The 69100-nt window shown below is 53.9% G+C and overlaps 3 protein-coding genes across 9 annotated transcripts; 1 reads left to right on the top strand and 2 right to left on the bottom strand.

Annotated features, from left to right (window-relative positions):
* Positions 1-30937: 30937 nt before the first annotated feature.
* LOC134807636 (serine/arginine repetitive matrix protein 1-like) lies at positions 30938-34608 on the bottom strand. Its single transcript, XM_063787599.1, has 3 exons — positions 33379-34608; positions 32713-32910; positions 30938-32340 (listed from the first exon to the last, which is right to left on the bottom strand). Exons 1-3 carry the CDS (start codon positions 33482-33484, stop codon positions 31919-31921), a joined length of 726 nt encoding a protein of 241 aa, XP_063643669.1. The 5' UTR covers positions 33485-34608; the 3' UTR covers positions 30938-31918.
* A 2573-nt stretch (positions 34609-37181) lies between these two features.
* On the bottom strand, positions 37182-56354 carry LOC129135396 (uncharacterized). 4 transcript variants are annotated; one of them, XR_008537310.2, is made up of 5 exons: positions 55989-56351; positions 55489-55595; positions 54528-54725; positions 54106-54418; positions 38166-39954 (listed from the first exon to the last, which is right to left on the bottom strand). XR_008537310.2 is itself a non-coding variant. In XM_054658960.2 (4 exons), the coding sequence occupies exons 1-4, from the start codon at positions 56266-56268 to the stop codon at positions 39885-39887; spliced, it is 582 nt and encodes a 193-aa protein (XP_054514935.1). In that variant the 5' UTR covers positions 56269-56354; the 3' UTR covers positions 37182-39884. The 4 variants fall into 4 exon arrangements, 2 of the variants coding, with proteins under 2 accessions (XP_054514935.1, XP_054514932.1); XM_054658960.2 differs by lacking the exon at positions 54528-54725 and having other exon boundaries at positions 37182-39954; positions 54106-54230; positions 55989-56354; XR_010148594.1 differs by lacking the exon at positions 38166-39954 and having other exon boundaries at positions 49310-54418.
* Positions 56355-57408: 1054 nt separating this feature from the next.
* LOC107976754 (uncharacterized) lies at positions 57409-64414 on the top strand. Of its 4 annotated transcripts, none has more exons than XM_054658961.2 (4): positions 57409-57735; positions 58129-58235; positions 58999-59196; positions 59306-64414. In XM_054658961.2, the coding sequence occupies exon 4, from the start codon at positions 59579-59581 to the stop codon at positions 60188-60190; it is 612 nt and encodes a 203-aa protein (XP_054514936.1). In that variant the 5' UTR covers positions 57409-57735; positions 58129-58235; positions 58999-59196; positions 59306-59578; the 3' UTR covers positions 60191-64414. The 4 variants fall into 4 exon arrangements, 3 of the variants coding, with proteins under 3 accessions (XP_054514936.1, XP_063643668.1, XP_054514937.1); XR_010148593.1 differs by having other exon boundaries at positions 57462-57735; XM_063787598.1 differs by having other exon boundaries at positions 57462-57735; positions 58999-64414.
* The last annotated feature ends 4686 nt before the right edge of the window (positions 64415-69100 follow it).

Raw genomic sequence — 69100 nt, 5'->3', positions numbered from 1 at the left:
CCCCACTCCCCGCTCCCCTTCCCGGGGCCCTGCGCCCTCCTCCCCACCCCTCCAAGCTCCCAGCCCCTAAACCTGCCTCCTCTGCGCTCGTGGGGGCGTCGTGCTCTGCTGGACTCGGGCTTGTCGTGGCCTCTCTCTCCGGCTGGGGCTGGTGGTGGCTTGACCTTCCGCCCTCGGTTTCCGGTTTCTCTGCCGGGACTGCGAGGGGAGCCGTCGGGGCTTCTCCACCGTTTGTGCCTGGACGCAGAGGCCTCCCGGCTGTGCCCGCTGAAAGCTGCGGGGGAAGAGGAGGTCGACAGTGAGTGGGCCATGACCCGTCCGCAGACGGCTGCGGGAGGGTTGCAAGGGCCAAGCTCCCAGAGTGACCTCAAGGCAGGAATGGCTCTGCTCCCAGGTGCCCCCCCACCCCCTCCTCTTTCTCCAGCTGCCCAAGACCTCCAGGCCCCACTCCCCGGGTCCCTTCCTGTCTCCTGACTCTGGCTGTTCCCCAGCTGCCTGGCACCCTCCAGCAAACCCTCCTCCGCGGGCGCACCCAGAGGATGGCCCAGCTGGCGGAGCCACCCAGCACACAAAAAGTCTGCCTTTCTTTGACCTCAGCTTTCCCCACCACCTGCGGGATCGGGGCCCGTGGGGCGGGGGCCGCTGCCTTTGTCACCCCAGCTCTAACTCTCCTGCCTCCCTGGCCCCTGCCACCCCCTGCACACACCAATCCGCACAGACGAGACACTCGACCCTCACTCACCTCGTCCTCTCTCAGAGCCCTCCCGGTTCTTGCGGGTCTCCATCTTCCCCTGCTTTGCACAGGGAGGTCTGTCTTCTCCCGTCTCCTCAAAGGACAGCTTCCCCATCCAGGAAAGAGGTCTGTGTTCCCGGCGAGGAGGCTCTACCCTCTGGCAGCCTGGGCAGCGCAAGCGGGGAAGTGGCCGGTTGGGCGCAGCCGGCGGGCTTTTATAGGGAGCCAGGACCCCCCGCTGGGTGTTCCCAGGAGGATTGGCTGCGGACACGCCCACAGTGGCAGGCTACCTTGATTAGGTTAGGCGGGTTGGAGGGGTTCTGCTTTCTCCCTGGGTCCCTGCCGCTCTCTCCCCGGCAAGTGATGAGCAGTTTTGCGGAGTGGCACAACAGAGACAAAGGTAGCTGTGGGCTTCACGGTAATTTCAAAGAAAGTGCCCTACTTCGTTGCCCATTTCGAAGTCCTCTCTACCTCTGCGTTGGACGATTTCTCCACTTCCTGGTGCGCACCTGCGTGTGTGCGTGCCTGTGTGTGTGTGTGTGTGTGTGCGCGCGCGCGCGCCTGGGTGTGTGCACACTATGCCGAGAGTCGGGCAAATTTCGAGTGAAGGGAGACCGAGTCCCGCAGGTTCTGTTGCTCCTGCAGTCTGCGGAGGAAAAACTCCTTTCTGCCACGGCGGCAGGAATCCATCTACCGACGTTAGGAAAGGACAGGGTGTGCTTTCGTCCCAACTTAGTTTTCTATGGAGAAACAGGCAGCAGAGGAGAGTGGGCCAGAGGGCCACACTTTGCCCACGACCAGCCAGGTTTGAGTTCGTTCCTCCTAGGCCTCACGGTCTGATTTTCTCCTCCCCTTTCTGTACCCGACGGGTGTTGCTCTGAGATCAGGACCATCCCGGCGGGCTGCGGATGGGATCATCGTGTGTGTGTGGCCACAGCCCTCCGCCTCGCTCGCTCGGTGAGCACGTGAATCAAGGAAGGGGCACGACTCTAGGCAGGACCCGGCGGGGTGTGGGGAGGAGAAACTCGGTAAGAGAAGAGAGGGAGAGTGAGACGTGCGAGGCGCAGGCTGTCCCAGGCGAGTCTTAGCAACGGCGTGCGCGGAGACGTCCGCCAGAAAGGAAGCGGGCGAAAGGAAATGGAATGTCCGCAGGGCCGGTGCCGTGGGATCCGGTCACGCCCTGACGGCTTTCAGGGACATCTCAGGCTCGCTGTCTCCACCTTGGACCTGGCGCAGAGAGGAGTGAGGCCTGAGGACAGGGCTGCGTGGCCAGCTGGGTGTGGGAGGTGCCAACACAGTAAGGGCTGGTCAAGGGGTGGTCGAGAGCGATACGGGGGGTTGCTCAAGAAATCACCGCTGGAACTGGGATTCCAGTCCAGCGGGATACGTCCAGTCATCCCACTTCTGGACGTATCGCCTAAGGACACGAAATCGGGATGTGGTGCAAATATGTGTCCTGCTGCGTTGGTTGTTGGCACGCTGCCTGTAACCAAGACGTGCAATCGACCTAAGTGCCCATCAGCAGATGACTAGAGAAGGACAAAGGAACGGGGTTCCCAGAAGAAACACATCAGGGAAAGGAAAGGAAAGCCTGTCATCTGGGACGTCATGCATGGACCCAAAAGTCATGGTGCCCAGTGAAATCAGCCAGGCCCATCCGACCCGTATTGCGTGATCTCCTTGGGATGTGGGATGGAAAGCGGCGAGGATCGCGAAAGTAGAGAGGAGAAAGGTGGTTGGCCGGGCCTGGGGCCGGGGTAGGGGCAGGGAAAAGATGCCAGTGCGAGATGTGGGTCAAAGGGCACAAAGTTTCCCAGAGACAGGTGGAGTGCTTCCTGGATATCCATGGCAGGGCAACGTGAGTACGGTGGAGCAGAATGTAAGGTTCTCCTGAATATACCCACGGGAGCAGAGCTGAAAATTCTCCCGAAAGGGACAGGGGACGCATGTGGGGCGATAGGTGTGTGAGTTCGGCCGATTCTAGTGAATTCCCTAATGAAGACGTCACGCACGGTACGTGTGTATCATGTTTACTGTCATTCATACTTGGAGGCACCGGCGGGCGAAGGAAATAATTAAATCGCAAGACAAAACTTCAAAGAGAGATCACCTCTAAGAGAGTCTAACGTGCGTAGGAACGCTCTCGGGTTCACGAGGATTGACCGAACACCAGGATACGTCGCTCTCCATCTGGGGCTTGCTCCAAATGGCCCTCCACTATTCCAGGCACGTGGGTGTCTCCCCTAACTCTCCCTGCTCTCCTGAGCCCATGCTGCCTATCACCCATCGGTGCAGGTCCTTTCTGAAGAGCTCGGGTGCATTCTCTCCGTCCCACTTCTTTTCCCAAGAAAGAAGCCACCGTTCCAAGACACCCAGTGGGACATTCCCCTTCCACCTCCTTCTCCAAAGTTGCCCAGGTGTTCATCACAGGTTAGGGAGAGAAGCCCCCAGGTTTCAGTTACAAGGCATAGGACGCTGTCGTGAACACACACACACACGCACACACACACACACACACACGACTCGAAGAGGTAGCCACAAGGGTCATTAAACACTTGACGACTGTTTTCCAAAAACGTGGATGCAGTTCACCCACGCCAAAGCCGAGGGTGCAAACACGGAATGGTGGAGAGATTCCAGAGGCTCACCAAACCCTCTCAGGAATATTTTCCTGACCCTGGGGGCAGAGGTTGGAAACATTGAGGACATTTCTCGGGACACACGGAGAAGCTGACCGACCAGGCATTTTCCTTTCCACTGCAAATGACCTATGGCGGGGGCATTTCACTTTCCCCTGGAAATCACCTATGGCGAGGTACCTCCCCAAGCCCCCACCCCCACTTCCGCGAATCGGCATGGCTCGGCCTCTCTCCGGGTGTCACTCCAGGTAGGCTTCTCCACGCTCTCGGCTCAAAGAAGGACAATCACAGGTCCAAGCCCAAAGCCCACACCTCTTCCTTTTGTTATACCCACAGAAGTTAGAGAAAACGCCACACTTTGAGACAAATTAAGAGTCCTTTATTTAAGCCGGCGGCCAAAGAGATGGCTAACGCTCAAAATTCTCTCGGCCCCGAGGAAGGGGCTTGATTAACTTCTATACCTTGGTTTAGGAAGGGGAGGGGAACTCAAATGCGGTAATTCTACAGGAGTAAAAACATGCAGGAATCAAAAGAAGCAAATGGTTACAGAGAGATAAACAATTTTAAAAGGCAAATGGTTACAAAAAGCAACGGTACCAGGTGCAGGGCTCTAAACCCTTCATGACACTTAGATATAGGTGCTGTGCTGGACACGAACTCAAGGCTTTATGTTGTTATTATCTCTTGGAGAAAAATCCTGGGAACTTCATGCACTGTTTGTGCCAGTACCTTATCAGTTGATTGGGCTCCCTTGAAATGCTGAGTATCTGCTTACACAGGTCAACTCCTTGCGGAAGGGGGTTGGGTAAGGAGCCCTTCGTGTCTCGTAAATTAAGGGGTCGATTGGAGTTTGTCCAGCATTCCCAGCTACAGAGAGCCTTATTTACATGAGAAGCAAGGCTAGGTGATTAAAGAGACAAACAGGGAAGATTCAAAGTAGCGACTTAGAGTAAAAACAAGGTTAGGCATTTCACTTTCCCAGAAAACGCGCAAACATTCGATGGGAGAGAGGTCCCGAGTCGTCAAAGTCCCAGATGTGGTGAGCCCCCGGAGGGAAAAACCGTGTCTTCCTTAGGATGCCCGGAACAAGAGCTAGGCTTCCGGAGCTAGGCAGCCATCTCTCTCCGTGAGCCGGCGGGAGGGAGACTGCCGGGAGGCGAAGTGGGGCGGGGCCATCCTTCTTTCTGCTCTGCTGCTGCCGGGGAGCTCCTGGCGTCCAAGCGGCAGGAGGCCGCCGTCCTGCAGGGCGCCGTAGAGTTTGCGGTGCAGAGTCGGGATCGCCTCTGGGGCAGAGGGTTCGAGCTTTTCCAAGGCGAGGGTGCTGGCTCCCGTGCGCACCTAAGGCCTCCCAGGAGCGGGCGCAAAGGGCGGCGGGCCCGCGGGCCAGGGCCCCGCAGCCAGCAGGTTGTCGAGCGTGGCCAGCGCCCAGTGCAGGGCGGCCCCGGCGTGCGCCAGCTGCCAGGTGAGCCAGGCGCGCTGCGAGGCGCTGGGCTGCGTGCCGCCGGCGGGCCCCGGGAGGAAGGCGCCCCCCGGGGCCCGAAGCTCGCCCAGGGCCACCTCCAGCCCGCCCAGGTGGTTGACGGCTCGCGAGAGCGGGCACGGGAGGGAGACCCAGGCTTCTGGGGAGTGGCGTCGGCGGCGCTTTGGGGAGGTGGGTCGCTCCTCCCGGACGTCAGCGCGGCGTTGCGGGCCGCTCGTCCTCCCTGGCGATCTAGGCCGGTGCTTTGGCTCCTCCGGGCGCCTCGGGCTGGGAACAGAACCTGCGCGGGAGACAGAGCGGGAGGTGTCCGAGGGACTGCGCGCAGCGCTAGGGGACCCATTTCCAAGGTCCCAAAGCCCCTCCCGACCCCGCCTCCCCCTGCCCTCCATCCCCCACCCCTCCGCGGCTCGCCTCCGCGCCCCATCCTCTTGGCCCCTCCCTGCATCCTGGGGACTCCGGTGCCCCGTCCGGGGTGCCCTCCTCTCCGCCCGTTCAAACTTGAAGCACATCTCATCTGGGGCCACCGGGGGCCCGGGTTCCTGGCGCACTGAGGGCTTCCTCGGCCCCCTCGGGGCCCCCCACTCCCCGCTCCCCTTCCCGGGGCCCTGCGCCCTCCTCCCCACCCCTCCAAGCTCCCAGCCCCTAAACCTGCCTCCTCTGCGCTCGTGGGGGCGTCGTGCTCTGCTGGACTCGGGCTTGTCGTGGCCTCTCTCTCCGGCTGGGGCTGGTGGTGGCTTGACCTTCCGCCCTCGGTTTCCGGTTTCTCTGCCGGGACTGCGAGGGGAGCCGTCGGGGCTTCTCCACCGTTTGTGCCTGGACGCAGAGGCCTCCCGGCTGTGCCCGCTGAAAGCTGCGGGGGAAGAGGAGGTCGACAGTGAGTGGGCCATGACCCGTCCGCAGACGGCTGCGGGAGGGTTGCAAGGGCCAAGCTCCCAGAGTGACCTCAAGGCAGGAATGGCTCTGCTCCCAGGTGCCCCCCCACCCCCTCCTCTTTCTCCAGCTGCCCAAGACCTCCAGGCCCCACTCCCCGGGTCCCTTCCTGTCTCCTGACTCTGGCTGTTCCCCAGCTGCCTGGCACCCTCCAGCAAACCCTCCTCCGCGGGCGCACCCAGAGGATGGCCCAGCTGGCGGAGCCACCCAGCACACAAAAAGTCTGCCTTTCTTTGACCTCAGCTTTCCCCACCACCTGCGGGATCGGGGCCCGTGGGGCGGGGGCCGCTGCCTTTGTCACCCCAGCTCTAACTCTCCTGCCTCCCTGGCCCCTGCCACCCCCTGCACACACCAATCCGCACAGACGAGACACTCGACCCTCACTCACCTCGTCCTCTCTCAGAGCCCTCCCGGTTCTTGCGGGTCTCCATCTTCCCCTGCTTTGCACAGGGAGGTCTGTCTTCTCCCGTCTCCTCAAAGGACAGCTTCCCCATCCAGGAAAGAGCTCTGTGTTCCCGGCGAGGAGGCTCTACCCTCTGGCAGCCTGGGCAGCGCAAGCGGGGAAGTGGCCGGTTGGGCGCAGCCGGCGGGCTTTTATAGGGAGCCAGGACCCCCCGCTGGGTGTTCCCAGGAGGATTGGCTGCGGACACGCCCACAGTGGCAGGCTACCTTGATTAGGTTAGGCGGGTTGGAGGGGTTCTGCTTTCTCCCTGGGTCCCTGCCGCTCTCTCCCCGGCAAGTGATGAGCAGTTTTGCGGAGTGGCACAACAGAGACAAAGGTAGCTGTGGGCTTCACGGTAATTTCAAAGAAAGTGCCCTACTTCGTTGCCCATTTCGAAGTCCTCTCTACCTCTGCGTTGGACGATTTCTCCACTTCCTGGTGCGCACCTGCGTGTGTGCGTGCCTGTGTGTGTGTGTGTGTGTGTGTGTGCGCGCGCGCGCGCGCGCGTGCCTGGGTGTGTGCACACTATGCCGAGAGTCGGGCAAATTTCGAGTGAAGGGAGACCGAGTCCCGCAGGTTCTGTTGCTCCTGCAGTCTGCGGAGGAAAAACTCCTTTCTGCCACGGCGGCAGGAATCCATCTACCGACGTTAGGAAAGGACAGGGTGTGCTTTCGTCCCAACTTAGTTTTCTATGGAGAAACAGGCAGCAGAGGAGAGTGGGCCAGAGGGCCACACTTTGCCCACGACCAGCCAGGTTTGAGTTCGTTCCTCCTAGGCCTCACGGTCTGATTTTCTCCTCCCCTTTCTGTACCCGACGGGTGTTGCTCTGAGATCAGGACCATCCCGGCGGGCTGCGGATGGGATCATCGTGTGTGTGTGGCCACAGCCCTCCGCCTCGCTCGCTCGGTGAGCACGTGAATCAAGGAAGGGGCACGACTCTAGGCAGGACCCGGCGGGGTGTGAGGAGGAGAAACTCGGTAAGAGAAGAGAGGGAGAGTGAGACGTGCGAGGCGCAGGCTGTCCCAGGCGAGTCTTAGAAACGGCGTGCGCGGAGACGTCCGCCAGAAAGGAAGCGGGCGAAAGGAAATGGAATGTCCGCAGGGCCGGTGCCGTGGGATCCGGTCACGCCCTGACGGCTTTCAGGGACATCTCAGGCTCGCTGTCTCCACCTTGGACCTGGCGCAGAGAGGAGTGAGGCCTGAGGACAGGGCTGCGTGGCCAGCTGGGTGTGGGAGGTGCCAACACAGTAAGGGCTGGTCAAGGGGTGGTCGAGAGCGATACGGGGGGTTGCTCAAGAAATCACCGCTGGAACTGGGATTCCAGTCCAGCGGGATACGTCCAGTCATCCCACTTCTGGACGTATCGCCTAAGGACACGAAATCGGGATGTGGTGCAAATATGTGTCCTGCTGCGTTGGTTGTTGGCACGCTGCCTGTAACCAAGACGTGCAATCGACCTAAGTGCCCATCAGCAGATGACTAGAGAAGGACAAAGGAACGGGGTTCCCAGAAGAAACACATCAGGGAAAGGAAAGGAAAGCCTGTCATCTGGGACGTCATGCATGGACCCAAAAGTCATGGTGCCCAGTGAAATCAGCCAGGCCCATCCGACCCGTATTGCGTGATCTCCTTGGGATGTGGGATGGAAAGCGGCGAGGATCGCGAAAGTAGAGAGGAGAAAGGTGGTTGGCCGGGCCTGGGGCCGGGGTAGGGGCAGGGAAAAGATGCCAGTGCGAGATGTGGGTCAAAGGGCACAAAGTTTCCCAGAGACAGGTGGAGTGCTTCCTGGATATCCATGGCAGGGCAACGTGAGTACGGTGGAGCAGAATGTAAGGTTCTCCTGAATATACCCACGGGAGCAGAGCTGAAAATTCTCCCGAAAGGGACAGGGGACGCATGTGGGGCGATAGGTGTGTGAGTTCGGCCGATTCTAGTGAATTCCCTAATGAAGACGTCACGCACGGTACGTGTGTATCATGTTTACTGTCATTCATACTTGGAGGCACCGGCGGGCGAAGGAAATAATTAAATCGCAAGACAAAACTTCAAAGAGAGATCACCTCTAAGAGAGTCTAACGTGCGTAGGAACGCTCTCGGGTTCACGAGGATTGACCGAACACCAGGATACGTCGCTCTCCATCTGGGGCTTGCTCCAAATGGCCCTCCACTATTCCAGGCACGTGGGTGTCTCCCCTAACTCTCCCTGCTCTCCTGAGCCCATGCTGCCTATCACCCATCGGTGCAGGTCCTTTCTGAAGAGCTCGGGTGCATTCTCTCCGTCCCACTTCTTTTCCCAAGAAAGAAGCCACCGTTCCAAGACACCCAGTGGGACATTCCCCTTCCACCTCCTTCTCCAAAGTTGCCCAGGTGTTCATCACAGGTTAGGGAGAGAAGCTCCCAGGTTTCAGTTACAAGGCATAGGACGCTGTCGTGAACACACACACACACGCACACACACACACACACACGACTCGAAGAGGTAGCCACAAGGGTCATTAAACACTTGACGACTGTTTTCCAAAAACGTGGATGCAGTTCACCCACGCCAAAGCCGAGGGTGCAAACACGGAATGGTGGAGAGATTCCAGAGGCTCACCAAACCCTCTCAGGAATATTTTCCTGACCCTGGGGGCAGAGGTTGGAAACATTGAGGACATTTCTCGGGACACACGGAGAAGCTGACCGACCAGGCATTTTCCTTTCCACTGCAAATGACCTATGGCGGGGGCATTTCACTTTCCCCTGGAAATCACCTATGGCGAGGTACCTCCCCAAGCCCCCACCCCCACTTCCGCGAATCGGCATGGCTCGGCCTCTCTCCGGGTGTCACTCCAGGTAGGCTTCTCCACGCTCTCGGCTCAAAGAAGGACAATCACAGGTCCAAGCCCAAAGCCCACACCTCTTCCTTTTGTTATACCCACAGAAGTTAGAGAAAACGCCACACTTTGAGACAAATTAAGAGTCCTTTATTTAAGCCGGCGGCCAAAGAGATGGCTAACGCTCAAAATTCTCTCGGCCCCGAGGAAGGGGCTTGATTAACTTCTATACCTTGGTTTAGGAAGGGGAGGGGAACTCAAATGCGGTAATTCTACAGGAGTAAAAACATGCAGGAATCAAAAGAAGCAAATGGTTACAGAGAGATAAACAATTTTAAAAGGCAAATGGTTACAAAAAGCAACGGTACCAGGTGCAGGGCTCTAAACCCTTCATGACACTTAGATATAGGTGCTGTGCTGGACACGAACTCAAGGCTTTATGTTGTTATTATCTCTTGGAGAAAAATCCTGGGAACTTCATGCACTGTTTGTGCCAGTACCTTATCAGTTGATTGGGCTCCCTTGAAATGCTGAGTATCTGCTTACACAGGTCAACTCCTTGCGGAAGGGGGTTGGGTAAGGAGCCCTTCGTGTCTCGTAAATTAAGGGGTCGATTGGAGTTTGTCCAGCATTCCCAGCTACAGAGAGCCTTATTTACATGAGAAGCAAGGCTAGGTGATTAAAGAGACAAACAGGGAAGATTCAAAGTAGCGACTTAGAGTAAAAACAAGGTTAGGCATTTCACTTTCCCAGAAAACGCGCAAACATTCGATGGGAGAGAGGTCCCGAGTCGTCAAAGTCCCAGATGTGGTGAGCCCCCGGAGGGAAAAACCGTGTCTTCCTTAGGATGCCCGGAACAAGAGCTAGGCTTCCGGAGCTAGGCAGCCATCTCTCTCCGTGAGCCGGCGGGAGGGAGACTGCCGGGAGGCGAAGTGGGGCGGGGCCATCCTTCTTTCTGCTCTGCTGCTGCCGGGGAGCTCCTGGCGTCCAAGCGGCAGGAGGCCGCCGTCCTGCAGGGCGCCGTAGAGTTTGCGGTGCAGAGTCGGGATCGCCTCTGGGGCAGAGGGTTCGAGCTTTTCCAAGGCGAGGGTGCTGGCTCCCGTGCGCACCTAAGGCCTCCCAGGAGCGGGCGCAAAGGGCGGCGGGCCCGCGGGCCAGGGCCCCGCAGCCAGCAGGTTGTCGAGCGTGGCCAGCGCCCAGTGCAGGGCGGCCCCGGCGTGCGCCAGCTGCCAGGTGAGCCAGGCGCGCTGCGAGGCGCTGGGCTGCGTGCCGCCGGCGGGCCCCGGGAGGAAGGCGCCCCCCGGGGCCCGAAGCTCGCCCAGGGCCACCTCCAGCCCGCCCAGGTGGTTGACGGCTCGCGAGAGCGGGCACGGGAGGGAGACCCAGGCTTCTGGGGAGTGGCGTCGGCGGCGCTTTGGGGAGGTGGGTCGCTCCTCCCGGACGTCAGCGCGGCGTTGCGGGCCGCTCGTCCTCCCTGGCGATCTAGGCCGGTGCTTTGGCTCCTCCGGGCGCCTCGGGCTGGGAACAGAACCTGCGCGGGAGACAGAGCGGGAGGTGTCCGAGGGACTGCGCGCAGCGCTAGGGGACCCATTTCCAAGGTCCCAAAGCCCCTCCCGACCCCGCCTCCCCCTGCCCTCCATCCCCCACCCCTCCGCGGCTCGCCTCCGCGCCCCATCCTCTTGGCCCCTCCCTGCATCCTGGGGACTCCGGTGCCCCGTCCGGGGTGCCCTCCTCTCCGCCCGTTCAAACTTGAAGCACATCTCATCTGGGGCCACCGGGGGCCCGGGTTCCTGGCGCACTGAGGGCTTCCTCGGCCCCCTCGGGGCCCCCCACTCCCCGCTCCCCTTCCCGGGGCCCTGCGCCCTCCTCCCCACCCCTCCAAGCTCCCAGCCCCTAAACCTGCCTCCTCTGCGCTCGTGGGGGCGTCGTGCTCTGCTGGACTCGGGCTTGTCGTGGCCTCTCTCTCCGGCTGGGGCTGGTGGTGGCTTGACCTTCCGCCCTCGGTTTCCGGTTTCTCTGCCGGGACTGCGAGGGGAGCCGTCGGGGCTTCTCCACCGTTTGTGCCTGGACGCAGAGGCCTCCCGGCTGTGCCCGCTGAAAGCTGCGGGGGAAGAGGAGGTCGACAGTGAGTGGGCCATGACCCGTCCGCAGACGGCTGCGGGAGGGTTGCAAGGGCCAAGCTCCCAGAGTGACCTCAAGGCAGGAATGGCTCTGCTCCCAGGTGCCCCCCCACCCCCTCCTCTTTCTCCAGCTGCCCAAGACCTCCAGGCCCCACTCCCCGGGTCCCTTCCTGTCTCCTGACTCTGGCTGTTCCCCAGCTGCCTGGCACCCTCCAGCAAACCCTCCTCCGCGGGCGCACCCAGAGGATGGCCCAGCTGGCGGAGCCACCCAGCACACAAAAAGTCTGCCTTTCTTTGACCTCAGCTTTCCCCACCACCTGCGGGATCGGGGCCCGTGGGGCGGGGGCCGCTGCCTTTGTCACCCCAGCTCTAACTCTCCTGCCTCCCTGGCCCCTGCCACCCCCTGCACACACCAATCCGCACAGACGAGACACTCGACCCTCACTCACCTCGTCCTCTCTCAGAGCCCTCCCGGTTCTTGCGGGTCTCCATCTTCCCCTGCTTTGCACAGGGAGGTCTGTCTTCTCCCGTCTCCTCAAAGGACAGCTTCCCCATCCAGGAAAGAGCTCTGTGTTCCCGGCGAGGAGGCTCTACCCTCTGGCAGCCTGGGCAGCGCAAGCGGGGAAGTGGCCGGTTGGGCGCAGCCGGCGGGCTTTTATAGGGAGCCAGGACCCCCCGCTGGGTGTTCCCAGGAGGATTGGCTGCGGACACGCCCACAGTGGCAGGCTACCTTGATTAGGTTAGGCGGGTTGGAGGGGTTCTGCTTTCTCCCTGGGTCCCTGCCGCTCTCTCCCCGGCAAGTGATGAGCAGTTTTGCGGAGTGGCACAACAGAGACAAAGGTAGCTGTGGGCTTCACGGTAATTTCAAAGAAAGTGCCCTACTTCGTTGCCCATTTCGAAGTCCTCTCTACCTCTGCGTTGGACGATTTCTCCACTTCCTGGTGCGCACCTGCGTGTGTGCGTGCCTGTGTGTGTGTGTGTGTGTGTGTGTGTGCGCGCGCGCGCGCGCGCGTGCCTGGGTGTGTGCACACTATGCCGAGAGTCGGGCAAATTTCGAGTGAAGGGAGACCGAGTCCCGCAGGTTCTGTTGCTCCTGCAGTCTGCGGAGGAAAAACTCCTTTCTGCCACGGCGGCAGGAATCCATCTACCGACGTTAGGAAAGGACAGGGTGTGCTTTCGTCCCAACTTAGTTTTCTATGGAGAAACAGGCAGCAGAGGAGAGTGGGCCAGAGGGCCACACTTTGCCCACGACCAGCCAGGTTTGAGTTCGTTCCTCCTAGGCCTCACGGTCTGATTTTCTCCTCCCCTTTCTGTACCCGACGGGTGTTGCTCTGAGATCAGGACCATCCCGGCGGGCTGCGGATGGGATCATCGTGTGTGTGTGGCCACAGCCCTCCGCCTCGCTCGCTCGGTGAGCACGTGAATCAAGGAAGGGGCACGACTCTAGGCAGGACCCGGCGGGGTGTGGGGAGGAGAAACTCGGTAAGAGAAGAGAGGGAGAGTGAGACGTGCGAGGCGCAGGCTGTCCCAGGCGAGTCTTAGCAACGGCGTGCGCGGAGACGTCCGCCAGAAAGGAAGCGGGCGAAAGGAAATGGAATGTCCGCAGGGCCGGTGCCGTGGGATCCGGTCACGCCCTGACGGCTTTCAGGGACATCTCAGGCTCGCTGTCTCCACCTTGGACCTGGCGCAGAGAGGAGTGAGGCCTGAGGACAGGGCTGCGTGGCCAGCTGGGTGTGGGAGGTGCCAACACAGTAAGGGCTGGTCAAGGGGTGGTCGAGAGCGATACGGGGGGTTGCTCAAGAAATCACCGCTGGAACTGGGATTCCAGTCCAGCGGGATACGTCCAGTCATCCCACTTCTGGACGTATCGCCTAAGGACACGAAATCGGGATGTGGTGCAAATATGTGTCCTGCTGCGTTGGTTGTTGGCACGCTGCCTGTAACCAAGACGTGCAATCGACCTAAGTGCCCATCAGCAGATGACTAGAGAAGGACAAAGGAACGGGGTTCCCAGAAGAAACACATCAGGGAAAGGAAAGGAAAGCCTGTCATCTGGGACGTCATGCATGGACCCAAAAGTCATGGTGCCCAGTGAAATCAGCCAGGCCCATCCGACCCGTATTGCGTGATCTCCTTGGGATGTGGGATGGAAAGCGGCGAGGATCGCGAAAGTAGAGAGGAGAAAGGTGGTTGGCCGGGCCTGGGGCCGGGGTAGGGGCAGGGAAAAGATGCCAGTGCGAGATGTGGGTCAAAGGGCACAAAGTTTCCCAGAGACAGGTGGAGTGCTTCCTGGATATCCATGGCAGGGCAACGTGAGTACGGTGGAGCAGAATGTAAGGTTCTCCTGAATATACCCACGGGAGCAGAGCTGAAAATTCTCCCGAAAGGGACAGGGGACGCATGTGGGGCGATAGGTGTGTGAGTTCGGCCGATTCTAGTGAATTCCCTAATGAAGACGTCACGCACGGTACGTGTGTATCATGTTTACTGTCATTCATACTTGGAGGCACCGGCGGGCGAAGGAAATAATTAAATCGCAAGACAAAACTTCAAAGAGAGATCACCTCTAAGAGAGTCTAACGTGCGTAGGAACGCTCTCGGGTTCACGAGGATTGACCGAACACCAGGATACGTCGCTCTCCACCTGGGGCTTGCTCCAAATGGCCCTCCACTATTCCAGGCACGTGGGTGTCTCCCCTAACTCTCCCTGCTCTCCTGAGCCCATGCTGCCTATCACCCATCGGTGCAGGTCCTTTCTGAAGAGCTCGGGTGCATTCTCTCCGTCCCACTTCTTTTCCCAAGAAAGAAGCCACCGTTCCAAGACACCCAGTGGGACATTCCCCTTCCACCTCCTTCTCCAAAGTTGCCCAGGTGTTCATCACAGGTTAGGGAGAGAAGCCCCCAGGTTTCAGTTACAAGGCATAGGACGCTGTCGTGAACACACACACACACGCACACACACACACACACACACGACTCGAAGAGGTAGCCACAAGGGTCATTAAACACTTGACGACTGTTTTCCAAAAACGTGGATGCAGTTCACCCACGCCAAAGCCGAGGGTGCAAACACGGAATGGTGGAGAGATTCCAGAGGCTCACCAAACCCTCTCAGGAATATTTTCCTGACCCTGGGGGCAGAGGTTGGAAACATTGAGGACATTTCTCGGGACACACGGAGAAGCTGACCGACCAGGCATTTTCCTTTCCACTGCAAATGACCTATGGCGGGGGCATTTCACTTTCCCCTGGAAATCACCTATGGCGAGGTACCTCCCCAAGCCCCCACCCCCACTTCCGCGAATCGGCATGGCTCGGCCTCTCTCCGGGTGTCACTCCAGGTAGGCTTCTCCACGCTCTCGGCTCAAAGAAGGACAATCACAGGTCCAAGCCCAAAGCCCACACCTCTTCCTTTTGTTATACCCACAGAAGTTAGAGAAAACGCCACACTTTGAGACAAATTAAGAGTCCTTTATTTAAGCCGGCGGCCAAAGAGATGGCTAACGCTCAAAATTCTCTCGGCCCCGAGGAAGGGGCTTGATTAACTTCTATACCTTGGTTTAGGAAGGGGAGGGGAACTCAAATGCGGTAATTCTACAGGAGTAAAAACATGCAGGAATCAAAAGAAGCAAATGGTTACAGAGAGATAAACAATTTTAAAAGGCAAATGGTTACAAAAAGCAACGGTACCAGGTGCAGGGCTCTAAACCCTTCATGACACTTAGATATAGGTGCTGTGCTGGACACGAACTCAAGGCTTTATGTTGTTATTATCTCTTGGAGAAAAATCCTGGGAACTTCATGCACTGTTTGTGCCAGTACCTTATCAGTTGATTGGGCTCCCTTGAAATGCTGAGTATCTGCTTACACAGGTCAACTCCTTGCGGAAGGGGGTTGGGTAAGGAGCCCTTCGTGTCTCGTAAATTAAGGGGTCGATTGGAGTTTGTCCAGCATTCCCAGCTACAGAGAGCCTTATTTACATGAGAAGCAAGGCTAGGTGATTAAAGAGACAAACAGGGAAGATTCAAAGTAGCGACTTAGAGTAAAAACAAGGTTAGGCATTTCACTTTCCCAGAAAACGCGCAAACATTCGATGGGAGAGAGGTCCCGAGTCGTCAAAGTCCCAGATGTGGTGAGCCCCCGGAGGGAAAAACCGTGTCTTCCTTAGGATGCCCGGAACAAGAGCTAGGCTTCCGGAGCTAGGCAGCCATCTCTCTCCGTGAGCCGGCGGGAGGGAGACTGCCGGGAGGCGAAGTGGGGCGGGGCCATCCTTCTTTCTGCTCTGCTGCTGCCGGGGAGCTCCTGGCGTCCAAGCGGCAGGAGGCCGCCGTCCTGCAGGGCGCCGTAGAGTTTGCGGTGCAGAGTCGGGATCGCCTCTGGGGCAGAGGGTTCGAGCTTTTCCAAGGCGAGGGTGCTGGCTCCCGTGCGCACCTAAGGCCTCCCAGGAGCGGGCGCAAAGGGCGGCGGGCCCGCGGGCCAGGGCCCCGCAGCCAGCAGGTTGTCGAGCGTGGCCAGCGCCCAGTGCAGGGCGGCCCCGGCGTGCGCCAGCTGCCAGGTGAGCCAGGCGCGCTGCGAGGCGCTGGGCTGCGTGCCGCCGGCGGGCCCCGGGAGGAAGGCGCCCCCCGGGGCCCGAAGCTCGCCCAGGGCCACCTCCAGCCCGCCCAGGTGGTTGACGGCTCGCGAGAGCGGGCACGGGAGGGAGACCCAGGCTTCTGGGGAGTGGCGTCGGCGGCGCTTTGGGGAGGTGGGTCGCTCCTCCCGGACGTCAGCGCGGCGTTGCGGGCCGCTCGTCCTCCCTGGCGATCTAGGCCGGTGCTTTGGCTCCTCCGGGCGCCTCGGGCTGGGAACAGAACCTGCGCGGGAGACAGAGCGGGAGGTGTCCGAGGGACTGCGCGCAGCGCTAGGGGACCCATTTCCAAGGTCCCAAAGCCCCTCCCGACCCCGCCTCCCCCTGCCCTCCATCCCCCACCCCTCCGCGGCTCGCCTCCGCGCCCCATCCTCTTGGCCCCTCCCTGCATCCTGGGGACTCCGGTGCCCCGTCCGGGGTGCCCTCCTCTCCGCCCGTTCAAACTTGAAGCACATCTCATCTGGGGCCACCGGGGGCCCGGGTTCCTGGCGCACTGAGGGCTTCCTCGGCCCCCTCGGGGCCCCCCACTCCCCGCTCCCCTTCCCGGGGCCCTGCGCCCTCCTCCCCACCCCTCCAAGCTCCCAGCCCCTAAACCTGCCTCCTCTGCGCTCGTGGGGGCGTCGTGCTCTGCTGGACTCGGGCTTGTCGTGGCCTCTCTCTCCGGCTGGGGCTGGTGGTGGCTTGACCTTCCGCCCTCGGTTTCCGGTTTCTCTGCCGGGACTGCGAGGGGAGCCGTCGGGGCTTCTCCACCGTTTGTGCCTGGACGCAGAGGCCTCCCGGCTGTGCCCGCTGAAAGCTGCGGGGGAAGAGGAGGTCGACAGTGAGTGGGCCATGACCCGTCCGCAGACGGCTGCGGGAGGGTTGCAAGGGCCAAGCTCCCAGAGTGACCTCAAGGCAGGAATGGCTCTGCTCCCAGGTGCCCCCCCACCCCCTCCTCTTTCTCCAGCTGCCCAAGACCTCCAGGCCCCACTCCCCGGGTCCCTTCCTGTCTCCTGACTCTGGCTGTTCCCCAGCTGCCTGGCACCCTCCAGCAAACCCTCCTCCGCGGGCGCACCCAGAGGATGGCCCAGCTGGCGGAGCCACCCAGCACACAAAAAGTCTGCCTTTCTTTGACCTCAGCTTTCCCCACCACCTGCGGGATCGGGGCCCGTGGGGCGGGGGCCGCTGCCTTTGTCACCCCAGCTCTAACTCTCCTGCCTCCCTGGCCCCTGCCACCCCCTGCACACACCAATCCGCACAGACGAGACACTCGACCCTCACTCACCTCGTCCTCTCTCAGAGCCCTCCCGGTTCTTGCGGGTCTCCATCTTCCCCTGCTTTGCACAGGGAGGTCTGTCTTCTCCCGTCTCCTCAAAGGACAGCTTCCCCATCCAGGAAAGAGCTCTGTGTTCCCGGCGAGGAGGCTCTACCCTCTGGCAGCCTGGGCAGCGCAAGCGGGGAAGTGGCCGGTTGGGCGCAGCCGGCGGGCTTTTATAGGGAGCCAGGACCCCCCGCTGGGTGTTCCCAGGAGGATTGGCTGCGGACACGCCCACAGTGGCAGGCTACCTTGATTAGGTTAGGCGGGTTGGAGGGGTTCTGCTTTCTCCCTGGGTCCCTGCCGCTCTCTCCCCGGCAAGTGATGAGCAGTTTTGCGGAGTGGCACAACAGAGACAAAGGTAGCTGTGGGCTTCACGGTAATTTCAAAGAAAGTGCCCTACTTCGTTGCCCATTTCGAAGTCCTCTCTACCTCTGCGTTGGACGATTTCTCCACTTCCTGGTGCGCACCTGCGTGTGTGCGTGCCTGTGTGTGTGTGTGTGTGTGTGTGTGTGTGTGCGCGCGCGCGCGCGCGCGTGCCTGGGTGTGTGCACACTATGCCGAGAGTCGGGCAAATTTCGAGTGAAGGGAGACCGAGTCCCGCAGGTTCTGTTGCTCCTGCAGTCTGCGGAGGAAAAACTCCTTTCTGCCACGGCGGCAGGAATCCATCTACCGACGTTAGGAAAGGACAGGGTGTGCTTTCGTCCCAACTTAGTTTTCTATGGAGAAACAGGCAGCAGAGGAGAGTGGGCCAGAGGGCCACACTTTGCCCACGACCAGCCAGGTTTGAGTTCGTTCCTCCTAGGCCTCACGGTCTGATTTTCTCCTCCCCTTTCTGTACCCGACGGGTGTTGCTCTGAGATCAGGACCATCCCGGCGGGCTGCGGATGGGATCATCGTGTGTGTGTGGCCACAGCCCTCCGCCTCGCTCGCTCGGTGAGCACGTGAATCAAGGAAGGGGCACGACTCTAGGCAGGACCCGGCGGGGTGTGAGGAGGAGAAACTCGGTAAGAGAAGAGAGGGAGAGTGAGACGTGCGAGGCGCAGGCTGTCCCAGGCGAGTCTTAGAAACGGCGTGCGCGGAGACGTCCGCCAGAAAGGAAGCGGGCGAAAGGAAATGGAATGTCCGCAGGGCCGGTGCCGTGGGATCCGGTCACGCCCTGACGGCTTTCAGGGACATCTCAGGCTCGCTGTCTCCACCTTGGACCTGGCGCAGAGAGGAGTGAGGCCTGAGGACAGGGCTGCGTGGCCAGCTGGGTGTGGGAGGTGCCAACACAGTAAGGGCTGGTCAAGGGGTGGTCGAGAGCGATACGGGGGGTTGCTCAAGAAATCACCGCTGGAACTGGGATTCCAGTCCAGCGGGATACGTCCAGTCATCCCACTTCTGGACGTATCGCCTAAGGACACGAAATCGGGATGTGGTGCAAATATGTGTCCTGCTGCGTTGGTTGTTGGCACGCTGCCTGTAACCAAGACGTGCAATCGACCTAAGTGCCCATCAGCAGATGACTAGAGAAGGACAAAGGAACGGGGTTCCCAGAAGAAACACATCAGGGAAAGGAAAGGAAAGCCTGTCATCTGGGACGTCATGCATGGACCCAAAAGTCATGGTGCCCAGTGAAATCAGCCAGGCCCATCCGACCCGTATTGCGTGATCTCCTTGGGATGTGGGATGGAAAGCGGCGAGGATCGCGAAAGTAGAGAGGAGAAAGGTGGTTGGCCGGGCCTGGGGCCGGGGTAGGGGCAGGGAAAAGATGCCAGTGCGAGATGTGGGTCAAAGGGCACAAAGTTTCCCAGAGACAGGTGGAGTGCTTCCTGGATATCCATGGCAGGGCAACGTGAGTACGGTGGAGCAGAATGTAAGGTTCTCCTGAATATACCCACGGGAGCAGAGCTGAAAATTCTCCCGAAAGGGACAGGGGACGCATGTGGGGCGATAGGTGTGTGAGTTCGGCCGATTCTAGTGAATTCCCTAATGAAGACGTCACGCACGGTACGTGTGTATCATGTTTACTGTCATTCATACTTGGAGGCACCGGCGGGCGAAGGAAATAATTAAATCGCAAGACAAAACTTCAAAGAGAGATCACCTCTAAGAGAGTCTAACGTGCGTAGGAACGCTCTCGGGTTCACGAGGATTGACCGAACACCAGGATACGTCGCTCTCCATCTGGGGCTTGCTCCAAATGGCCCTCCACTATTCCAGGCACGTGGGTGTCTCCCCTAACTCTCCCTGCTCTCCTGAGCCCATGCTGCCTATCACCCATCGGTGCAGGTCCTTTCTGAAGAGCTCGGGTGCATTCTCTCCGTCCCACTTCTTTTCCCAAGAAAGAAGCCACCGTTCCAAGACACCCAGTGGGACATTCCCCTTCCACCTCCTTCTCCAAAGTTGCCCAGGTGTTCATCACAGGTTAGGGAGAGAAGCTCCCAGGTTTCAGTTACAAGGCATAGGACGCTGTCGTGAACACACACACACACGCACACACACACACACACACGACTCGAAGAGGTAGCCACAAGGGTCATTAAACACTTGACGACTGTTTTCCAAAAACGTGGATGCAGTTCACCCACGCCAAAGCCGAGGGTGCAAACACGGAATGGTGGAGAGATTCCAGAGGCTCACCAAACCCTCTCAGGAATATTTTCCTGACCCTGGGGGCAGAGGTTGGAAACATTGAGGACATTTCTCGGGACACACGGAGAAGCTGACCGACCAGGCATTTTCCTTTCCACTGCAAATGACCTATGGCGGGGGCATTTCACTTTCCCCTGGAAATCACCTATGGCGAGGTACCTCCCCAAGCCCCCACCCCCACTTCCGCGAATCGGCATGGCTCGGCCTCTCTCCGGGTGTCACTCCAGGTAGGCTTCTCCACGCTCTCGGCTCAAAGAAGGACAATCACAGGTCCAAGCCCAAAGCCCACACCTCTTCCTTTTGTTATACCCACAGAAGTTAGAGAAAACGCCACACTTTGAGACAAATTAAGAGTCCTTTATTTAAGCCGGCGGCCAAAGAGATGGCTAACGCTCAAAATTCTCTCGGCCCCGAGGAAGGGGCTTGATTAACTTCTATACCTTGGTTTAGGAAGGGGAGGGGAACTCAAATGCGGTAATTCTACAGGAGTAAAAACATGCAGGAATCAAAAGAAGCAAATGGTTACAGAGAGATAAACAATTTTAAAAGGCAAATGGTTACAAAAAGCAACGGTACCAGGTGCAGGGCTCTAAACCCTTCATGACACTTAGATATAGGTGCTGTGCTGGACACGAACTCAAGGCTTTATGTTGTTATTATCTCTTGGAGAAAAATCCTGGGAACTTCATGCACTGTTTGTGCCAGTACCTTATCAGTTGATTGGGCTCCCTTGAAATGCTGAGTATCTGCTTACACAGGTCAACTCCTTGCGGAAGGGGGTTGGGTAAGGAGCCCTTCGTGTCTCGTAAATTAAGGGGTCGATTGGAGTTTGTCCAGCATTCCCAGCTACAGAGAGCCTTATTTACATGAGAAGCAAGGCTAGGTGATTAAAGAGACAAACAGGGAAGATTCAAAGTAGCGACTTAGAGTAAAAACAAGGTTAGGCATTTCACTTTCCCAGAAAACGCGCAAACATTCGATGGGAGAGAGGTCCCGAGTCGTCAAAGTCCCAGATGTGGTGAGCCCCCGGAGGGAAAAACCGTGTCTTCCTTAGGATGCCCGGAACAAGAGCTAGGCTTCCGGAGCTAGGCAGCCATCTCTCTCCGTGAGCCGGCGGGAGGGAGACTGCCGGGAGGCGAAGTGGGGCGGGGCCATCCTTCTTTCTGCTCTGCTGCTGCCGGGGAGCTCCTGGCGTCCAAGCGGCAGGAGGCCGCCGTCCTGCAGGGCGCCGTAGAGTTTGCGGTGCAGAGTCGGGATCGCCTCTGGGGCAGAGGGTTCGAGCTTTTCCAAGGCGAGGGTGCTGGCTCCCGTGCGCACCTAAGGCCTCCCAGGAGCGGGCGCAAAGGGCGGCGGGCCCGCGGGCCAGGGCCCCGCAGCCAGCAGGTTGTCGAGCGTGGCCAGCGCCCAGTGCAGGGCGGCCCCGGCGTGCGCCAGCTGCCAGGTGAGCCAGGCGCGCTGCGAGGCGCTGGGCTGCGTGCCGCCGGCGGGCCCCGGGAGGAAGGCGCCCCCCGGGGCCCGAAGCTCGCCCAGGGCCACCTCCAGCCCGCCCAGGTGGTTGACGGCTCGCGAGAGCGGGCACGGGAGGGAGACCCAGGCTTCTGGGGAGTGGCGTCGGCGGCGCTTTGGGGAGGTGGGTCGCTCCTCCCGGACGTCAGCGCGGCGTTGCGGGCCGCTCGTCCTCCCTGGCGATCTAGGCCGGTGCTTTGGCTCCTCCGGGCGCCTCGGGCTGGGAACAGAACCTGCGCGGGAGACAGAGCGGGAGGTGTCCGAGGGACTGCGCGCAGCGCTAGGGGACCCATTTCCAAGGTCCCAAAGCCCCTCCCGACCCCGCCTCCCCCTGCCCTCCATCCCCCACCCCTCCGCGGCTCGCCTCCGCGCCCCATCCTCTTGGCCCCTCCCTGCATCCTGGGGACTCCGGTGCCCCGTCCGGGGTGCCCTCCTCTCCGCCCGTTCAAACTTGAAGCACATCTCATCTGGGGCCACCGGGGGCCCGGGTTCCTGGCGCACTGAGGGCTTCCTCGGCCCCCTCGGGGCCCCCCACTCCCCGCTCCCCTTCCCGGGGCCCTGCGCCCTCCTCCCCACCCCTCCAAGCTCCCAGCCCCTAAACCTGCCTCCTCTGCGCTCGTGGGGGCGTCGTGCTCTGCTGGACTCGGGCTTGTCGTGGCCTCTCTCTCCGGCTGGGGCTGGTGGTGGCTTGACCTTCCGCCCTCGGTTTCCGGTTTCTCTGCCGGGACTGCGAGGGGAGCCGTCGGGGCTTCTCCACCGTTTGTGCCTGGACGCAGAGGCCTCCCGGCTGTGCCCGCTGAAAGCTGCGGGGGAAGAGGAGGTCGACAGTGAGTGGGCCATGACCCGTCCGCAGACGGCTGCGGGAGGGTTGCAAGGGCCAAGCTCCCAGAGTGACCTCAAGGCAGGAATGGCTCTGCTCCCAGGTGCCCCCCCACCCCCTCCTCTTTCTCCAGCTGCCCAAGACCTCCAGGCCCCACTCCCCGGGTCCCTTCCTGTCTCCTGACTCTGGCTGTTCCCCAGCTGCCTGGCACCCTCCAGCAAACCCTCCTCCGCGGGCGCACCCAGAGGATGGCCCAGCTGGCGGAGCCACCCAGCACACAAAAAGTCTGCCTTTCTTTGACCTCAGCTTTCCCCACCACCTGCGGGATCGGGGCCCGTGGGGCGGGGGCCGCTGCCTTTGTCACCCCAGCTCTAACTCTCCTGCCTCCCTGGCCCCTGCCACCCCCTGCACACACCAATCCGCACAGACGAGACACTCGACCCTCACTCACCTCGTCCTCTCTCAGAGCCCTCCCGGTTCTTGCGGGTCTCCATCTTCCCCTGCTTTGCACAGGGAGGTCTGTCTTCTCCCGTCTCCTCAAAGGACAGCTTCCCCATCCAGGAAAGAGCTCTGTGTTCCCGGCGAGGAGGCTCTACCCTCTGGCAGCCTGGGCAGCGCAAGCGGGGAAGTGGCCGGTTGGGCGCAGCCGGCGGGCTTTTATAGGGAGCCAGGACCCCCCGCTGGGTGTTCCCAGGAGGATTGGCTGCGGACACGCCCACAGTGGCAGGCTACCTTGATTAGGTTAGGCGGGTTGGAGGGGTTCTGCTTTCTCCCTGGGTCCCTGCCGCTCTCTCCCCGGCAAGTGATGAGCAGTTTTGCGGAGTGGCACAACAGAGACAAAGGTAGCTGTGGGCTTCACGGTAATTTCAAAGAAAGTGCCCTACTTCGTTGCCCATTTCGAAGTCCTCTCTACCTCTGCGTTGGACGATTTCTCCACTTCCTGGTGCGCACCTGCGTGTGTGCGTGCCTGTGTGTGTGTGTGTGTGTGTGTGTGTGCGCGCGCGCGCGCGCGCGTGCCTGGGTGTGTGCACACTATGCCGAGAGTCGGGCAAATTTCGAGTGAAGGGAGACCGAGTCCCGCAGGTTCTGTTGCTCCTGCAGTCTGCGGAGGAAAAACTCCTTTCTGCCACGGCGGCAGGAATCCATCTACCGACGTTAGGAAAGGACAGGGTGTGCTTTCGTCCCAACTTAGTTTTCTATGGAGAAACAGGCAGCAGAGGAGAGTGGGCCAGAGGGCCACACTTTGCCCACGACCAGCCAGGTTTGAGTTCGTTCCTCCTAGGCCTCACGGTCTGATTTTCTCCTCCCCTTTCTGTACCCGACGGGTGTTGCTCTGAGATCAGGACCATCCCGGCGGGCTGCGGATGGGATCATCGTGTGTGTGTGGCCACAGCCCTCCGCCTCGCTCGCTCGGTGAGCACGTGAATCAAGGAAGGGGCACGACTCTAGGCAGGACCCGGCGGGGTGTGGGGAGGAGAAACTCGGTAAGAGAAGAGAGGGAGAGTGAGACGTGCGAGGCGCAGGCTGTCCCAGGCGAGTCTTAGCAACGGCGTGCGCGGAGACGTCCGCCAGAAAGGAAGCGGGCGAAAGGAAATGGAATGTCCGCAGGGCCGGTGCCGTGGGATCCGGTCACGCCCTGACGGCTTTCAGGGACATCTCAGGCTCGCTGTCTCCACCTTGGACCTGGCGCAGAGAGGAGTGAGGCCTGAGGACAGGGCTGCGTGGCCAGCTGGGTGTGGGAGGTGCCAACACAGTAAGGGCTGGTCAAGGGGTGGTCGAGAGCGATACGGGGGGTTGCTCAAGAAATCACCGCTGGAACTGGGATTCCAGTCCAGCGGGATACGTCCAGTCATCCCACTTCTGGACGTATCGCCTAAGGACACGAAATCGGGATGTGGTGCAAATATGTGTCCTGCTGCGTTGGTTGTTGGCACGCTGCCTGTAACCAAGACGTGCAATCGACCTAAGTGCCCATCAGCAGATGACTAGAGAAGGACAAAGGAACGGGGTTCCCAGAAGAAACACATCAGGGAAAGGAAAGGAAAGCCTGTCATCTGGGACGTCATGCATGGACCCAAAAGTCATGGTGCCCAGTGAAATCAGCCAGGCCCATCCGACCCGTATTGCGTGATCTCCTTGGGATGTGGGATGGAAAGCGGCGAGGATCGCGAAAGTAGAGAGGAGAAAGGTGGTTGGCCGGGCCTGGGGCCGGGGTAGGGGCAGGGAAAAGATGCCAGTGCGAGATGTGGGTCAAAGGGCACAAAGTTTCCCAGAGACAGGTGGAGTGCTTCCTGGATATCCATGGCAGGGCAACGTGAGTACGGTGGAGCAGAATGTAAGGTTCTCCTGAATATACCCACGGGAGCAGAGCTGAAAATTCTCCCGAAAGGGACAGGGGACGCATGTGGGGCGATAGGTGTGTGAGTTCGGCCGATTCTAGTGAATTCCCTAATGAAGACGTCACGCACGGTACGTGTGTATCATGTTTACTGTCATTCATACTTGGAGGCACCGGCGGGCGAAGGAAATAATTAAATCGCAAGACAAAACTTCAAAGAGAGATCACCTCTAAGAGAGTCTAACGTGCGTAGGAACGCTCTCGGGTTCACGAGGATTGACCGAACACCAGGATACGTCGCTCTCCACCTGGGGCTTGCTCCAAATGGCCCTCCACTATTCCAGGCACGTGGGTGTCTCCCCTAACTCTCCCTGCTCTCCTGAGCCCATGCTGCCTATCACCCATCGGTGCAGGTCCTTTCTGAAGAGCTCGGGTGCATTCTCTCCGTCCCACTTCTTTTCCCAAGAAAGAAGCCACCGTTCCAAGACACCCAGTGGGACATTCCCCTTCCACCTCCTTCTCCAAAGTTGCCCAGGTGTTCATCACAGGTTAGGGAGAGAAGCCCCCAGGTTTCAGTTACAAGGCATAGGACGCTGTCGTGAACACACACACACACGCACACACACACACACACACACGACTCGAAGAGGTAGCCACAAGGGTCATTAAACACTTGACGACTGTTTTCCAAAAACGTGGATGCAGTTCACCCACGCCAAAGCCGAGGGTGCAAACACGGAATGGTGGAGAGATTCCAGAGGCTCACCAAACCCTCTCAGGAATATTTTCCTGACCCTGGGGGCAGAGGTTGGAAACATTGAGGACATTTCTCGGGACACACGGAGAAGCTGACCGACCAGGCATTTTCCTTTCCACTGCAAATGACCTATGGCGGGGGCATTTCACTTTCCCCTGGAAATCACCTATGGCGAGGTACCTCCCCAAGCCCCCACCCCCACTTCCGCGAATCGGCATGGCTCGGCCTCTCTCCGGGTGTCACTCCAGGTAGGCTTCTCCACGCTCTCGGCTCAAAGAAGGACAATCACAGGTCCAAGCCCAAAGCCCACACCTCTTCCTTTTGTTATACCCACAGAAGTTAGAGAAAACGCCACACTTTGAGACAAATTAAGAGTCCTTTATTTAAGCCGGCGGCCAAAGAGATGGCTAACGCTCAAAATTCTCTCGGCCCCGAGGAAGGGGCTTGATTAACTTCTATACCTTGGTTTAGGAAGGGGAGGGGAACTCAAATGCGGTAATTCTACAGGAGTAAAAACATGCAGGAATCAAAAGAAGCAAATGGTTACAGAGAGATAAACAATTTTAAAAGGCAAATGGTTACAAAAAGCAACGGTACCAGGTGCAGGGCTCTAAACCCTTCATGACACTTAGATATAGGTGCTGTGCTGGACACGAACTCAAGGCTTTATGTTGTTATTATCTCTTGGAGAAAAATCCTGGGAACTTCATGCACTGTTTGTGCCAGTACCTTATCAGTTGATTGGGCTCCCTTGAAATGCTGAGTATCTGCTTACACAGGTCAACTCCTTGCGGAAGGGGGTTGGGTAAGGAGCCCTTCGTGTCTCGTAAATTAAGGGGTCGATTGGAGTTTGTCCAGCATTCCCAGCTACAGAGAGCCTTATTTACATGAGAAGCAAGGCTAGGTGATTAAAGAGACAAACAGGGAAGATTCAAAGTAGCGACTTAGAGTAAAAACAAGGTTAGGCATTTCACTTTCCCAGAAAACGCGCAAACATTCGATGGGAGAGAGGTCCCGAGTCGTCAAAGTCCCAGATGTGGTGAGCCCCCGGAGGGAAAAACCGTGTCTTCCTTAGGATGCCCGGAACAAGAGCTAGGCTTCCGGAGCTAGGCAGCCATCTCTCTCCGTGAGCCGGCGGGAGGGAGACTGCCGGGAGGCGAAGTGGGGCGGGGCCATCCTTCTTTCTGCTCTGCTGCTGCCGGGGAGCTCCTGGCGTCCAAGCGGCAGGAGGCCGCCGTCCTGCAGGGCGCCGTAGAGTTTGCGGTGCAGAGTCGGGATCGCCTCTGGGGCAGAGGGTTCGAGCTTTTCCAAGGCGAGGGTGCTGGCTCCCGTGCGCACCTAAGGCCTCCCAGGAGCGGGCGCAAAGGGCGGCGGGCCCGCGGGCCAGGGCCCCGCAGCCAGCAGGTTGTCGAGCGTGGCCAGCGCCCAGTGCAGGGCGGCCCCGGCGTGCGCCAGCTGCCAGGTGAGCCAGGCGCGCTGCGAGGCGCTGGGCTGCGTGCCGCCGGCGGGCCCCGGGAGGAAGGCGCCCCCCGGGGCCCGAAGCTCGCCCAGGGCCACCTCCAGCCCGCCCAGGTGGTTGACGGCTCGCGAGAGCGGGCACGGGAGGGAGACCCAGGCTTCTGGGGAGTGGCGTCGGCGGCGCTTTGGGGAGGTGGGTCGCTCCTCCCGGACGTCAGCGCGGCGTTGCGGGCCGCTCGTCCTCCCTGGCGATCTAGGCCGGTGCTTTGGCTCCTCCGGGCGCCTCGGGCTGGGAACAGAACCTGCGCGGGAGACAGAGCGGGAGGTGTCCGAGGGACTGCGCGCAGCGCTAGGGGACCCATTTCCAAGGTCCCAAAGCCCCTCCCGACCCCGCCTCCCCCTGCCCTCCATCCCCCACCCCTCCGCGGCTCGCCTCCGCGCCCCATCCTCTTGGCCCCTCCCTGCATCCTGGGGACTCCGGTGCCCCGTCCGGGGTGCCCTCCTCTCCGCCCGTTCAAACTTGAAGCACATCTCATCTGGGGCCACCGGGGGCCCGGGTTCCTGGCGCACTGAGGGCTTCCTCGGCCCCCTCGGGGCCCCCCACTCCCCGCTCCCCTTCCCGGGGCCCTGCGCCCTCCTCCCCACCCCTCCAAGCTCCCAGCCCCTAAACCTGCCTCCTCTGCGCTCGTGGGGGCGTCGTGCTCTGCTGGACTCGGGCTTGTCGTGGCCTCTCTCTCCGGCTGGGGCTGGTGGTGGCTTGACCTTCCGCCCTCGGTTTCCGGTTTCTCTGCCGGGACTGCGAGGGGAGCCGTCGGGGCTTCTCCACCGTTTGTGCCTGGACGCAGAGGCCTCCCGGCTGTGCCCGCTGAAAGCTGCGGGGGAAGAGGAGGTCGACAGTGAGTGGGCCATGACCCGTCCGCAGACGGCTGCGGGAGGGTTGCAAGGGCCAAGCTCCCAGAGTGACCTCAAGGCAGGAATGGCTCTGCTCCCAGGTGCCCCCCCACCCCCTCCTCTTTCTCCAGCTGCCCAAGACCTCCAGGCCCCACTCCCCGGGTCCCTTCCTGTCTCCTGACTCTGGCTGTTCCCCAGCTGCCTGGCACCCTCCAGCAAACCCTCCTCCGCGGGCGCACCCAGAGGATGGCCCAGCTGGCGGAGCCACCCAGCACACAAAAAGTCTGCCTTTCTTTGACCTCAGCTTTCCCCACCACCTGCGGGATCGGGGCCCGTGGGGCGGGGGCCGCTGCCTTTGTCACCCCAGCTCTAACTCTCCTGCCTCCCTGGCCCCTGCCACCCCCTGCACACACCAATCCGCACAGACGAGACACTCGACCCTCACTCACCTCGTCCTCTCTCAGAGCCCTCCCGGTTCTTGCGGGTCTCCATCTTCCCCTGCTTTGCACAGGGAGGTCTGTCTTCTCCCGTCTCCTCAAAGGACAGCTTCCCCATCCAGGAAAGAGCTCTGTGTTCCCGGCGAGGAGGCTCTACCCTCTGGCAGCCTGGGCAGCGCAAGCGGGGAAGTGGCCGGTTGGGCGCAGCCGGCGGGCTTTTATAGGGAGCCAGGACCCCCCGCTGGGTGTTCCCAGGAGGATTGGCTGCGGACACGCCCACAGTGGCAGGCTACCTTGATTAGGTTAGGCGGGTTGGAGGGGTTCTGCTTTCTCCCTGGGTCCCTGCCGCTCTCTCCCCGGCAAGTGATGAGCAGTTTTGCGGAGTGGCACAACAGAGACAAAGGTAGCTGTGGGCTTCACGGTAATTTCAAAGAAAGTGCCCTACTTCGTTGCCCATTTCGAAGTCCTCTCTACCTCTGCGTTGGACGATTTCTCCACTTCCTGGTGCGCACCTGCGTGTGTGCGTGCCTGTGTGTGTGTGTGTGTGTGTGTGTGTGTGTGCGCGCGCGCGCGCGCGCGTGCCTGGGTGTGTGCACACTATGCCGAGAGTCGGGCAAATTTCGAGTGAAGGGAGACCGAGTCCCGCAGGTTCTGTTGCTCCTGCAGTCTGCGGAGGAAAAACTCCTTTCTGCCACGGCGGCAGGAATCCATCTACCGACGTTAGGAAAGGACAGGGTGTGCTTTCGTCCCAACTTAGTTTTCTATGGAGAAACAGGCAGCAGAGGAGAGTGGGCCAGAGGGCCACACTTTGCCCACGACCAGCCAGGTTTGAGTTCGTTCCTCCTAGGCCTCACGGTCTGATTTTCTCCTCCCCTTTCTGTACCCGACGGGTGTTGCTCTGAGATCAGGACCATCCCGGCGGGCTGCGGATGGGATCATCGTGTGTGTGTGGCCACAGCCCTCCGCCTCGCTCGCTCGGTGAGCACGTGAATCAAGGAAGGGGCACGACTCTAGGCAGGACCCGGCGGGGTGTGAGGAGGAGAAACTCGGTAAGAGAAGAGAGGGAGAGTGAGACGTGCGAGGCGCAGGCTGTCCCAGGCGAGTCTTAGAAACGGCGTGCGCGGAGACGTCCGCCAGAAAGGAAGCGGGCGAAAGGAAATGGAATGTCCGCAGGGCCGGTGCCGTGGGATCCGGTCACGCCCTGACGGCTTTCAGGGACATCTCAGGCTCGCTGTCTCCACCTTGGACCTGGCGCAGAGAGGAGTGAGGCCTGAGGACAGGGCTGCGTGGCCAGCTGGGTGTGGGAGGTGCCAACACAGTAAGGGCTGGTCAAGGGGTGGTCGAGAGCGATACGGGGGGTTGCTCAAGAAATCACCGCTGGAACTGGGATTCCAGTCCAGCGGGATACGTCCAGTCATCCCACTTCTGGACGTATCGCCTAAGGACACGAAATCGGGATGTGGTGCAAATATGTGTCCTGCTGCGTTGGTTGTTGGCACGCTGCCTGTAACCAAGACGTGCAATCGACCTAAGTGCCCATCAGCAGATGACTAGAGAAGGACAAAGGAACGGGGTTCCCAGAAGAAACACATCAGGGAAAGGAAAGGAAAGCCTGTCATCTGGGACGTCATGCATGGACCCAAAAGTCATGGTGCCCAGTGAAATCAGCCAGGCCCATCCGACCCGTATTGCGTGATCTCCTTGGGATGTGGGATGGAAAGCGGCGAGGATCGCGAAAGTAGAGAGGAGAAAGGTGGTTGGCCGGGCCTGGGGCCGGGGTAGGGGCAGGGAAAAGATGCCAGTGCGAGATGTGGGTCAAAGGGCACAAAGTTTCCCAGAGACAGGTGGAGTGCTTCCTGGATATCCATGGCAGGGCAACGTGAGTACGGTGGAGCAGAATGTAAGGTTCTCCTGAATATACCCACGGGAGCAGAGCTGAAAATTCTCCCGAAAGGGACAGGGGACGCATGTGGGGCGATAGGTGTGTGAGTTCGGCCGATTCTAGTGAATTCCCTAATGAAGACGTCACGCACGGTACGTGTGTATCATGTTTACTGTCATTCATACTTGGAGGCACCGGCGGGCGAAGGAAATAATTAAATCGCAAGACAAAACTTCAAAGAGAGATCACCTCTAAGAGAGTCTAACGTGCGTAGGAACGCTCTCGGGTTCACGAGGATTGACCGAACACCAGGATACGTCGCTCTCCATCTGGGGCTTGCTCCAAATGGCCCTCCACTATTCCAGGCACGTGGGTGTCTCCCCTAACTCTCCCTGCTCTCCTGAGCCCATGCTGCCTATCACCCATCGGTGCAGGTCCTTTCTGAAGAGCTCGGGTGCATTCTCTCCGTCCCACTTCTTTTCCCAAGAAAGAAGCCACCGTTCCAAGACACCCAGTGGGACATTCCCCTTCCACCTCCTTCTCCAAAGTTGCCCAGGTGTTCATCACAGGTTAGGGAGAGAAGCCCCCAGGTTTCAGTTACAAGGCATAGGACGCTGTCGTGAACACACACACACACGCACACACACACACACACGACTCGAAGAGGTAGCCACAAGGGTCATTAAACACTTGACGACTGTTTTCCAAAAACGTGGATGCAGTTCACCCACGCCAAAGCCGAGGGTGCAAACACGGAATGGTGGAGAGATTCCAGAGGCTCACCAAACCCTCTCAGGAATATTTTCCTGACCCTGGGGGCAGAGGTTGGAAACATTGAGGACATTTCTCGGGACACACGGAGAAGCTGACCGACCAGGCATTTTCCTTTCCACTGCAAATGACCTATGGCGGGGGCATTTCACTTTCCCCTGGAAATCACCTATGGCGAGGTACCTCCCCAAGCCCCCACCCCCACTTCCGCGAATCGGCATGGCTCGGCCTCTCTCCGGGTGTCACTCCAGGTAGGCTTCTCCACGCTCTCGGCTCAAAGAAGGACAATCACAGGTCCAAGCCCAAAGCCCACACCTCTTCCTTTTGTTATACCCACAGAAGTTAGAGAAAACGCCACACTTTGAGACAAATTAAGAGTCCTTTATTTAAGCCGGCGGCCAAAGAGATGGCTAACGCTCAAAATTCTCTCGGCCCCGAGGAAGGGGCTTGATTAACTTCTATACCTTGGTTTAGGAAGGGGAGGGGAACTCAAATGCGGTAATTCTACAGGAGTAAAAACATGCAGGAATCAAAAGAAGCAAATGGTTACAGAGAGATAAACAATTTTAAAAGGCAAATGGTTACAAAAAGCAACGGTACCAGGTGCAGGGCTCTAAACCCTTCATGACACTTAGATATAGGTGCTGTGCTGGACACGAACTCAAGGCTTTATGTTGTTATTATCTCTTGGAGAAAAATCCTGGGAACTTCATGCACTGTTTGTGCCAGTACCTTATCAGTTGATTGGGCTCCCTTGAAATGCTGAGTATCTGCTTACACAGGTCAACTCCTTGCGGAAGGGGGTTGGGTAAGGAGCCCTTCGTGTCTCGTAAATTAAGGGGTCGATTGGAGTTTGTCCAGCATTCCCAGCTACAGAGAGCCTTATTTACATGAGAAGCAAGGCTAGGTGATTAAAGAGACAAACAGGGAAGATTCAAAGTAGCGACTTAGAGTAAAAACAAGGTTAGGCATTTCACTTTCCCAGAAAACGCGCAAACATTCGATGGGAGAGAGGTCCCGAGTCGTCAAAGTCCCAGATGTGGTGAGCCCCCGGAGGGAAAAACCGTGTCTTCCTTAGGATGCCCGGAACAAGAGCTAGGCTTCCGGAGCTAGGCAGCCATCTCTCTCCGTGAGCCGGCGGGAGGGAGACTGCCGGGAGGCGAAGTGGGGCGGGGCCATCCTTCTTTCTGCTCTGCTGCTGCCGGGGAGCTCCTGGCGTCCAAGCGGCAGGAGGCCGCCGTCCTGCAGGGCGCCGTAGAGTTTGCGGTGCAGAGTCGGGATCGCCTCTGGGGCAGAGGGTTCGAGCTTTTCCAAGGCGAGGGTGCTGGCTCCCGTGCGCACCTAAGGCCTCCCAGGAGCGGGCGCAAAGGGCGGCGGGCCCGCGGGCCAGGGCCCCGCAGCCAGCAGGTTGTCGAGCGTGGCCAGCGCCCAGTGCAGGGCGGCCCCGGCGTGCGCCAGCTGCCAGGTGAGCCAGGCGCGCTGCGAGGCGCTGGGCTGCGTGCCGCCGGCGGGCCCCGGGAGGAAGGCGCCCCCCGGGGCCCGAAGCTCGCCCAGGGCCACCTCCAGCCCGCCCAGGTGGTTGACGGCTCGCGAGAGCGGGCACGGGAGGGAGACCCAGGCTTCTGGGGAGTGGCGTCGGCGGCGCTTTGGGGAGGTGGGTCGCTCCTCCCGGACGTCAGCGCGGCGTTGCGGGCCGCTCGTCCTCCCTGGCGATCTAGGCCGGTGCTTTGGCTCCTCCGGGCGCCTCGGGCTGGGAACAGAACCTGCGCGGGAGACAGAGCGGGAGGTGTCCGAGGGACTGCGCGCAGCGCTAGGGGACCCATTTCCAAGGTCCCAAAGCCCCTCCCGACCCCGCCTCCCCCTGCCCTCCATCCCCCACCCCTCCGCGGCTCGCCTCCGCGCCCCATCCTCTTGGCCCCTCCCTGCATCCTGGGGACTCCGGTGCCCCGTCCGGGGTGCCCTCCTCTCCGCCCGTTCAAACTTGAAGCACATCTCATCTGGGGCCACCGGGGGCCCGGGTTCCTGGCGCACTGAGGGCTTCCTCGGCCCCCTCGGGGCCCCCCACTCCCCGCTCCCCTTCCCGGGGCCCTGCGCCCTCCTCCCCACCCCTCCAAGCTCCCAGCCCCTAAACCTGCCTCCTCTGCGCTCGTGGGGGCGTCGTGCTCTGCTGGACTCGGGCTTGTCGTGGCCTCTCTCTCCGGCTGGGGCTGGTGGTGGCTTGACCTTCCGCCCTCGGTTTCCGGTTTCTCTGCCGGGACTGCGAGGGGAGCCGTCGGGGCTTCTCCACCGTTTGTGCCTGGACGCAGAGGCCTCCCGGCTGTGCCCGCTGAAAGCTGCGGGGGAAGAGGAGGTCGACAGTGAGTGGGCCATGACCCGTCCGCAGACGGCTGCGGGAGGGTTGCAAGGGCCAAGCTCCCAGAGTGACCTCAAGGCAGGAATGGCTCTGCTCCCAGGTGCCCCCCCACCCCCTCCTCTTTCTCCAGCTGCCCAAGACCTCCAGGCCCCACTCCCCGGGTCCCTTCCTGTCTCCTGACTCTGGCTGTTCCCCAGCTGCCTGGCACCCTCCAGCAAACCCTCCTCCGCGGGCGCACCCAGAGGATGGCCCAGCTGGCGGAGCCACCCAGCACACAAAAAGTCTGCCTTTCTTTGACCTCAGCTTTCCCCACCACCTGCGGGATCGGGGCCCGTGGGGCGGGGGCCGCTGCCTTTGTCACCCCAGCTCTAACTCTCCTGCCTCCCTGGCCCCTGCCACCCCCTGCACACACCAATCCGCACAGACGAGACACTCGACCCTCACTCACCTCGTCCTCTCTCAGAGCCCTCCCGGTTCTTGCGGGTCTCCATCTTCCCCTGCTTTGCACAGGGAGGTCTGTCTTCTCCCGTCTCCTCAAAGGACAGCTTCCCCATCCAGGAAAGAGCTCTGTGTTCCCGGCGAGGAGGCTCTACCCTCTGGCAGCCTGGGCAGCGCAAGCGGGGAAGTGGCCGGTTGGGCGCAGCCGGCGGGCTTTTATAGGGAGCCAGGACCCCCCGCTGGGTGTTCCCAGGAGGATTGGCTGCGGACACGCCCACAGTGGCAGGCTACCTTGATTAGGTTAGGCGGGTTGGAGGGGTTCTGCTTTCTCCCTGGGTCCCTGCCGCTCTCTCCCCGGCAAGTGATGAGCAGTTTTGCGGAGTGGCACAACAGAGACAAAGGTAGCTGTGGGCTTCACGGTAATTTCAAAGAAAGTGCCCTACTTCGTTGCCCATTTCGAAGTCCTCTCTACCTCTGCGTTGGACGATTTCTCCACTTCCTGGTGCGCACCTGCGTGTGTGCGTGCCTGTGTGTGTGTGTGTGTGTGTGTGTGCGCGCGCGCGCGCGCGCGTGCCTGGGTGTGTGCACACTATGCCGAGAGTCGGGCAAATTTCGAGTGAAGGGAGACCGAGTCCCGCAGGTTCTGTTGCTCCTGCAGTCTGCGGAGGAAAAACTCCTTTCTGCCACGGCGGCAGGAATCCATCTACCGACGTTAGGAAAGGACAGGGTGTGCTTTCGTCCCAACTTAGTTTTCTATGGAGAAACAGGCAGCAGAGGAGAGTGGGCCAGAGGGCCACACTTTGCCCACGACCAGCCAGGTTTGAGTTCGTTCCTCCTAGGCCTCACGGTCTGATTTTCTCCTCCCCTTTCTGTACCCGACGGGTGTTGCTCTGAGATCAGGACCATCCCGGCGGGCTGCGGATGGGATCATCGTGTGTGTGTGGCCACAGCCCTCCGCCTCGCTCGCTCGGTGAGCACGTGAATCAAGGAAGGGGCACGACTCTAGGCAGGACCCGGCGGGGTGTGGGGAGGAGAAACTCGGTAAGAGAAGAGAGGGAGAGTGAGACGTGCGAGGCGCAGGCTGTCCCAGGCGAGTCTTAGCAACGGCGTGCGCGGAGACGTCCGCCAGAAAGGAAGCGGGCGAAAGGAAATGGAATGTCCGCAGGGCCGGTGCCGTGGGATCCGGTCACGCCCTGACGGCTTTCAGGGACATCTCAGGCTCGCTGTCTCCACCTTGGACCTGGCGCAGAGAGGAGTGAGGCCTGAGGACAGGGCTGCGTGGCCAGCTGGGTGTGGGAGGTGCCAACACAGTAAGGGCTGGTCAAGGGGTGGTCGAGAGCGATACGGGGGGTTGCTCAAGAAATCACCGCTGGAACTGGGATTCCAGTCCAGCGGGATACGTCCAGTCATCCCACTTCTGGACGTATCGCCTAAGGACACGAAATCGGGATGTGGTGCAAATATGTGTCCTGCTGCGTTGGTTGTTGGCACGCTGCCTGTAACCAAGACGTGCAATCGACCTAAGTGCCCATCAGCAGATGACTAGAGAAGGACAAAGGAACGGGGTTCCCAGAAGAAACACATCAGGGAAAGGAAAGGAAAGCCTGTCATCTGGGACGTCATGCATGGACCCAAAAGTCATGGTGCCCAGTGAAATCAGCCAGGCCCATCCGACCCGTATTGCGTGATCTCCTTGGGATGTGGGATGGAAAGCGGCGAGGATCGCGAAAGTAGAGAGGAGAAAGGTGGTTGGCCGGGCCTGGGGCCGGGGTAGGGGCAGGGAAAAGATGCCAGTGCGAGATGTGGGTCAAAGGGCACAAAGTTTCCCAGAGACAGGTGGAGTGCTTCCTGGATATCCATGGCAGGGCAACGTGAGTACGGTGGAGCAGAATGTAAGGTTCTCCTGAATATACCCACGGGAGCAGAGCTGAAAATTCTCTCGAAAGTGACAGGGGACGCCTGTGGGGTGATAAGTGTGTGAGTTCGGCCGATTCTAGTGAATTCCGTAATGAAGACATCACACACGGTAAGTGTGTATCATATTTATTGTCGTTCATACTGGACTGATCCGGCTGCCGATGGGTTCCTGTGTGTATGTCTACAGCCTTCTTCTTTGCTTTGTGAGCACGTGAGTCAAAAAAGAGCTCAAGTGTTGGCAGGAATCGGGTAGAAACTCACGAAGTTTGGGAAAGGAGATTCAGATGTTTGGGGCCCTGCCTGTTTTTGGCAAGCCATAGAAAATTTGTTTCCAAAGAGCTGTGCCCAAAAGGGAAAAGCTGAAAAGAAATTTTAATGTCTGGAATGCTAGTGTCATGGGATTCATTCATGGTCTTAAGTCTTTTATATACATCTCAAGGGCCCTCCACACGAGTCAGCATGGATTGTAGTGTGGCCTTTGTATAGGGTTTGTTGTTCAGCTTGTTTTCTGAGATGCCCAGAATATAATTATTGTCTAATATGGGGAGAAAAGTGTATCCTGGTGCAATGTTGCTGAGATAGTCAATTAGGCCAGTGGTGGTAAGGAGCAATGTGGAAGTTGTTTAATTAATAATTAGTGGAACTGGGATCTAAGCATTCCCATCTGGGCATACAGCCTAAGGAAATCCATGTACACAGTAAATATGTACGAGATTATGTTGGTTGTAGGCTTTTTCTTTTTGTAAGGTACAAAATTTTCCTAGGCATCAGTGGAGACATAAAAAGGAATACTATTCACATTTTTAGGGGAAATTCTGTCATTTTTGACTTCATGAATAAACCTGAAGTTTTCCTGTCTAGTGGGCAATCCAGGCCTGTAATGTTGATATTGCATGATCTCACTTGTATGTGGGATCAACAAAGGTGAAAATTATAGAAGTTGAGAGTGGATAGTTGGGCTTCATGGCCTAGGGCAGGGGCAAGATGGGCATAGGGAGATGTTGGTCAAAGGGTACAATTTATCAGAAAGTTAACTAGAGATTTCTGGATATTTATGACATGGCAATGTGAATATAGTTATACATATGTATTGTACACTTGAAGATGGCTATGAGAGCAGATTTCAGAATTCTCAGCACAGGATTGGAAGCATGTGAGATGATAAATATTAATTAGTTTGACTTAATTCCCAATGAAGATATAATTCATATATATATATATAACTATATATATTGTTTTCTTTAATGAATCTGGGGAAAATATTAATTACCAACAAAGATGAGAATGAAAGAAAGAAACACACTAAAAAAAAATACAACATTAATAGGGCTGATCTGCAGTTCATGTGTATTGATTTACCGCCTGGATATTTTGATCTATATCTGAGGTTCTCTCCAGCTTGCTCTTCAATATTGTAGATGCACTGGTTGCTCTGTTGACCCCAAGCTGTCTACCTGAATGTCACCCATCAGCTTCAGCTGCTTTGTGCAGCGCTCTCATGGTTTCTATCACATCTGTCTTCATAAGAAAGAAGCAACTATTCCAAGACACGCAGTGGGACATTCGCCCTCCAACTTTTTCTCCAAAGTTTACCAAGTGTTCATCACTAGCTAGGGGGACAACTTCCAACTTTAGGTTAGAGTAGATGAGATTCTATTGTAAAAACTTTACCTCAAGGAAGTGTGCATTTTGGGGGAAATAGGCTGCAAACTTGATTACTACCAACATGTGTAGTCATCCCTCTTGCAAGTTGAAATGAATGATTTTTTAATTAATTGATTCTCTTTATTAACTATATTTACTTTGTTTCTTCATCAGTGTGAGATTTCTTTTCAGACTAATAACTTGAAAGTGTGATGATATTCTTTAAGCAGTTTGGATGACTGAATGATATTTAGGAATTGATTTAGGAGAGCCTGCTGAAAGCAGAAAGACTAGATATTTTATACCCTTGGAGGTTTTGGTCAAGCATTCCAGAGTCAGGCAGGGTGTGGTGGCTCATACCTGTAATCTCAACACTTTTAGAGGCCAAGGTGGGTGGATTGCTTGAGCCCAGGGGTTCAAGACCAGCCTGGGCAACACGGGCAACCCAGTCTCTACAAAAAATACAAAAAAAAAAAAAATAGCTGTGTGTGGTGGCAGATGCCTGTAGTCCCAGTAGTCCCAGCTACTGTGGGAGCTGAGGCAGGAGGATTGCTTGAGCCTGGGAGGTTGAGGCTGCAGTGAGCCATGGTCATGCCACTGCACTTTAGCCTGGACAACAGAGCAAGACTGTGTCTCAAAAAAAAAGTGGTGTATGTACACAATGGAAAACCATTAAGCCTTTAAAAAACACAACAGGAAATTCTGTCATTTGCAGCAACATGGATGAACCTAAAAGACCTTATTTTAAGTAACGTAAGCCAGGCACAGAGACAAATATATGACTTCACCTACATGTAGAATCTACAAAAGCTGAACTCATAGAAGTAGAAAGGTGGTTACTAATGGCTGGTGGGAGGTGGTTGCATGGAGAAATGGGAGATGTTGGTCAGTAGGTACAAAGTTGCAGTTAGGAGGCATAAGTTCTGGTGTTCTTTTGTACAGCAAGGTAACTATAGTTTGTAATAATGTATTATATATTTCAAACTAGCTAAAAGATGGGATTTTAAAGCTGGGGATGATGGCTCGTGTCTGTAATCCCAGCTACTCAGGAGGCTGAGGAAAAGATTGCTTGAGGCCAGGAGTTTGAGATCCTATCTCTTAAAAAAAGGAGGGAGGGATTTAAATGTTCTCATCACAAATAAATGATAAATATTTGAGGTGACAGACATACGAATTACTCTGATTTGATCATTCCACAATGTATGCATGTATCAAAATATCACTTTGGACCCCATAAATACATATAATTTTTATTTGTCAATTAAAAATAAAATAAAACAAATAGCACATGAAAGAACTTTAAATACTTATTACCAAGTGAAAAAAAAAAAACAACCTGAAATGGCTGCATACTGTGTGATTCTAACTATATGGCACTCTGGAAAAGACAGAACTATGGAGACAGTAAAAGATCAGTGGTTTTGGTCAGGCGTGGTGGCTCACACTTGTAATCCCAGCACTTGGGGAGGCTGGGTTGGGAGGATTGCTTGAGGCCAGGAGTTCAATACAAGCTTGGGCAGCATAGTGAGACTCCCATCTCTCCAAAAAGTTTTTTAAAATTAGCAGATGTGGTTGTGTGCACCTGTGGTCCTAGCTGCTCGGAAGGTTGAGTGGGAGGATCACTTGAGCCCAGGAGTTTGAGGCTGCAGTGAGCTATTATTATGCCACTGAACTCAAGCCAGGGCAACAGAGTGAGACCCGGTCTCTAACAAAACAAAACAACCAAAAAGATCAGTGGTTGCCCTGGGTTAAGGGGAGGAAGTGATGAATAGGCAGAGCACAGGGCATTTTTAGGGCAGCAAACCTATTCTGTATGATACTATAGTGGTGGATACATGTTATTTTATATTTGTCAGAACCCAGGGAATTTACAACACCAAGAGTGAACCCTAATGTAAACTATGGGCTCTAGGTGATAATGATGTGTCAATTCAGATTCTCCGACTGCAACAAATGTACCACCCTGGTGAGGGATGTTGACAGTGCAAGGGCTGTATGGTGAGGGGAGGGGGGAATATGGGAACTCTCTGTGCCTTCTGCTCAATTTTTCTGTGTGCCTAAAACTGCTTTATAAAATGAAGTGTTTTTTAAATGAATATCCTGGAAACAATACCTACATCAATTAAATTAACATAGTGATATATTTCATTAATAATGAATATCTGCTGCTTGATTAGAATGAGAGCGAGAAATGGGTCCCAAACTCTCGTATTTTTGTCTTTCAGCAGCAACTCAGTGACAAGAAGACATTAGAGCTAGAGCTTGAAAAGGTCAGGTTTTGCTAGTCAGCCCAAGACTTAATTTTTCCTTTCCAAGAAATTTCACGTCCCCAGTGGCTGAGGGCCTCAGTTTTTAGACTCGGTCCTCAGAAAACAGAGCTCTTCAAGGAGAGGCTCCAAGGAAGGAAGTCAGAACCTGGAATACTTGTCCTAATCTTTGTTCTGCCCCTTTATGTGAATTAAACAATGATGGTGCAGGGCAATGGGTCTTCACTGCTAGATGATGTGGTGAGATGTAATAAAAGAAGCATTGGTTGTTTGGCAGGCAAAAATTTGAGGTCTTGACTTTAGTCAAGTTTCAACTTCCCTAAATTTCAGACTCCTCATTTGAAAGAGCCCCTGGTTTGCCAACATCATAGGGTTGTTGTGATGATTCCCTGGAACAATGTGCATGGCAGGGTTTGCAAATGACAAAGCATGGTACACACATAAGCCCTACTAGTATTGACATTGACCCTTTGACCTAGCACAAGTAATCCCTGGTGCTCAGGGTAACTATTGAAATAGTCTATTCCCAATAAAGCATTTAACTCAGCTTCCAACAGATTTCCTTTGCTCCTACATTCAGTTGACGTTACCTGGGCTCCTGATATTCCAGCACAGAGAGCACACCAGAAAGTCTCTAAGGTGGTGCCAGACCAACTTTCTCTTTGAAAAGGGTGATTAATCTCTTCTGTTATTCTAGGTATCCCTCTTCCTTGCTTGCCTCATAGAATTCTAGGTCCCCTGTGCAGCATGGTGTTGACCTGACAACAGAACCATAGGAATGAAATGTGAAAGGAAGTGGTGGGTTAAGTGATAAAAGGAGAGTGGCAAATTCAGAGATGTGGGTGAGGCAGGATAGGCAGTCAAGGAAGTAGCAATGTCCTCAGGACATGGCAGCCATGATGGTACAGTCAACACAATAAACCTCAGCATTCGCATTGTAGTCCAGCTCATTCAAGCAAAGCTATCTCTAGTAGGGAATTTCCCCTGCAGAGAATATGTGCATTTTGATTTCACCTGTCCTCAAACTGACTCTTTGCTCATTATAATAGTAAAAAACACACCCCTGGGTGGAGATTTAAGATGCTAATGAGATATGCAATCTATGAACAAATATGTACTGCTACTGCATCTGTGCATCCAGAACACCACCCAGAATGTGCTTACTAGTAACAACTTTTCCCAACCCCTTATGAATAATCATGTCCAACTCCCATAAAGGGAGTCGCCCTAGTGCCAGTCTTTACTGTCTCATTGTCTCATTCTTACGAATAGCCCACCCTGAATCCTCTCTCCCTCAGGGTGTACTGTCTATTCTGCACTTAACTCTCAAAATACTCTTTTTCTTTTGCAATAAACTACTGTATACTGCATTTACTTCGCTGTGTGTCTCTTGTTTAAATTCTTTTTAACTAAGAAGGCAAGAACTTGAGGTCCCACAACAGCTGTCAACATGGGAAAATGGGACATCACTAAGCCTGCCAGTCAAGACTATCCCCATTCTCCTCCAGGACACACTTTTTGCATCTTGTATCCTATAGGCACCTGCATGCGCTTCCTTTTGAGGGTAGATGTATAGAGCAGTTACATCAAAATCCATGCTCTAAGGAGCAAGATAGAGCAACCATGAAAATGTACTGTCTGAGTCCATTTGACAATGGACTATAAAAATACCACAAGCTGTATGGCTTATAAACCACAGAAATTTATTTCTCATAGTTTTGGAGACTGCACAGCCCAAGATCCAGGTGGATTCAGTGTCTAATGAGGGCATATCTTCTCACTGTAACCTCATATGGTGGAAGCAGCTAGCTAGCTCTCGGTGGTCTCTTTTATAAGGGCACTAATCTCACTTATGAGGGTTCCACCTTCATGACCTAATCACCCCACAAAGGCACCACCTCTTAATAATACCATCACCTTGGGGGTTATGATTTCAACCCATGAATTTTGGGAGACTCACACATTCAGACCCTAACACACATATTGTTTAGTGCCAGGAGCTGAGGGAAGATGTTTGTCTGTCTGTCTCTCTCTCTCTCTCTCTCTCTCCGCCTCTCTCTCCCCACGGGCTCAATTGAGTCACCATTCATTCTTGCTTACATACTTCTGACCTCAGACTGGATTGAAGTATCCCCTCACTTTCCTTCTTTTCATTATCACCACTGGGTGCCTTTCTTCAATCACAGCACTGTGTGATACTGGATCCAAGATTGTTCATGGACCATATTTTGCCACCCCCTTTGCCTTCTACTCACAGAACACACTTGGATCCTTCTATACTCAGAACACACTTGGGATCCTATTTTGCAACCAGTACCTGCCTTTGTCTTTGGACCTCACCACCTCACCTGACCCCACACTCTCCCAAGATCTCAAATTCTCACCAAGTTGACCTGCCCATGGGTTCCATTAATTCATTGTTTTGTTTTCCTACAGTAACGAGGCTTTATGGGAGAGGCCCACCCAAGTTCCAGCTAAGCAAGGTCTTGGACAAAGGCCTCCTCCATTCGTCCATGAGGGGCCCTGAATGTAACCTAATGAGGGGTTTAGAAATCTATTCAATGAAGGGTCCTCTGGGAAGGGACAAAATGTGGCTCGGTAAGGTACTCAAAGAATGGATTATCAGGAGGCCCAAGGGAAAATCTAAACCAGAAAGACTGAAAACATCTAGAACATACAGTTGGGCAAGAATATGGGAAGATCAATTCTGGGGGGATGTGTCCTTCATGGACTGCTGCACACTCTACACTGCCCAATCCAGGGAACTTCATCCTAGGAAGTCAGAACCAGACATTTGACAGTCTTGTGACTGGAATATTATCAGAACCAGTCTCAAGACTTTTCCTTTTTTATCTATGTCCTCAAAAGTTTTTAGAAGCCCAAATTATGTGGCTTGGGATACACTTTTTGAAGTCTTCATATACAAAACACTGTTTAACAATCCCCATTCCCAACCCCTTCCCCAGTCTAAGTTTTGTTTCTCATCAACCCACGTATGATTCAAGGGCTGACTTTATAGCTGTGCCCATGAAGCTTCTTAGAAGAAGCCCTCAAGCAGGTCAGAGAGAAGAGGTGATCCTGGACAAGATATTATCAACAAATCAAGAGAAAGAGGACCTTAGGATACTCATAGCAGAAGGAGATAAATTAGGGGTTGCAGGATTGGAGCCCATTCACCCTATGGAGAAGAGTCACCCAGCACAGGAGAGGTGATTGGCAGAAATTCTTGGTACAAGATGCCCAGTTCTTGCTATGGACTCCAGTAAAGCATATCTTAAAAAACATGAGGCATTTGTTTCAGTGCTTTTATCCAATTAAACAGAGAAGAAAAGAAAAGGCTGGCCAGGAGCATGCTAGCCTTTTTTTACAAAGCGCAAGCCCACCAGAAATCAGGGCTGCCTCTGTGGACAAAAGGATGCTGAAACTCAAAGAGCAAGTCAGTTATTTGGCCAGAGCCTAAAGAAAACAATAGGGCTGAGAAGTGTAATTAATGCAAGGGAAAGATGTCCACTCACTGAGGAACTCAGGGCTCAGGCAGAACTCAGAGTTAGATATTCCTGTGACTGAAAGACTCCCTATTTCCTGAAGAAGGAAAGGGCTGACATCTGCATCCTGCAGCCTTCGAGTAGATTATAAGAGTCTGCATGATCTCAATAATAGGCAGGTCACAGATAGCTTGGAAAACCAAAGAATGTGGTGTGGTTTCATGATGAGCAATTTGAGGCAATCCACTTCCATCTTCTCTGAGCAGCCTGTATCTCTGGGCAGGCCCTGGCAGCCTGGACCAAGGATCCAAGGGACATCAGGCCATCCCCATGCCTCCTCAGGCTCTGTTTATAAGGTTTGTTTCCTCAAGTCCGCCAGAGAGTTCTCCTCCATCCCCTCCTCCCAGCAACATTTCTCTCAAGAAATATTTTCACCCAATTAGAGAAAATGTATTGCTGCTCACATTATAGTTCCTCTGAAGAGTCTTGTCTCTGTTTCTCATTTACAGTGGTAGTCATTCTTACCATATATAGCTGTTTCTCCTTAAAGAAAAGTGGTTTCTTCTGTCTTTGCCATGTTTGGAGAAGTTGGGAGTATCTTAAGACTGGGCTTAGAGAAAAGAAGTCAAGTCCAGCTCTTACTGATGACTTGACTTCTTGGGTTAGGGAGGGGTTTTGACAGTGGCATCGCACACCTCCTTCTCTCCCAGGTTCTATCATTTGTTCAATGAATACCTCCTTTCTAATAAACACAAAACCCAACTGGACAAGTGTTTAGAGGCTTAAATAATGAGAATAAAATCTGTTAAAGAACAACCCTCACAATCTAGACTTATGCTCTCTGCTCCTTCATCATACTGAACTGTATGCAGACATATGGTGTTATTCGTGGGGGTGCATAGGCACCACAGGGCCACAAGTGTCCTACTCAGCCCTCAGGCAGGGCAAGGGATAAGAAACTTCACACATCTCAATGTGGAACTGGAGTTTGGGAGGCTTGAGGCCCTGAGCTCAGGGGATAAGGAACAATCCTCATGACCCTAAATACATTGGTGAAGAAGAGCTACCTCTTGCACCCAAGATCCCATCCCTTTCCTGATTGAGGCTGGGGAGATGCTTCCCAATTCTTAACATAGCCTTAATGAAAATATGCAGTTGACTACCAACTCCCCTTGACTCTCCCTTTGTGACAGATTCTGGAGTATCAAGGAATGAGAAATCTTGGCTCTATTTGTGGATTAGGAAGTGGGCAGAGGAAGAGGCCAGAGGGAAGAGGAAGGGTAAGGTCTTAGCAAAGCTGAGAGTGAAAGAACTTATTATTACTGGGCTTGGGAAAGACAAAACCAACACACTCCCCCCAAAAAGTGTCCATGTATTTTCAAGTACACTGAACTCATTCTCCAGCCACTGGAAGCTAGCTGGATTCCCTCCCAGGGACATGAAAATCAGCCTATGGCTGGGCCAGTCGCTTGCCCAGTCGCTCATCCACCACAAAACAGCTCAACTCTGAAAGTGTTCAAGCATAAGATTATTTTCCAGAAAATAGTGTTTTGTGAAAGCTAGAAAAGGTAGCCACTGTCCAGTGGCCACAGAGATGGGTGAGCTTCAAGGGGACAGGTTTTGGGGGTTATTGCTAAGGTAGGTCATCAGTGGAGATAGCAAGGCCAAGGAACAAGTTATGTGCTCCTTAAGGATCTTCTGTATATCTGGGGTTCATCTATCTTAACACAAACTTGGAACTCAACATCTGGGAAAAGGGAAGCCCCTCCCTATAGGGACTCAACATGGCGCCTGGCTTGATGACAAAAGGCAAGGAAATCAAATAATCTTCAATAATGAGATGGTTCACAGGGCACCTGCACAGTGCCTGCAGGCAAATAGGAAGATATTGGGGTTTGAGTGCCTAGGAAGGAAGAAAACCAGTGAGGAGGAGAAAGATTGACCCAGCCGGTGGAAAATATGGGAATATTTTCATAGTCACTAATTATGGCATTCTCTCTCTTGCCAAACACACACACAAAACCACACACATACATAAACTCACACACGCTGACCTAGTTTTCCTATTTGCTGTGACTGGCAAGGACTCCATAGAACATAATAGTGCCATCTTGGCCGAAGGGTGTGTGAGCTTGTCTTGAACACAAACACAATGTCGGTATGGATGTTTTTGTGCTTGGACATTTCTTTGTGGATAAGTGATATTTTTGCCTTCCTTACCGCCATACTTTATTACAAATGTGTAGAATGTTGTCCATGGTGTTAATAATTCGTCCAAGAGGGTTTAGGTGCTCCCTATCATCTCCATGTGCTTGATACAGTCCTGGGGGCTCCCCTCCATGGATTCCTACAGGCCATGCATTTTATGTATGTTGCTCACTGCTATCTAGTGAGCATCTAGTATCCCCAGCATCTAGTGCTTAGCATTTTTGTGGTACTCAGGAACCACTTAGGAGACCAAATGACCGATGGGAGGTGTATCTGGGGATAGGGCTTGCCCATCATGTCTTGGGATGGACCCATCCTAAAAGGGGAGGGAAGGAGGCCTGATAGGCATCCAACTCACACTGTCTAGTGGAGTTCACTAAAGACTTCACCTGTGGAACATGAGCTCTGCCTTCATGGCTTCCAGAAGACAAGAAGTAGAAGTGTAACCTCACAAATTAGGTCCTGGAGGACACTTCTGGGTTACTAGAGCTTCTTTCAGCCCTTTCCGATGGATACCCCACCCCTGCCTCAGTGGGCAGTGATTGGCCTTGTGAGTCTTTGGGGGGCTGCTGTGTTCAGAAGTGACCCTGGGCCCTCAGAATCTCATGCATGCTGTGGCTTTAGAATGTACTCAGAGAGGTGTTGACTGAGCTGGGCCTGCTGCAGATGCACATACCTTCTCTGGTGTAACTCTGTGGAGATGAAAATAGTAATAGTAATAATAATAATAGTAATACTATTAACTACTGTACAAATTTTCCATGGCCACTGCAATACCACCACAAACTTTGTTCTTAAAAGAACACCCATTTATTATCTCACAATTCTGTAGGTGGATTCAGAAGTCTGGATGGAATCTACTGGACACTCTGCACATGATCTCCAAGGTTGAAATCAAGGCTGCAGCTATTTGGGCTCCTATCATGAGATTCTGGGGGAAAATCAACTTTGAAGTTCATTCAGGATGTTGGGAAAAATCAAATTCCTTACACCTACAAGTCTGAGGCAGGCTTTCCTTTGCTGACTGTCAGCTGGGAGCTGCGATCTGCTCCTCTGGGCTTCCTGTATTCTCTCTAACATGGCTGTCTCCATCTTCAAAGCAGCAACAACTTGTGGAGTCTCTAACTTGGAATCTTTCTCTGCCAGCCAGAGCAAGCTTTCTGTTTTTAAGGGCTTGTGTGATTAGATTAGGCCCACTGAGATGATCATTTTCTGTCAATGGATTAGTAACCATAATTACATCTGCAAAATCCCTTTTGCTACAAAATGTAATATAGTCAGGGAAGTAACAATAGGGGGCAGAAAGATATGATGGAGACCAAATTCAGCTTGCTACCACTCGAGTCCATTGAGGTCACTCCATGTACTGGCCTCAAAGCCTTCAGCTTGAGCCTGCAATTGTATGTTATAAAATAAAACTATTATACATGTACATGAGTACCTTTTGTTCTCCAAAATATAAATTCTAAGAAATACTATCTGCAAAATAAACATATAAAAAGAAAGTTCAGGCCGGACGCAGTGGCTCACGCCTATAATCCCAGCACTTTGGGGGGCCGAGGTGGGCTGATCACGAGGTCAGAAGATTGATACCATCCTGGCTAACATGGTGAAACCCTGTCTCTACTAAAAATAAAAAAAAATTAGCCGGGTGTGGTGGCACATGCCTGTAGTCCGAGCTACTTGAGAGGCTGAAGCAGGAGAATTGCTTGAACCAGGAGGCGGAGGTTGCAGTGAGCCGAGATTGTGCCACTGCACTCCAGCCTGGGCGACACAGCAAGACTCCGTCTCAAAAACAAACAAAAAAACAAATTTCAATCTATCTGACTAATTATTGAACATATTTTTATTCCTTTGCTGCTAAGGTCATCATTAGTTCTAGGCTTTAGTTAATATACCCATGCATACATACATACATTTCAGTTGATTAGGCAACTTTAAAATATATGAGTAGCTGGAGTTTGTAAAAACCATTTTGCCACTTTTTCGTGAGAACCTAGTTCTCTTCTTACTTTTCATCGAGGAAAATATTCACATTTTATAATGCTCACCCAGTAGGCAATAAAAATTGCTGTGTGTTTCCTATTTATCCCTATCTGAGTGGGGGTCTTTATCATCATTACCTTGTCTCCACAATATACATAGAGCCACATCCAGCCACTATGGGGAAGAGTACACATGACCAACCCCACGTTCCAGAACATTGATGTGGATGCATTACTAGATAATACTTTGGCTGGCTCCTAACATCTTCTTTGGAGATATAGTGAATGTGCTCTACATGAGGGGGAAAGAGAAACATGAATTTTGGTGACCTAAAGACCACTCTGTAGTAGAGTCTATGCTATATGTTCACCAAGCCCAATTCACTTTCCCCTTGGACACAACAAAATATTGCATCCCTTGCAGTTAGTTGGGGCCCCATGAGTGAGTTTGCTCAATACAACATGAAGAAAAGTCATGGATGCCATGTTTGTACTTGGCTATATATATTTTCTGTATGCAATCCTCCTGTTTCTCTTCTCCATCTGTAGCAACAATGGAGACTACATGTCAAAGAAAATGTAATCATTAAAAATAATTTTCTAGCATCTGCCACATTGACATATAGAACCCATTCTAGCTCATTCATAGCCCACAATAGGAACTAGGAATTATCAGTTGTATCCCAGGCAATGCTGTGAAAACTATAAGCCATACCCCCTTCCTGGATACATCTGGGACTCCATTGCTCCCCTCCAAGGTTTGATCAGAGAGAGTGGTAGTGAATACACTTCTATCCCATACCTTTCCTCTTCTATTTCTCTCTGCTACTGAGACTTAGCCCAAGAACCAGAATGGCTTTTAACCTGTTTTCTGATTGATAAGAACTGCCGCTATTGATATTCTTTCTTCTATGTGTGCAGTGGGGTAAGAAATAGGCGAGAGAACCATGAAAAAAAAGTAAGATTTCAAAGCACAGGAAACACATCAGGTTAAATTTCAATTTTTTTTCAGCCCAGTAAGAACACAAATATAGTGATTAATAGTGAATCAATGGGTCTCTTATAAGCCAATGTATAAGATTTTATTCATAGGATTATAGGAATCCACTGATGGAAATAATATGACTTGTACTTTTAGACTAAATGTATATTTGGCTTTATTTTTGGCCCACACTGCCTGAAGAATTAAGTACAACATTAATGTCAGTTCCTTAAGAAGGGTCTGTAGAAATTAGATGATGACACAGAATACATGCAGTATCTCCCTTTAAACTTCCCCCAAAGTTCTAAGTCATAGGAAAAATAGCTTCTACTCTCTCAATTCTTATTGTAAGAATTCTTACTGTTACATGTAAGAATGTAAGAGACCTTGGGTCCTAGGACAATGCCTGGAAAATAAGATCATGGAAAGAACAATGGCCAACTGAGAGTAAATTAAACCCAGAGTGGACAGGACAGGCACAGGAAGCACACCATCCCATCCAATCACTCCCTCAAAGCCAGGTACAGAACACAGGCCTGCAGTCTCCATCAAGTGTCGTGTGTTTTTGTTTGTTTGTTTGTTCATGGAGCATACAAAACTTGAATATCTAACTACCATTTAACTCTTTATCCCATTAAAAATAAAGGGTTTTTTGTTTTGTTTTTTGGAGATAGGGTCTCCCTCTATGCTGTCAATGTTTTTAGAGCCTTCCACGTGGTTCTGATGACGCAGGCTCCAATTTGAGGAGGCTGAGGAAGGATACTTAGACGGGGATGAGGGAGGAACTGCATTTACAGGAGGTCATAAGCATCCGAAGACAAGTCTCTATAGCAGGATATATTTATTTTCTTTTTGCTTCTAATTTTGAAATAAAACTACTTCTTTCTTTTTTTTTTAAGATGGAATTTTGCTCTTATTGCCCAGGCTGGAGTGCAACAGTGCTATCTTGGCTCACTGCAACCTCCACCTCCCGGGTTCAAGCGATTCTCCTGCCTCAGCCTCCCAAGTAGCTGGGATTATGGGTGCCCGCCCCATGCTCATCTAATGTTTTTTCTATTTTCAATAGAGATGGGGTTTCACCATGTTGACCAGGCTGTTCTCCAACTCCTGAACTCAGGTGATCTACCTGCCTCGGCCTCCCAAAGTGCTTGGATTACAGGCGTGAGCCACTGTGCCCAGACAAAATAAGACTATTTTTATGTGTATATAATAATGCATAAAAAACAAATTTTTAGGAAAAATATGCTATTTTCTTGTGTGCACATATTTTATCCTAAAGATATCTTACCCAAAATCCCAATTCAAAAATTAAATCCCTACAGAAAAACTGAAGCATTCTCCATCATTCCTGTTGATGAAATGTTATTAATACCCATATTATCTTTGTTATTTTTAAACCATAGTATTTTGCAGAGAACGTGATTATATCCCTTAACAACTGAGAACAAAAATATTAATTTTAAATGTTTATTACACATTTCTTTTGAAATTTTCAATGGCATAGTGCATTATTAATCTGCATAATATTTTACAATGGTAGTATCTATGCACACAATAATATACACAGAAACATGTTGGAGGTGTGTGTTCACATTTTTGGAAATGGACAGAACAAAGGGGAAGAAGCCTGCACCTCAATACTCACTCAGGGCAGAGACAGGCCCCTCTAGGGCTGAATTTGAGGTCAGCACCGTGTGCAGAGCTGATCTGGGCCTGCTGCGGAAAAGATGCATGTACACCACCTGTCCTCACTTTCCTCCTGTCCTCTGTGAAAGGGACAGGAGAATAACGGTCCCTTACCTGCCACTTGGCAGCTGTGGCCCTTGGGCAAGTAAGTCCCTTTCCTACTCTGAGCCCGCTTTCCCAAGGTACTCAGCCACAGAGAGAAGCTAGACCTGCGGGGAATGTTAAGGCTTCCTCCCAAGTGGAGAGTGGTGGACATCCATCAACACCTCCATCGGCACGGAGTTAGCTCGTTTTCCAGACCGCCATGATCTATTTCACAGCTCAGTTTAGTGGGGGAAGAACAGGACTGTGCAGGGGCTCCTGGCTAGATCCCAGCTCTGCCTTTTGCTGCAAGCAAGGCCTTGGCCAGGACACAGCCCCTGTGTCCCCAAGTTTTCTCCTCTGTCATATGGGAATGATCCGATAGGGTTATAGGGATGATTAGACTGAACAACAGCAAGGGTATAAAATTGTGCCCAGCATAAGCAATCAGTGGTGTAATAGGTCAGGAGAAGGTGACCTGCAGGGCTCAGCGGTGATCGGGAGAGGTGATCACAATCAGCAACTGGAGAGAGAGAGCCTCCAGGTCTTGGGAAACACTGCGTTTCGACACAGGCAGTTTCACAGCATATTCAATTTCAGACACCATACACACCACATGCTTAGGATACCCGGACTTTATGTTGGTGTATTATTCTTTTCAGAAAGCATTTTAGGTTTAGTTTAGGTTTTGTTTTAAAGCAGGACCTGAGAATTAGAAGACAATCCTGGGAAACGTTTAGGCCTCTGCAGGCTGAGATGGGGCCCAGGACTATATCTCTGAGGAGGAAAGAGGAACCCATTGAATTCTGGGGAGTACAGGGAGCAGAGAGAAATTGCACTGGGTGTGCGTGTGCGTGCGTGCCTGTGTGTATGTGCGCACACAAACAGAGGGGCTGGAGGAGGAAATCAGCAAGGCCCAGAGAAGGGTAGAGGATCTCGAGGCCCGAAGGGCTGGTACCGCACTTGGCTGGATGGCAGCACAGTGGCCTGAGGTTCATGGGTCATTTTTGCCCCCTCTCCATGCTCACGGACCCTTCATGACTGTCCACAGCTCTGAGATGTGGGCCTTGCCAGCTAGAACCAGGCATGCTCTCTGCCCATTTCTGAGGCAGTCGTTGGGACTGTGGGGCTGTGGACCCCACCAGGCTGGCCTGTCCCCGGACACTCAGGATGCACTTCGGCCTCCTGGCTCCTGCAGGCACCTGCACGAGCCTCCTTTTGGAGGTAATTTCAGGAGTTGTTACAGCAACACCTGTGAACTGAGGCGGATGACAGGGCCACCACAGAGGTGACACTGTGTGCAGGGAGGGGAGAGGGGAGCCACCTCTAGCTTTGCTTCCTGTGCCCCCAGGGAGTTGCCACTCATAGTGGGCTCCACCCTCCCCCCACCAACATGTTCCCTATCATCCTCCAACAGCCACTGCCACCGTGCCCAGGGCCATCCGCACCGCTGAGTCCTGCACAGACCAGGGACCATCGGTCACCCCATCACTTTGAGTTTCCTTCTGCCTGGGCCACATCCAGATTCTTGGATGGTTTCCACACTCAGCCTCACTTTGCCTTTGACGTGCTATGGCCTAAATGTCAGTGTCTCCCAAATTTGTATGTTGAAGCCTAATTCCCAATGGGGTAGAATGAACAGGTGGGGCCTTTGGGAATGCCCTGAAACCAGACAGACTTTCTGAATAATCCCCTCCTGAAGGAAGGTAGTGCTCTCATCAAACAGGCTCCAGCAACCTCCCTTGTCCCCTTCGGCCACATGAGGACACAGCTAGAGGCACTGCCCTAAGGAATGGGTCCTCACCAGGCACTGAATCCTCAGGCATCTTGATCTTGGACTTCTCAGCCTTCAGAACTTTGACGACATATTTCGGGCGTCAGTAACTCCCCAGGCTAATGCACTTTGTTAGAGGAGCCCACCGGACTAGGACGGGCCCTCCCTTCTCACCTGACGTCACATCCTCCCAGGATCCGCCCCTCACAAACTCACGCGTTGCGGGAATTCCTCGGGTGAAGGGGCCAGGAGAGGCCCCTGTAAACTGCTCACAGGCAATCAGAGGTCCCTTAGAATGGGGAGGACAGCAAGCACGACAGGAATCTATCAACAATGCACGACACACAGGACCCCAGCAGACCCTCACAGAAAAGGATCAAAGAGGGGAGGCAGGAGAGGGGACCCCCCACCACAGCGTGACAGCCTCCCACCCAGAACAGGGCAGTGGCAGAAGACGCAGGGAGAAGAGCCAACAAGAAAAAGTGAGCAAGAAGATGCATCCCTGAAAGCCCAGAGTGGTTCCTGCTGTGTGCAGAGCCCAGGAACACCAGAAATCAGAGCTGCGTCTATGGTCCAAAGGGACGAGTCAGTCATTGACCACATCCTACATCACAAAACAGGGGACTTTTCTAGAGTGAAGGCAAGGAGAGAACCTATTCACCACCCAAGAATGTATTCACCACCGAGGTGGGGAGCAAATATACAAGATTGGCGGGACTGCCAGGCCCCGCCTTTTCTCACAGAGGAAGAGGATGAAGCCGCATTCTGCAGGCTCTAGCAGGCTCTGAAGTTGGGGGCTGTGATCAAGAATAGGAAGGTCACACTCAGAGTTGGAAAGGCCCAGAAGGCTAGGAAGTCCCCCCGTCAGCTACTGTGCCCCAGGCCACCCCTGTCCACCCATCCCAGTGCCTCCTGTCCCAGGGAGAAGAGTCTCTGGGTCCAGGACCCGAGGTCTGCAGAGACTCAGGAGACACAGAGTCCTGGGGTTCGCCACAAGCTTCATCCGAGGGTAAAATGCAAACCAGGATGAGGCATTTGATTCAGGGTCCTCCTGCACTGAGAAGAGGAAGGACAAGAAGAGCCATGACCAAAGCAGGGGGAGTCAGGATGAGGCAGAGGCCCAGCTGCAGGCAGAGCCACCTCTGTGGTCCTAACCCGGGGATGCCAGGTTCCTCCGGCCACCCCCTCCCCATACTCCCCAGCTGGCTTGGGAGGAGGCTTGCCATCACTATCCCGAAATTCTGCTCCAACACTACGCATATAGAGCTTCTGACTCTCTAGAAGCAACGTCTGCATACACCAAGACAACTTGAATGACCCCCACCTAGCACGGCTCTCTAGTGACACCCTCTGTCTGGCATCAGCTGGACTTCTGTGTCTCTTCTATCAGCCATGCTGGCTGCTGTCAAGGCAGTGCTTGGGTTTAAGGGATCCCAGGACTTTGTGCTCAGAGCGTGCAGGGCTCCACCTCACCCTTCCTGAGCGCCTGCCTGGGCTGCCCACACACACCTGCGCTGGGGAGGGGCAGAGGCGGCCACACCCACCCACATCCAACCCTTCCTCTGGGCCAGCTGTTCACAGGCCAATAACTCCAAAATGCCACCCGTTCTTCATACATTTCCAAAAGAAGGAATGAAGAATACGGTGGCATGTTCACAAGCCTTTTTCTTCTGGAGGAAAAACAAAACTTTGACCAATGACACAGATAAACCAAATGTCTGCCCTGCTCCCTGACAATCCTTCACTTTCTGCAACCACGTGCAGAGGTGGGTACGGACAAGGCCACTGAGGCTCCTATGAAAATAAACCTCTCAGTCACCTTGAAAGATGGAAGGCATGCCATGGAGCTTCCTATTTCACCAAATGTGGAGGGGACGTTTTGGTGTGGCAGATCCTGCATTCCGAGAGTAAAGAAGAAACAGGACCCACTGCTGGGACCCGGGGCCAGCAGCCCCAGGAGTCCCTGGGCATTCAGCTGGAGGTGGCTCCCACTGCATTACCACCCACGGTGCAGCAGCCCCCCTGTTCTTCCCTTCTGTCCATCAGGACCCATGGAACTGGGCACCCGGCTCTGGGGTAGGGAGAGCACACAGGAGGCCTGGCTCCTCCTCACCCCTGACTCTACAGAATTGAGTCTCAACTCAAGTCCCACATACAGGTCTTGGCTTTCTTTCCTGTTCCAACCCCAGAGAGGGCACCGATGCCCAGAGTGAGGGGACGGTTACTTGATCTCCAGGTGTGGAGCATCCCTGGCCAGCTGCTGGGAACCCCGCAGACCGAGGGTGTGGCTGGTACAGGGGGAAAGTGAGATCCTCTCCTCCTCTCTCCTGCCAAGAGGGGGCCAAGGAGAGAAGGGCCAGGGAAAGGTCCACTAACAAAACTGAGTGGGGAGGAGGGGTGACAGTCACAGTTTTCTACACGGAATCCTGCATGCCACAGGAAGTGTCCCCACCTGCTTCCATGCTGGGAACACAGTATTAGACCTCGGCACGAGCCACATGTCCCTGCCCACCCCTCGCCCAGAGGGGGATCAGGAACAGGAAGGAGTTTCCAGTGCCATGGACAAGCCCCGGGTGAGCACAGGATGGGGGGTCCTGCTGTGGTGGGTCCTGGGCTGACCGGAGCAGGCCCTAGAAGCAGGCGAGGTGCTGTGCAGTCTGCAGCGTAACTCTGAACTTGACAATGAGGTCTCCCCGCTGAGTGCATACCTTGAGGAAGGGAAGCATCTTTCCATGGAGTCTGCCCCATTGCCTGCCAATGGCATTCGTGCCCATCTAGAGGACCAGCCGCCGCCCCTGCTGGCTGCCAATGTCCTTTCAGGCAAACACGGCACCTTGAGAAAATGAGGCAGAGAGTGAGGGAAGGGTTTGAGTAGGAAAGTCACCAGCTGGTACTGACAAGGACACTGAGGGAACAGTGGTTCCATCTGAGCAGAAGTGTGTGCCAGGGCTTCTCTTGGAGCACAAAGACAATGCTGCAGGGATGGCTTCTGGCCTGGAAACTCCCTTTTTGGAAAGTGACCTGTGGCTCCAGGTAGCTGTTCTGTGCGCGACGGTGCTGAATCTTGTCCTTGTCCTTGGTGGGACCCCCTGTGCTCAGGGTGGAGGAGCTCTCTGTGACCTCCCTGGACCAGGTAGCGCCACGGGAGATCCCCTTCAGGCACTCTTGCACACAGGTCTGCCCCGCCATCTGCAGGAAGCGTGCGGTGTTCCCAGCTCTCCTTAGACACTCTCAGCCGCTGAACTCACTCGCCAAGCATCCAAGGGAGGCTTCTCCCTGCACCTCTGGGTCATGTGGTCAAGGCCAATGCAGGGCAGAGGAGTGACCGCTGGAAAAGAAGAGCCCAGATGAAGTGCAGTCACCTACCTGAGGCCGGGCTCCCCTCGAAGTCCCCATGAAGTAAGTCTAGGAAGAAACCACCAGAGCCACTGAGGGCCCCTAGATACCCAGTGGGGAGGGAAAGGGCAGTGCGGCTCATCTTCATGGAGCCATTGCTACAGTGGTGGGATTTCATCACGCCTGCTAGCTTCATTAGTTACTATTCCCATGAAAAAGTAACATAGTAATGCAACATTTTATTTTATTTTGTTTTGTTATTTTTTTTTTGGAGGGAATCGTTCTGTGTTGCCCAGGCTGGAGTGCAGTGGCAAGATCTCGGCTCACTGCAACCTCCACCTCCCAGGTTCAAATAATTCTCCTGCCTCAGCCTCCCCAGTAGCTGGGATTACAGGCACCCGCCACCATACCTGACTAATTTTTGTATTTTTAGTAGAGACGGGGTTTCACCAGGTTGGCCAGGCTTATCTTGAACCCCTGACCTCAGATGATCTGCCCGCCTTGCCCTCCAAAAGTGCTGAGATTACAGGCGTGAGGCACCATGCCCGGCCTTAATGCAACATTTTAAAAATCAAAATTCATGCTAAATATTCCATTGTGAGCAAAATATCCACATTTTAAATCAAGCCATGGTCAGATCCTGTAACTGCAACACTCTGAGAGTTGTACAAGCGTTGGGCACGATGGGAAACTAAATTTTGGCAAATTCCATTCAACCTATAAAGTTGTCACCAAAGAAAAGGAAAAGTACTCACTTGCGGAATGTTCCAGACAGCTCCCAGGCGCACTGCACTGCCAGAGATGGGGGATCTGCTCCCCGAGGACTGGGGCTTTTCCAATGAAGGCCATTTTCCAGTTTCGTCTAAAAGCACAGAAGGACTTCGTGAAATGTTTGGCTTCTTCCTAAGGGAAGGAGGTGCCTACAGCGTTGCCATCACTGCTGCTGGCCACGGGAAGATGCGTACATCTCGTCCCGCCCTAAGATCGTGTTTTGAAAGTGGGCGACTTTGGAAATTAACTGAGGCTGTAACCGCAGAGCTGACGGGATGGGGGAGCTGCTCTGATGAGTCTCCAGAGCGGCCCGGTGACCGCAGGAGCTCTGAGTCATCAAAGACCGGGGCCAGGGAGCCTGGAAGAGGAAGGGCCCGCTGCTCCCGGGCCACCCCGGGACACATGAGTTAGGGGCAAAATTTAATGCCGCAACAAAGCGACTCATTTTTTTGGAACTGAGGCTGTTCCAGAACTTCTTACTCACTCTCGGCGCCGCCCCCGCGCTTCCAGGCCCCGGACCCGCCGCAAACACCGCTGGGCTTGGACTCAAACCGCGGTCCGGTCCCACCCGGTCTGGTCCAGTCCCGTTGGAGGCGGCGGTTGGGTTCAGCGTCAGGCGCGCGCCCTCTGCTGGCCGTTGGGAAGCGGCGAGGGAAGCGCTGAGCTCGCGGCCGAGCGGTGGTCGCTCGCCCCCTCGCGGGCTCTCCCGGAATCGCTGACATTCTCCGTCGCTTGCTCTCTGCTCCTGGCTGGGGATGCTCCATTTACATGGATTGGAATAGACCTAAGCACCACAATTACAAAATCAGTTATACGTTAAACAAAGCCTCAAAACACCAGGTAACCCATGTTCTAAATCACTGTTTGGGAGACAGCCAAACAGGTGAGTCACCTGATGAGAAATACCTGCCCCAACCTCTTACATGAAAGAAAAATTTGTAATACAATCAAGCTACTGGTCACTGTTTATTTTTATAATACCTACCAGTTTTAACAAAATACTATTCTGAAGAAAGTGTCACACGATAAGTTCAAAGAAAAGAACAGCAAATGCCATTTTATATCATTGTAATAGATCAAAGAATATTACAAATAATCATTCAAGGAATACAAATTTTCTTCTCTTTAAACATTTTTGTAACTCATAATGTACAAGATATTGTCAAAATAATTCCATGATTTTGGTACTAATATTTGCCAACCGGGGCAAAAGAGTTGAGATTTCTTTTTGAGCTGGGCAAACAATCTGTATAATTGATTAGAAAGAGCCACAAGTTTAACTTCCTCTACAGTTTTCCTGTGGGAAACGTCACATGAAGGGAAATAAAACCATATTTTCATGTAATGTAATTTTTTTAAAGATGGAGTCTTGTTATGTTACCCAGGCTGGTCTCTAACTTTGGCCTCAAGGGATCCTTCCCCCTCAGCCTCTCACCTCTCTCACCTCCAGCCTCCCAAATGCTAGGATTACAGGCGTGATACATCGCGCCTGGTGGAAGAAGAGCACTTCAATTTCACCCCTAAAAACCTCCCAGGCAAAGACTGTATTTCTTTGCCTTCAGATGGGGGCAAATTTTTAGAAGAACCTTTAGACAGCGATTCCCAAACAGGGACAAAGTAGATTTTCTGCTTTCATCTTCCTGATAGTGATCAAGGCTGGAGGGTAGTAGTTTCTCCAGGAGATCTTATCTCACGCACCACCATGGCCCTCCATGTCCAGCTGGTTGAAGCCTGCAGAATGTGGTGGTGGGAACAGGAGTCTTGGGTCTTCTGGATTTTGAGACTATGTCCTGTTTCCCAAGAGAACTAGGAGCAGGTCTTTGTATTCAGGCCTAAGAGGAGATACTATTCAGATATCTACTATTCAGGTATCTCAAATGCATGAAGATATCCTTACTTTTAAGCCATGGCTCCAAGGCGTATCCCAGGAAAGGGAGCAGGCAAGGCTGGAGCAGAGCGTCCCCAGCCAGGAGCAGAGAGCAAGCGACGGAGAATGTCAGCGATTCCGGGAGAGCCCGCGAGGGGGCGAGCGACCACCGCTCGGCCGCGAGCTCAGCGCTTCCCTCGCCGCTTCCCAACGGCCAGCAGAGGGCGCGCGCCTGACGCTGAACCCAACCGCCGCCTCCAACGGGACTGGACCAGACCGGGTGGGACCGGACCGCGGTTTGAGTCCAAGCCCAGCGGTGTTTGCGGCGGGTCCGGGGCCTGGAAGCGCGGGGGCGGCGCCGAGAGTGAGTAAGAAGTTCTGGAACAGCCTCAGTTCCAAAAAAATGAGTCGCTTTGTTGCGGCATTAAATTTTGCCCCTAACTCATGTGTCCCGGGGTGGCCCGGGAGCAGCGGGCCCTTCCTCTTCCAGGCTCCCTGGCCCCGGTCTTTGATGACTCAGAGCTCCTGCGGTCACCGGGCCGCTCTGGAGACTCATCAGAGCAGCTCCCCCATCCCGTCAGCTCTGCGGTTACAGCCTCAGTTAATTTCCAAAGTCGCCCACTTTCAAAACACGATCTTAGGGCGGGACGAGATGTACGCATCTTCCCGTGGCCAGCAGCAGTGATGGCAACGCTGTAGGCACCTCCTTCCCTTAGGAAGAAGCCAAACATTTCACGAAGTCCTTCTGTGCTTTTAGACGAAACTGGAAAATGGCCTTCATTGGAAAAGCCCCAGTCCTCGGGGAGCAGATCCCCCATCTCTGGCAGTGCAGTGCGCCTGGGAGCTGTCTGGAACATTCCGCAAGTGAGTACTTTTCCTTTTCTTTGGTGACAACTTTATAGGTTGAATGGAATTTGCCAAAATTTAGTTTCCCATCGTGCCCAACGCTTGTACAACTCTCAGAGTGTTGCAGTTACAGGATCTGACCATGGCTTGATTTAAAATGTGGATATTTTGCTCACAATGGAATATTTAGCATGAATTTTGATTTTTAAAATGTTGCATTAAGGCCGGGCATGGTGCCTCACGCCTGTAATCTCAGCACTTTTGGAGGGCAAGGCGGGCAGATCATCTGAGGTCAGGGGTTCAAGATAAGCCTGGCCAACCTGGTGAAACCCCGTCTCTACTAAAAATACAAAAATTAGTCAGGTATGGTGGCGGGTGCCTGTAATCCCAGCTACTGGGGAGGCTGAGGCAGGAGAATTATTTGAACCTGGGAGGTGGAGGTTGCAGTGAGCCGAGATCTTGCCACTGCACTCCAGCCTGGGCAACACAGAACGATTCCCTCCAAAAAAAAAATAACAAAACAAAATAAAATAAAATGTTGCATTACTATGTTACTTTTTCATGGGAATAGTAACTAATGAAGCTAGCAGGCGTGATGAAATCCCACCACTGTAGCAATGGCTCCATGAAGATGAGCCGCACTGCCCTTTCCCTCCCCACTGGGTATCTAGGGGCCCTCAGTGGCTCTGGTGGTTTCTTCCTAGACTTACTTCATGGGGACTTCGAGGGGAGCCCGGCCTCAGGTAGGTGACTGCACTTCATCTGGGCTCTTCTTTTCCAGCGGTCACTCCTCTGCCCTGCATTGGCCTTGACCACATGACCCAGAGGTGCAGGGAGAAGCCTCCCTTGGATGCTTGGCGAGTGAGTTCAGCGGCTGAGAGTGTCTAAGGAGAGCTGGGAACACCGCACGCTTCCTGCAGATGGCGGGGCAGACCTGTGTGCAAGAGTGCCTGAAGGGGATCTCCCGTGGCGCTACCTGGTCCAGGGAGGTCACAGAGAGCTCCTCCACCCTGAGCACAGGGGGTCCCACCAAGGACAAGGACAAGATTCAGCACCGTCGCGCACAGAACAGCTACCTGGAGCCACAGGTCACTTTCCAAAAAGGGAGTTTCCAGGCCAGAAGCCATCCCTGCAGCATTGTCTTTGTGCTCCAAGAGAAGCCCTGGCACACACTTCTGCTCAGATGGAACCACTGTTCCCTCAGTGTCCTTGTCAGTACCAGCTGGTGACTTTCCTACTCAAACCCTTCCCTCACTCTCTGCCTCATTTTCTCAAGGTGCCGTGTTTGCCTGAAAGGACATTGGCAGCCAGCAGGGGCGGCGGCTGGTCCTCTAGATGGGCACGAATGCCATTGGCAGGCAATGGGGCAGACTCCATGGAAAGATGCTTCCCTTCCTCAAGGTATGCACTCAGCGGGGAGACCTCATTGTCAAGTTCAGAGTTACGCTGCAGACTGCACAGCACCTCGCCTGCTTCTAGGGCCTGCTCCGGTCAGCCCAGGACCCACCACAGCAGGACCCCCCATCCTGTGCTCACCCGGGGCTTGTCCATGGCACTGGAAACTCCTTCCTGTTCCTGATCCCCCTCTGGGCGAGGGGTGGGCAGGGACATGTGGCTCGTGCCGAGGTCTAATACTGTGTTCCCAGCATGGAAGCAGGTGGGGACACTTCCTGTGGCATGCAGGATTCCGTGTAGAAAACTGTGACTGTCACCCCTCCTCCCCACTCAGTTTTGTTAGTGGACCTTTCCCTGGCCCTTCTCTCCTTGGCCCCCTCTTGGCAGGAGAGAGGAGGAGAGGATCTCACTTTCCCCCTGTACCAGCCACACCCTCGGTCTGCGGGGTTCCCAGCAGCTGGCCAGGGATGCTCCACACCTGGAGATCAAGTAACCGTCCCCTCACTCTGGGCATCGGTGCCCTCTCTGGGGTTGGAACAGGAAAGAAAGCCAAGACCTGTATGTGGGACTTGAGTTGAGACTCAATTCTGTAGAGTCAGGGGTGAGGAGGAGCCAGGCCTCCTGTGTGCTCTCCCTACCCCAGAGCCGGGTGCCCAGTTCCATGGGTCCTGATGGACAGAAGGGAAGAACAGGGGGGCTGCTGCACCGTGGGTGGTAATGCAGTGGGAGCCACCTCCAGCTGAATGCCCAGGGACTCCTGGGGCTGCTGGCCCCGGGTCCCAGCAGTGGGTCCTGTTTCTTCTTTACTCTCGGAATGCAGGATCTGCCACACCAAAACGTCCCCTCCACATTTGGTGAAATAGGAAGCTCCATGGCATGCCTTCCATCTTTCAAGGTGACTGAGAGGTTTATTTTCATAGGAGCCTCAGTGGCCTTGTCCGTACCCACCTCTGCACGTGGTTGCAGAAAGTGAAGGATTGTCAGGGAGCAGGGCAGACATTTGGTTTATCTGTGTCATTGGTCAAAGTTTTGTTTTTCCTCCAGAAGAAAAAGGCTTGTGAACATGCCACCGTATTCTTCATTCCTTCTTTTGGAAATGTATGAAGAACGGGTGGCATTTTGGAGTTATTGGCCTGTGAACAGCTGGCCCAGAGGAAGGGTTGGATGTGGGTGGGTGTGGCCGCCTCTGCCCCTCCCCAGCGCAGGTGTGTGTGGGCAGCCCAGGCAGGCGCTCAGGAAGGGTGAGGTGGAGCCCTGCACGCTCTGAGCACAAAGTCCTGGGATCCCTTAAACCCAAGCACTGCCTTGACAGCAGCCAGCATGGCTGATAGAAGAGACACAGAAGTCCAGCTGATGCCAGACAGAGGGTGTCACTAGAGAGCCGTGCTAGGTGGGGGTCATTCAAGTTGTCTTGGTGTATGCAGACGTTGCTTCTAGAGAGTCAGAAGCTCTATATGCGTAGTGTTGGAGCAGAATTTCGGGATAGTGATGGCAAGCCTCCTCCCAAGCCAGCTGGGGAGTATGGGGAGGGGGTGGCCGGAGGAACCTGGCATCCCCGGGTTAGGACCACAGAGGTGGCTCTGCCTGCAGCTGGGCCTCTGCCTCATCCTGACTCCCCCTGCTTTGGTCATGGCTCTTCTTGTCCTTCCTCTTCTCAGTGCAGGAGGACCCTGAATCAAATGCCTCATCCTGGTTTGCATTTTACCCTCGGATGAAGCTTGTGGCGAACCCCAGGACTCTGTGTCTCCTGAGTCTCTGCAGACCTCGGGTCCTGGACCCAGAGACTCTTCTCCCTGGGACAGGAGGCACTGGGATGGGTGGACAGGGGTGGCCTGGGGCACAGTAGCTGACGGGGGGACTTCCTAGCCTTCTGGGCCTTTCCAACTCTGAGTGTGACCTTCCTATTCTTGATCACAGCCCCCAACTTCAGAGCCTGCTAGAGCCTGCAGAATGCGGCTTCATCCTCTTCCTCTGTGAGAAAAGGCGGGGCCTGGCAGTCCCGCCAATCTTGTATATTTGCTCCCCACCTCGGTGGTGAATACATTCTTGGGTGGTGAATAGGTTCTCTCCTTGCCTTCACTCTAGAAAAGTCCCCTGTTTTGTGATGTAGGATGTGGTCAATGACTGACTCGTCCCTTTGGACCATAGACGCAGCTCTGATTTCTGGTGTTCCTGGGCTCTGCACACAGCAGGAACCACTCTGGGCTTTCAGGGATGCATCTTCTTGCTCACTTTTTCTTGTTGGCTCTTCTCCCTGCGTCTTCTGCCACTGCCCTGTTCTGGGTGGGAGGCTGTCACGCTGTGGTGGGGGGTCCCCTCTCCTGCCTCCCCTCTTTGATCCTTTTCTGTGAGGGTCTGCTGGGGTCCTGTGTGTCGTGCATTGTTGATAGATTCCTGTCGTGCTTGCTGTCCTCCCCATTCTAAGGGACCTCTGATTGCCTGTGAGCAGTTTACAGGGGCCTCTCCTGGCCCCTTCACCCGAGGAATTCCCGCAACGCGTGAGTTTGTGAGGGGCGGATCCTGGGAGGATGTGACGTCAGGTGAGAAGGGAGGGCCCGTCCTAGTCCGGTGGGCTCCTCTAACAAAGTGCATTAGCCTGGGGAGTTACTGACGCCCGAAATATGTCGTCAAAGTTCTGAAGGCTGAGAAGTCCAAGATCAAGATGCCTGAGGATTCAGTGCCTGGTGAGGACCCATTCCTTAGGGCAGTGCCTCTAGCTGTGTCCTCATGTGGCCGAAGGGGACAAGGGAGGTTGCTGGAGCCTGTTTGATGAGAGCACTACCTTCCTTCAGGAGGGGATTATTCAGAAAGTCTGTCTGGTTTCAGGGCATTCCCAAAGGCCCCACCTGTTCATTCTACCCCATTGGGAATTAGGCTTCAACATACAAATTTGGGAGACACTGACATTTAGGCCATAGCACGTCAAAGGCAAAGTGAGGCTGAGTGTGGAAACCATCCAAGAATCTGGATGTGGCCCAGGCAGAAGGAAACTCAAAGTGATGGGGTGACCGATGGTCCCTGGTCTGTGCAGGACTCAGCGGTGCGGATGGCCCTGGGCACGGTGGCAGTGGCTGTTGGAGGATGATAGGGAACATGTTGGTGGGGGGAGGGTGGAGCCCACTATGAGTGGCAACTCCCTGGGGGCACAGGAAGCAAAGCTAGAGGTGGCTCCCCTCTCCCCTCCCTGCACACAGTGTCACCTCTGTGGTGGCCCTGTCATCCGCCTCAGTTCACAGGTGTTGCTGTAACAACTCCTGAAATTACCTCCAAAAGGAGGCTCGTGCAGGTGCCTGCAGGAGCCAGGAGGCCGAAGTGCATCCTGAGTGTCCGGGGACAGGCCAGCCTGGTGGGGTCCACAGCCCCACAGTCCCAACGACTGCCTCAGAAATGGGCAGAGAGCATGCCTGGTTCTAGCTGGCAAGGCCCACATCTCAGAGCTGTGGACAGTCATGAAGGGTCCGTGAGCATGGAGAGGGGGCAAAAATGACCCATGAACCTCAGGCCACTGTGCTGCCATCCAGCCAAGTGCGGTACCAGCCCTTCGGGCCTCGAGATCCTCTACCCTTCTCTGGGCCTTGCTGATTTCCTCCTCCAGCCCCTCTGTTTGTGTGCGCACATACACACAGGCACGCACGCACACGCACACCCAGTGCAATTTCTCTCTGCTCCCTGTACTCCCCAGAATTCAATGGGTTCCTCTTTCCTCCTCAGAGATATAGTCCTGGGCCCCATCTCAGCCTGCAGAGGCCTAAACGTTTCCCAGGATTGTCTTCTAATTCTCAGGTCCTGCTTTAAAACAAAACCTAAACTAAACCTAAAATGCTTTCTGAAAAGAATAATACACCAACATAAAGTCCGGGTATCCTAAGCATGTGGTGTGTATGGTGTCTGAAATTGAATATGCTGTGAAACTGCCTGTGTCGAAACGCAGTGTTTCCCAAGACCTGGAGGCTCTCTCTCTCCAGTTGCTGATTGTGATCACCTCTCCCGATCACCGCTGAGCCCTGCAGGTCACCTTCTCCTGACCTATTACACCACTGATTGCTTATGCTGGGCACAATTTTATACCCTTGCTGTTGTTCAGTCTAATCATCCCTATAACCCTATCGGATCATTCCCATATGACAGAGGAGAAAACTTGGGGACACAGGGGCTGTGTCCTGGCCAAGGCCTTGCTTGTAGCAAAAGGCAGAGCTGGGATCTAGCCAGGAGCCCCTGCACAGTCCTGTTCTTCCCCCACTAAACTGAGCTGTGAAATAGATCATGGCGGTCTGGAAAACGAGCTAACTCCGTGCCGATGGAGGTGTTGATGGATGTCCACCACTCTCCACTTGGGAGGAAGCCTTAACATTCCCCGCAGGTCTAGCTTCTCTCTGTGGCTGAGTACCTTGGGAAAGCGGGCTCAGAGGAGGAAAGGGACTTACTTGCCCAAGGGCCACAGCTGCCAAGTGGCAGGTAAGGGACCGTTATTCTCCTGTCCCTTTCACAGAGGACAGGAGGAAAGTGAGGACAGGCGGGGTACATGAGTTTAGCCTCTTTTCTGCAGCAGGCCCAGATCAGCTTTGCACACGGTTGGTGCTGACCTCAAATGCAGCCCTAGAGGGGCCTGTCTCTGCCCTGAGTATTGAGGTGCAGGCTTCTTCCCCTTTGTTCTGTCCATTTCCAAAAATGTGAACACACACCTCCTACATGTTTATATTATTGTGTGCATAGATACTACCATTGTAACATTTTTTGCGGATTAAAAATGGACTATTGTATTGAAAATTTCAAAGGAAATGTGTAATAAAACATTTAAAATTTATATTTGTGTTTTTATTGTCAATGGATATAATCAAATTCTCTGTAAAATATTATGATTTAAAAAGTAATATGAGCCCGGCGTGGTGCCTCACACCTGTAATCCCAACACTTTGGGAGGTGGAGGCGTTTGGATCACCTGAGGTCAGGAGCTCAAGACCAGCCTGGTCAATGTGGTGAAACCCCCGTCTCTACTAAAAATGCAAAAAAATTAGCCAGGCCTGATGGCAGGTTTCTGTAATCCCAACTACTCAGGCAGCTGAGGTAGGAGAAACGCTTGAACCCAGAAGGCAGAGGTTGTGGTGCACCGAGATTGTGCCATTGCACTCTAGCCTAGGCAACAAGAGTGAAATTCCGTCTCCAAACACACATATACACACACACACACAAACAAAAAATAAAAGGTAATATGGAGATTAATAATGTTTCCTCGACAGGAATGATGGCGAATGCTTCAGTTTTCCTCTAGGCATTTAATTTTTGAATTTCCGCCTTGGGTAAGATATTCTTGGAATAAAGTGTGTGCACACTGGAAAATGGGCTGATTTTTTCTAAAACTAATATGACTATACCCACACAAAAGTGATTTTATTTTGAATTTAAAAGATAAAACAAGAAGTATGTCCTGCTCTAGAGAACTGTGTCAGGTGCTTTCGCCGGCTGTAAAGGCAGTTCCTTCCCTCCTTCACCTGAGGATCCTTCCTCGGCCTCCTCAAATCTGAGTCTGCATCATCAGAACCACCTGGGGGGCTCGTGGAAACACGGATCACATGGCCCTCCCCAAGGGTTTCTGAGCGAGCAGGTCTGATGGAGCTGAGTAGTTGCTTTTTCTTTTCTTTTCTTTTTTTGAGATAGAGTCTCACTCTTGCTTTTGTCGCCAGGCTAGAAAGTGGTGCAATCTCGGCTCACTGCAACCTCTGCCTCCTGGGTTCAAGTGATTCTCCTGCCTCAGCCTCCCAAGTAGCTGGGATTACAGGCACCTGTCACCAGGCCCAGCTAATTTTTTTTTTTTTTTTTTTTTTTTTTTTTTAGTAAAGACGGGGTTTCACCATGTTGGCCAGTCTGGCCTCGAACTCCGGACCTCAAGTGATCCGCCTGCCTCAGCCTCCCAAAGTGGAGTAGTTGCATTTTAACCAATTCCAGGCAATGCTGATGCTGTAGGTGCTGTATCCACACATGTGAGCCGCTCGCCCACTTGGTAGAACTGGAAAGCCAGGTGGGGCACCATGGTTCATGCCTGTAATCCCAGCACTTTGGGAGGCTGAGGCAGGAAGATCCCTTTAGACCAGGAGTTCAACACTAGCCTGGGCAACATAGCAAGACCTCATTTCTACACGATAATTTTTAAAATTAGGCAGGTATGGTGGCGTGTGCCTGTCTAGCTATTCAGGAAGGAGGCTGAGGTGGGAGGATCACTTGAGACCAGGAGGTCAAGGCTACGACGAGCTATGATTGTGCCACTACACTCCAGCCTGAAGGACAGAACAAGACCATTAAAAAAAACAAAAGCTAAAGGCATAATTTTCTTGGGGTTCCTCATCTCATGTGTTCCTTTTAAGACCTGGAAGAAGGAAGCATCTTACGTAGGAGATGTTTGCCAAGAACAGTTTGTTGTTGTTTACTCACTGCACAGTGGCACAGATAAGATGGCCTTTTTTCTACTTACAGAAGCTGTATGTAGAGGCTATTTTAAGACAACAACAAACCCAGACGCTCCCCTTTCAATTTAAAGACAATTTTTAAGGACTTTTAAGGAAAATAGTCAAAAGCTTTTCTTTTTCTAGAAGAGTTTCTGGTGCTCATGCAGGTGGTTGAGTGAGGTCAACATGCAACCATAGCAACAGTGATGGAGCAGAATATTGTGGACACAAAGTAAACCACAGCCCTGAAAGGCGATTTCAGAGTGAATGATATATAACGGTCCAATAATTTTGTGGGAAGTATAGATGCTTGGCAAAGGGAAAGATGTTGCAGGTCATAGTAGCTATACAGATGGTCCCCAATTTATCATGGTTCTACTTAATGATTTTTTTTTCTAGACACAGTCTTGCTCTATTGTTGAGGCTGGAGTGCAGTGGCATTATCTCAGCTCACTGCAACCTCTGCCTCCCGGGTTCAAGTGATTCTCATGCCTCAGCCTCCGGAGTAGCTGAGATTACAGGTGTGCACCACGAAGCCCCGCTAATTTTTTTCTTTCTTTTTTTTTTTTTTTTTTTTTTTTAGTAGACATGGGGTTTCACAATGTTGGTCAGGCTGGTCTGGAACTCCTGACTTCAGATGATCCACCTGTCTCAGCCTCCCAAAGTGTTGGGATTACAGGCGTGAGCCACCATGCCCAGCCGACTTACCATTTTTGGGGTTTATGATGGTGCGAAAGCAGTATGCGTTCAGTAGAAACCTTACTTCAAGAGCCCATATGACATTTTGCTTTCATTTTTGGTGCAGTCTTCAATAAATTACATGAGATATTCGACACTTTATTATAAAATAGGCTTGTGTCTGATTATGTTAGACCCCTGTGGGCTAATGTAAGTGTTCTGAGCATGTTTAGAATAGGCAAGGCTGAGCCATGGTGTTCAGTAGGTGAGGTGGATTAAATGCATTTTTGACTTACAATATTTTCAACATGGTGGATTTATCAGGATGTAACCCTGTTGTAAGCCGAGGCACACCTGTACTAAAAGACACTGAAATGTCCACTTTAAAAGGATGAATTGTATGGCGTGGTATTGTTAGGGAAACAGAAGAATAGGAGAGCCAGGGTAACACCATTTTAAAATCAATTCCATCTTATTGTTTCTTGGCCTTTTGTCTAAGATCAAGTGTAAAATCAGCTCCATCTTCAAACTAGCAAGGCATGTTCCTTGCCAGTCACCACCCATGGTCTTAAGATGTTTATGGCTGAGTAAACAGCTTAATAACACCAGCAAGGATAAACTTCTAGGACAGCAGAATGTCCAGTTCTCCCAATATCACATAACAGTATATGCTTTTCAGATGATTATAGACATGCTTTGATGTACTTAGGCACCAAAATGCCAAAGATAGTTTTCTTTAAATCAGAAAAATAATAAATTATGTCACGCTGTTAGCCCACCCACACATAGACATAGCTTAGCTTTTATATAGATAAGACCCCTATATAAGAAAAGCTGGCCGGGCGTGGTGGCTCATGCCTGTAATCCCAACACTTTGGGAGGCCGAGGCTGGCAGATCACTTGAGGTCAGGAGTTCGAGACCAGCCTGGCCAATATGGTGAAACCCCATCTGTGCTCAAAATACAAAAATTAGCCAGGCATGATAGCACGCACCTGTAATCCCAGCCACTAGGGAGGCTGGGGCAGGAGAATCACTGGAACCTGGGAGGCAGAGGTTGCAGTGAGCCGAGATCAAGCCACTGGACTCTAGCCTGGGTGACAGAGTGAGACTGACACACACACACACACACACACACACACACACAAATGGTCAACAGAGGCCATGACTGTGCCAGCTATGGGGCAGGAGATACTTTTAAATAATTTGCTGGCTTAACCAAATGTTGATACTTGGCCCCATGGATGCCTAAGGGAATACTTAGTTAAATATGAAGGACAATACAAACATGCAGATGTCATATAGCTTTTTTTTTTTTGTTTATTTTTGTTGTTGTTGTTTTTGAGACAGAGTCTTGCTCTGTCACCAGGCTGGAGCGCAATGGCGCGATCTCGGCTCACTGCAACCTCCGCCTTCTAGGTTCAAGTGATTCTCCTGCCTCAGCCTCCCAAGTAGCTGGGACTGCAGGCGTGCGCCACCACACCCAGCTAATTTTTGTATTTTTAGTAGAGACCGGGTTTCACCATGTTGGCCAGAATGGTCTTAATCTCTTGACCTCAGGTGATCTGCCCGCCTCAGCCTCCCAAAGTGCTGGGATTACAGGTGTGAGCCACTGTGCCCAGCCTGAAGAATGTTTTCATTTAAATTCTGTTTAAATAGAAATTTAAAATCCAATGATTCAAAAATTCAGATGAATTTAAAGAATTTGTCTCTATGCAATGGATAACATACCATTTTTTTTCTTTTTATTCAAACTCATTTTCCAACCCATAACCAGTCACTGAAATTTCAGGTATCCTAGGCGAACTTTTCCCTATGATTCATTTTCATTTACTTTTCATTGATTTTATTTTACAGACTTGTGAGTATTAAATAAATAGCTCTCACTGAGAGCTATTAAATGACAGAAGATGTTTAAGTATTATAACATTTAGTTGTTACAGTAAACTCATTAATATTATGTACTTGTCCTATTTGGGCTAAGTAGAAATGTTTGCACAAATTTCTATACAAGGCCAGCTTGCACCACATTGACTACACAAAGCAAATCGTAGGTGTATGACTGTCGCATTGCTGAATACATTCAGATAATCAGAGGCTCCTTGCATAACTTGTAGCCCAAGCATCGCCAGGATGGCCATGGGAATTGTCATCTGACACCTGATGTCACATCCTGGGTAACACATTCAGACCCTTTGGATGCACAGAGGCAGTGGGGCATCAAGGGTGTGAGTCTTTTCTTTCTGTGACCCAGGTGAGTAACTTGCTTCCCCATATGTGCCCCGCTAGTGGACCCAGCTCATAACAGCTCCAGACCCCAATGCTACTGGTGGAGACCAAATTAAAGCATAAGGGAGTGGTTATTCAGGAGG

This window comes from Pan troglodytes, chromosome 11 (assembly GCF_028858775.2).
Source record: "Pan troglodytes isolate AG18354 chromosome 11, NHGRI_mPanTro3-v2.0_pri, whole genome shotgun sequence".
NCBI lineage: Eukaryota > Metazoa > Chordata > Mammalia > Primates > Hominidae > Pan > Pan troglodytes.
This window is presented reverse-complemented; position numbering and strand designations above follow the sequence as displayed.

Bases quoted from the DNA above. Each gene is read 5' to 3' on its own strand.
- LOC129135396 (XM_054658957.2), bottom strand. From the start codon at position 54,145: ATGGGGCAGACTCCATGGAAAGATGCTTCCCTTCCTCAAGGTATGCAC.
- LOC107976754 (XM_054658961.2), top strand. From the start codon at position 59,579: ATGGGGCAGACTCCATGGAAAGATGCTTCCCTTCCTCAAGGTATGCAC.
- LOC134807636 (XM_063787599.1), bottom strand. From the start codon at position 33,484: ATGGGGAAGCTGTCCTTTGAGGAGACGGGAGAAGACAGACCTCCCTGT. The intron at 32,911-33,378 runs GTGAGTGAGGGT...CTTCCCCCGCAG, and splicing joins GGGCTCTGAGAGAGGACGAG to CTTTCAGCGGGCACAGCCGG. The intron at 32,341-32,712 runs GCAGGTTTAGGG...TCTCCCGCGCAG, and splicing joins CCCCCACGAGCGCAGAGGAG to GTTCTGTTCCCAGCCCGAGG.